Source organism: Temnothorax longispinosus, unplaced genomic scaffold (assembly GCF_030848805.1).
Source record: "Temnothorax longispinosus isolate EJ_2023e unplaced genomic scaffold, Tlon_JGU_v1 HiC_scaffold_62, whole genome shotgun sequence".
Lineage (NCBI taxonomy): Eukaryota > Metazoa > Arthropoda > Insecta > Hymenoptera > Formicidae > Temnothorax > Temnothorax longispinosus.
Genome location: NW_027270473.1, coordinates 20,699 through 86,346, shown reverse-complemented (window position 1 = coordinate 86,346; position 65,648 = coordinate 20,699). Strand labels below are relative to the sequence as shown.

At 45.8% G+C, this 65,648-nt stretch overlaps 1 protein-coding gene across 1 annotated transcript; it reads right to left on the bottom strand.

The window, feature by feature from the left end:
* Positions 1-45,875: 45,875 nt before the first annotated feature.
* Positions 45,876-51,276, bottom strand: LOC139824868 (uncharacterized). Its single transcript, XM_071797429.1, has 3 exons — positions 50,611-51,276; positions 49,991-50,361; positions 45,876-46,908 (listed from the first exon to the last, which is right to left on the bottom strand). The coding sequence occupies exons 1-3, from the start codon at positions 51,274-51,276 to the stop codon at positions 45,876-45,878; spliced, it is 2,070 nt and encodes a 689-aa protein (XP_071653530.1).
* Between the last annotated feature and the right edge of the window lie 14,372 nt (positions 51,277-65,648).

Genomic DNA, 65,648 nt, shown 5'->3' with positions numbered 1-65,648 from the left:
GTCGCCACTCGATTTTGTTCACGAGAAATCGAGAAAGATTTATTTATCGTGCACTGACCCTTCGCTGGACCTCGCTATGTCCCTCCTTTCCTGCTTCAAGCCCGCCCGCTGGGACTGTGGACCCTCGCTGGACCTTGCTTTGTGGACCGTCTCTGGGACTGCAGTAGCGTACCACTGGATTCGTCGCCCCTCTGGACCTTCGCTGGACCGCGTCTGGATTGTCCTTTGCCGGGTCGGGTAGCTCCGACAGGTAGGAATTACGGAAACGGGTGAGTCTTTCGCGTGGTGAGTCGGGCAAATAGTTACGATCGTAAGTTATAGTGAGTTAATTAAACAATTTATTCTTCCCGTTTCTTTACAGGTACTCCGATCGGTTCCTCCCGGACTTGGACTATTGCCGCCCGCGTACAAACGTGAGTATAATTCGTGTCCCTATCAGACTTTACAATTCTCTTTTACGCCCGTGTTCTCTGATATCGCGAAACGGAGTCCCTGTCCTCCGGCTTTTCTGCCCTTTTATAGTCGAGCTCGTTTCCCTACTCTTGCCCTGGCCCCGGCCAACTATTACGTCCCCGCCGCATGTGGCCTTTGTACTCTCGTTGTTTTGGCTCTCGCTCGCTTCCGCGTTCCAATTGTAATCGCTCGCACCTGCTTCCCTGCGTACAATAGATTCGGTGTACATTCCTTAGTTTTTCGGTGTTTTCGCCGTTCGCGAATTCGCATAGAAGCACGTACGCTTTCTCGAAAATTCTCGTCTCGCCGCTTTCACGAATGTTCCATTTGGTTCTACCCGAAGTTTCGTTTCCTCCCCTATTGCGATTTTATTTCGGATATTCTTTCGTCGTTCCGAATATTGTTTTATTATGGAAACGGAACTTCGCGTTTACAATTTTGAAGCGTTTCGCTATCACCCGTGGTGATGTTTTGGTGACGCCCTCCGCACACCTGGGTCGCCCATGATCGCTCGCGGCTTCTGGTTCGCGTTTTGCCGTTTCGCTCATCGCATGTCGACGGCCCGTCACTATTGTCGTTTCTTTGACCCATTGGGCCACTTTATCTTGCGATACCTCGCGGGAAGCGTCCGGTTCGAGATATCGCGACCCGGTGGTCGGATAACGTCGCGGGTGGTACCGTTGTACCTTTTAGGTCCCCCTGAACCCTAATCCATCGTCGCTTCTCGCGGCGGGGTTTGGGTTCGCGATTTTGCGATCCCGTAGCTCAACTGCTCTGGAGTTTGTTTTGTCGCTCTCACGGGACCCGTACGCGCGCCATTCTATCGAAAAACTCGACTGATACATCTCGGGTTCAATTGTTGGCACCCGCCAACTGATCGCGCCCTTGCGCAGGACATCACCCTTCCTTCGTCGTCCTTCGCGCCATGGGATGTGTCTTGGTCCGCCCGTATCGGCCGTTTGTATTCTCACTATCCAGGTGATCAGTCGAGTTTATCGTTTCTGATACGCCCTATATTGTTTTCGGCTTATATCGAGCGCCGCCGAATCCGCGACTTAGCGCGCCGCGTAGGGTTTGTTCCGCCGCTTTTCGTGTGGGCCGGCCTTTAAGCCTTATTGACTCGTAAGCTAAAGTACGGTTGACCTCACCGAGTTCGCCACTCACTCGCGACACTCGAGTCCGCGTAATCCGTCACATTTTATATCCAAAGAGAATGAACCTTTGTACACCGAATAAATTGCTTTTGCCGCGGAATTACCAAAATAAATGCGTTTCATCTTAAATCGTATTAATGGTACCGCACTTGCTACCATTATGCGTAAGCGTACCGCACGCACAAAGAAATGGAAAGGAAAAGAAACGAAACTTAAACTTATTTTCTATATCGGAAAATGACGTGTTGCATCTTCGCGTCACTCGCGCTGTCAATTTTGCCAATATAGACTCTGCCCAATAAACTTTAACTCGCGTAATATAAATTAATAGCTAAACTACTAAACGATTCGTTTCTAAGAATCTAAGCATCTTATAATGCTACATTGAAAGATTTTCACTGACTCAATACAAAATAAATTTGACACATATCTATCACATGTTAGTTTGAAAGAAATATACATTAATTAACATACGTTATAAGTTCTATAATTTGCATTAGAAAAGTAAACGTTATTAAATAACTTGTACTATAAAGAAAAATAAATTTTATAATTTGTACTTTAATAAAAATCAAATCATAGAACATGCGTCTGTAACCATTTAATGTAATGTCTTTCACAAACTTATGTCAATGAATATTTTTATTAGGGTTATTAATTACGAACTAACCATTAAGAGACCGTCGTCTCTGTGTATATATCGACATTAACGCTAATTTGCAAACGAAACTTATTGCTATTAAATGCTTTTATTTCGGAAAAGGAAATTTACAGGGTTGCCTGTCGCTTCGCTTCTCGCGCGCCTTCGGCCGCTGCCCGCTCGGTGGACTCACCGCCCTCTTCCATGATCGCCGCGAGGCCTCTTCTCGCCGCCCGCTTCTTGGACGCCTTCCTGGCCTTTATCAAAGGCTTGGCGAGTATCACGTCGTCCGTGATCACCGGCTGCTGTCGCTGCTCCGTCGGGGCTGCTCCGAGCGCAGCTGCAATCGGGCCGGATTTCCGCGCGCAACCGATAATACGGATTCGCCGATCCGAGCGCCCCCTCGGAGCGTTCGACGATCCCCCCCCTCCCCGGTGCCAACGTTGCGGCGCGAAATTTCCCATCACCCGCCTAGGGAATTTACGTCTTTCAGGTTACCACAAAATACTGTCATCTGATTGGACAGCCTCGAGTTTGTTCTCAAATCTGATTGGACAGCGATAACGAGTTTTTTTTGTTCGCTATGGACCAAATTTTTACCAAGCGTATATGAAATAAGGGTAGAATTTTCCGGGGAGTGTTATAGGGTGTATAGTTTTTCGTTACCAATCTTCTGGAAACCGGTTTTTTTAATTTCTTCAATTTTTCGGTAAATAATTGACGGAATTTCAAAGAATTGTATATAAAACAGGGGTTGAATTTTCCGGAGAGTGCCATAAAGTGTATAATTTTTTGTAACCGATCTCTTTGGAAGTCGGTACTGAAATTTTTGCAATTAAAAACTATTTAACCGAATTTTTATTAAATTTTATATACTTTTAATATCGATTTTTTTGGAAACCGGTATCAGAAGTTTTTCGAATTAAAAACCATTTGACCAAATTTTTATTAAAAGTATATGAAATAAGGGTAGAATTTCTCGAGGAGTGTAGAGGTAGAGTGTATAGTTTTTTGTTACCGATTTTTTGGAAACCGGCTTTTTTAATTTTTCTAATTTTTTGAGAAATAATTGACTGAATTTTTACTAAAAGTATATGAAATAGGGGTAGAATTTCACGGGGAGAACTATAAAGTGTATAATTTTTTGTTACCGAAATTATAGCAAATAAAAAAAGGCTACAAACTGTCTTTTTATTATAATAGTAAATAATTTTACATAAAACAGGGGTAAAATTTTCGAGACTAAATAAGTTGTTAAATTCACATGTTAAATATTAATCAATTAATCAATATCGAAAATCGCTTTCAGAAAATAATTGACCAAATCTTCCTGTGATGTTATTTTTTGACCCGGTATTTATTCTTTTTGAATAGAGAATAAATAAGTTGTTAAATTCACATATTAAATATTAATCAATTGAAAGTCGCATAATCAATTGAAAGTCGCTAAATTCATATATTAAACGTCAATAACAAAAACGGATGATGGATAAAGAATTTCATCAAGAAAATGAAATTAATGTTGAAGAACGTAAGTTTAAAAAAGATGTAAACTTAATATAAATTAAATATTATATTTACATTTATTTAAATGTAAATTTAAATATTATATTAATTTGTAAATAATTTGTAAATTATGGAAATTTAAATATTATAGTTTTAAATGACGGGATGGACGAAATTAATATTATGGGAGCTGAAGAGTATGAAGAGTATGAAAAGCAGATGAGAAATGAAGAGGAAAAAAGGGAGAAAGATGATGAAAAAGAAATGGCAAGTAATGAAGAGAAAAAGGAGGAAGATGAAAAAGAAGAGACAAGGGAGAAAGGTTTCAAGCAAGCAAGACTATGAAAAGGATATGAGAAATGAAGAAGAGAAAAGGAAGCGAAAAGATTGTTTGGGAGAAGATGAAAATTCGAATGATATAATTAATTTGAAAAAAATTAAAAGAAATTAATGTTAAATGTATGTGACTTTGTTTAATTTTTGTGCATAGTTTTATTAGCTTTTTCATTTTTAAATGAAAAACTCTTGCAATTATATCATATCTTCGCAATCTACGTATTCGTATAGAAAGACACCTTTTCGCATCAATAATTCGAAATCGTGATTGGATAATGCGGAAAATTTGGAACGTATAATTTTTAACTTATCCTTATCGTGGAAGGATGCCAATCGTGCTGAGAAATTTGTATGAATCGATGAATCGTAACTTTATGTCGCTTCGCGAATCTGATTTTTTGGCGGTATCTTTAACGTGTTTTGTGAATGAGACTTTTCTTTCGTTATCGGTAGTACATCGATCGAGCCTTCGAACGCGGCAGTTATTTCTTTTATATGCGTCGTAGTTGGATAAATTGTAGAAAACTATAAGAATGTAATGAGAATCTTTGTAATTTAGGTTGCAGTTTGAATGTGCGCGACCTCTATAACGACCGGTCAGATGGCAATGATCGCGTACGCGATTATCATCCGGCGCAAACGGTTTTTCGCTAATGTGACAGTGCGTCGCGCTGCGAAATGTCTCCTACTCGTCTCGCGTTAAGGGGATCCTAATGCGAAGGCCAAACTTTCTCGACGTCGGTAATGTCAACTAAAGCAAAGACCAAACTCCGACGCGAAAACGCCACCACCTAAGCGGAACTAAAAATGTCAAAACATTATCATCATGCTCCCGCTTTCTACGTTACCGACCTATCTCAGGAGATGAACATGCGTTCGACATAGGTGTCTCGGCGGCCAGAGTAGTGCAACACTTTTATTAGGGACGCGCTTAGATTCAAAATGAGAACTAATAGCTTCGTTTATGCGCAATAATGATACGTATCATCAAACTTTATATACAATGTGTTATAAACTAAAACCATAATAAATAGATATATATACTGTGACGTTGCGGCTTCACCGCGCGTGGCAGCGTCCTCGCCGCCGTCCCAAGGCGCGGGGTCAGCCCCCCAGGACGGGCCGGGTGCGTATACCGAGCGTCGAGATCTCCCTAGGGGCACAAATTGTAAAATGCGACAGAGAATTTATTTTGTTTGTAATTTTGTATGAGCGGCGCCCCACCGACCGAAGAGGAGGACACGCAACGAAGACCAGCTGTCGGCAGGAAATTCCAGGCCACCCGTATTCGGTTCGAGAGGGACGGCCCGGCGAGGCGAGGTGCGAGCGGCGCTACCAGGAGTCCGGATGGGCCCGGCAGGAGCGGCCGGGAGTGTCGCCGCGAGGACGCCCGGCGCCTCGGACCCGGAGCACCGCTAATCGCGAACGCCGAGAGGGCGGAGGGTCAAACCCGGAGGCGGAGTGGCAGCGGCCGGAACGTACAGCAGGGCGGTCCCCTCCCAGGGAGGAAGTATCAAGGGCCAGACGCGCCCGAGAGCGGAGTAAGGGTGCACGGCGCCCCTCCGCGATACGGCGTTGCGTGGGTCGATAATCCGGAGCGTTCGGAATCCCGCGCGGCGCCGATGACGGCCGAGAACGGCCAAGAACGCCCGCGCGCAGCCCCGCGAGGGGCAAAATGTTCGACCCGCGATCGAGTCGCTCCTTCTCTTCTGCGCTACTCGCCGAACCGACGAGACGTATTCCGCGCTGCCATCCGTTTTGCCCGCGAGAAGCCCGGCCCGTCGTGGGTGACCCCAGCCGACCTGCACGAGGAAGGAGGACGACGGCGAGGACGAGCCCCGGGAGCAGCGTGTCGGTGAGGTCGCCCGTTAATTCCTGTGAGCCACGAGCGGACTGCGAGGGGGTCGCGCTCCCGTTATGTTGTCGACTCGCCATCTTTCGCGTTAGTCGTGCAGACAAGCTCGGCGTAAAGTTTCGGTCAGCGGTCGACACCAAGCGCGAGGGACCCCGGACGTGGTTGTCGTTGGTAGGGTAATTGAAGCGAGCCTTGGGAGATCCGGTTCGCGCGACCGGGAAGCGTCGAAGAACCCCCGGTAAACGGGGTACGCGAATCGCGTCAATTTAGCGTTGCTGGAGCGTTCTAGCGGTTTCGGAGCACGCGAGGGCCGCGTGTTCCTCGCGCGCGTTGCGTTGTCGGGCCGAGTGGCCTGGCCTCACGCCGTACTCACGGTCGCCGCGTTTCTATCCGTTTCTATTACTTTGCGTATTATAGTTTGTATTATTATCTCTTGTATTAGAATCTGTATTAGCGCTTCTAATATTATCGTTTGTGTCATTGTCTCTCGCCTTAGAATTTGTATTATCGCTTCTCGCATTATAGTTTGTGTTATTATCTCTCGCCTTATAAATTGTACTATCATCTTCGTACTATCGTGTGTATTCGACCCCGCTATTGACGTCCGTATGCGATGTCGTGGGAGAGTTCGCGAGCGGCGTTATTTGCGTGTGATTGCGCCTCGCCTATTTAGTATTTGCGTTGGCGGGCCCGCGTTATTCTGAGTTATCTCCCCTCCGTATTCCGGTACCCTCGTCCGCGATTTACGCTCGCATGAAGTTTCGTACTCTATGTAATAATCCGTATTCGCCCCGGCGGTAGCCTATGCGAGGTCGCCTGAGATTTCGCGAGTTGCGTTCTCCCGTGTATTACTGACGAGCGCCTGGTGCGTAGCGCGTTGTCGGGACCAGAGGTACCCTGTGCCGTTCGTTCTTATTCATTATTAATGATATAATTCAATGTTACAGCTAGTTTACCGTATCTTTTTCTTATTCATTATTAATGATATAATTCAATGTTACAGCTAGTTTACCGTATCTTTTTCAAGGAGAAGGCGGCCGGGCAAATAAACGCGGCGTCGAACGCTGTACATTCGCGCAGCTCTCCTTCTCGGAATTTGTAGAAGCTGTCGGTGTCTTCGTTTATTCCAATGTATTCCGGATCGGATTTAATTACGGCAAATTTTGTTTCATCAAACGTCTGTTTAGCGGGTAACGGTATAGGTTTATAGATCTTATATATTCCAGGAATTAACAAAGGAATATGTAGGATATAGATCAATCGATTGGATTAAGCGATTCGCAAATCAGATATCCTTACCAGCTGATCCATTCCTGTTTCGTCAGTGTTTAGCGAAAATTCCATATGGGGGCTCTGTTCTTTTATTAGCTTACAATTTTGTATTAATTGTAGTGGTGGAATTAGGCGAGGAGGAATTAGTCCTTGTTTTCCGAATAATATTCCATCGATTAAAATATTTAGATCAATTTCGTGTTGTAGTATTTCTGTGTCGAGTTTTTCCAGAATCTCCCAAAAATGATGGCGGTGTCGATTTTTTATAGTTTGCTAGCATATCGAGCTAGCATGCTTCCTTATCTTCATAGTGGCGTTTTGCAGTTCTCCGAATTGCGTTCGCGTTGCTACAGTTAAATTCAATTCAAGAGTAGTATCGCAAGATCATTGGTTTTATTTTCTACATGCATTATAGCGGTATACATATCTCGTTCGTCTTCCGTAGTTAGAGTCCCGAATAGTATTTTGCTTATTTGTCCCACAAATTTTAGGGGAGCTCGGTTTATTCGGGATTTCTCTATGATTTCGCTCACACGATTCTGGTAGTGTTTCATCTTGTTTAATTTGGCATTTAATGATGTTATTCACGGTCGTACTTCACAATACGAGGTAGGATTGTCGCATTGTTGCGTCACTAGATCTATTTGTTGCTCAAGTTTGGTCGTTGCATCTTTAATGTCGTGTAGATCAATATAAACTATCATTTTCCAAGAAATTTCGGATGTACACAACTTACTGAAAAATATTGGCCTCGAAAAATATTCCAGGATTATCTTTTAATGCCGTAATTGTAGATTCATTTTCCTTTATCCTTGATCTGCAATCCGAGCAGGTTTAGTTCGGTTTACGTGTACAGTTTTAATTTTATTTCGCGCGATTAATATCTTAATATTATTATTACTTAAAATTCCTACAATTTCGTATGGCCCTGTATATTCGTCATCGAACTTGGGGTGGAGTTCCGAAAACGGCCCCCCTCCGATTTCGATAAAACTTTGTGAAAAGCTTCGTCTTGGGTTAAAATAAAAGCCCTTAAAAGGAAATTTGGTGACTCCTATGATAAAGCCATTTTTTAAGATAAAATGATACAAAATATAGGGCTGTTCTTCCGAAAATGTCCGCGCTCCGATTTAGGTGAAACTTTGTGAATAGGTTCCCTTTAGATAAAAAACACATGGTAAATGTCTAGATTAAGGGCGAACTCACTGATTTCAATGACCTACATAGGTTAGTTGACGCGCTTTACGCACTTGATACTGTTCAACGCGACCAACTGATCCACGCGGGTTAGTTTTACACTCGATACTGTTCAAGGCGAACCACTGACCCACGTGGGTTAGCTTTACGCACTCGATACTGTTCAACGCGAACCACTGACCCACGTGGGTAAGATGCTGCGCTTTACACACTCGGTACTGATCAACGCAAGCCACTGATCCACGTGGGTTAGCTTTACGCACTCGATACTGTTCAAGGCGAACCACTGACCCACGTAGGTTAGTTGACGCGCTTTACCTACTTTTTTACTGTCTAAAGCACCCCACTGATCCACGTGGGTTAGCTCATAGAATTATGAAAGTCTTCTTATATTTTTTATCATTTTATCTTAAAAAAGGGCTTTATCATAGGAGTCGCCAAAATTCCTTTTAAGGGCTTTCATTTTAACCCAAGACGAAGCTTTTCACAAAGTTTCATCGAAATCGGAGGGGGGCCGTTTTCGGAACTTTATCCCGAACTTGTTTTTCTTTTTAGCTTTTAATAAATATACATGTTAAAGTATGTAGATAATTCTCATGCTACACGTGATTAGCTGCTGAGCAGCACGTACGTAAGAGTGTGTGTGTGCGTGCGCAGCACGACGGGAGAGTGTGAGCAAGGTAGGGCCGAGCTGCTTACAGCAGGAAGAACACAGACGACTCGATACATCCACCCGAAGCGTGTGCCAATAGAATAAGAGCTGAATACAGACGTGTTCGAGGTGATGTAAAGTAAAGCATAAATAAAGTCACATAAGTATTGTTACGGAATATAAGCTGCAGTGCTTTGGACATTTATTTCTTTCAATCCTGGACTCCTAACTCAACAATACAAAATCTCTTATTTTATACGCTTGTGTTTTTAATTTTTTATCATAATAGTACTTATAACGCGTTTTAGCTAATCCTAAATTTGACACAGCTAGTTTCCTTAAATCAGTTAATTCATCAATTAATTCGCTTACGTAATCATCATACGTTTCTACTGAATCATCTATTTTTATTTCGGATGGCAATCGCACAGCTTTGCCAAATACTAATTCATACGGCGTAAATTTTGTCCCTTCGTGTACGCTAGTGTTATATGAGAATCTAGCTGGTTACCCGGGCTTCGCCCCGGAGGACATATGTAATCAGACACGCAAATAGTCTCTCTCTCTCTCTCTCTCTCTCTCTCTCTCTCTCTCTCTCTCTCTCTCTCTCTCTCTCTCTCTCTCTCTCTCTCTCTCTCTAAATACAATTCTTTAAAATTCGATTAATTATTTCCCGAAAATTCGTCAAACTTCTGATACCGCTTTCCAAAAAGATTAATAGCAAAAAATTATATACTTGATAGCACTCCCCAGGAAATTCAACCCCTACTTTATGTACAATTCTTTGAGATTCGGTCATTCGGAACCGGTTTTTAAAAAAATCGATATTAAAAAATAGTACACTTTATAGCACTCCCCGGGAAATTCTACCCCTACTTCATATACATATAATTCTTTGACATTTAATCAATTATTTCCCGAAAAATTGAAAGAATTAAAAAAACCGGTTTCCAAAAAGATCGGTAACAAAAACTGTACACATTATGGCGCTCGCCGTAACATTCTACCCCTACTTCATATACAATTCTTTCAGATTCGGTCAATTAATTCCCGAAAAATTGAAAAAATTTCGATACCGGCTTCCAAAAGATCGGCAACGAAAAATTATACACTTCAAAATGTTGCGCTGCGATTCGCTATCGCACAATCACTCGCGTTCGCGCCGCGGACTCCCGGACTCGTGTAATAACCGCTTTCTAAAAAGATCGATAACAAAAAATTATATACTTCATAGCACTTCCCGGGAAATTCAACCCCTACTTTATGTACAATTCTTTGAGATTCGGTCATTCGGAACCGGTTTTTAAAAAGATCGGTAATAAAAAATAGTACACTTTATAGCACTCCCCGGGAAATTCTACCCCTACTTCATGTATAATTCTTTGACATTTAATCAATTATTTCCCGAAAAATTGAAAGAATTAAAAAAACCGGTTTCCAAAAAGATCGGTAACAAAAACTGTACACATTATGGCGCTCGCCGTAAAATTCTACCCCTACTTTATATACAATTCTTTCAGATTCGGTCAATTAATTCCCGAAAGATTGAAAAAATTTCGATACCGGCTTCCAAAAGATCGGTAACGAAAAATTATACACTTCATAGCACTTCCCGGAAAATTCTACCCCTGTTTGATCTACAATTCTTTGAAATTCGGTAAATTATTTCCCGAAAAATTAGAAAAATTAGAAAAACCGGTTTCCAGAAAATCGGTAACAAAAAACTATACACATAGTGGCACTCCCCGGAAAATTCTACCCCTATTTCATATACTTTTGGTAAAAATTATTTGAAAAAATTTCGATACCGGCTTCCAAAAGATCGGTAACAAAAAATTATACACTTAGTACTCCTCGGAAAATTCTACCCCTGTTTGATCTATAATTTGTTGAGATTTGATCAATTATTTTTCGAAAAATAGGAAAAATTAAAAAAATCGGTTTCCAGAAAATCGGTAACAAAAAACTATACACATAGTGGCACTCCCCGGAAAATTCTACCCCTATTTCATATACTTTTGGTAAAAATTCGGTTCAGGGGTTTGGGCTGGGCGTTGATGAGTCAGTCAGTCAGTCAGTCAGTCAGAATAATCGTGAAAAAAACACATTTTACCCCTTTTCACCCCCTTAGAGGTGGAATTTCTAAAAATCCTTTCTTAGTGGATGCTTACGTCATGAGAGGAATACACCCTCCAAATTTCAAGTCTCTAGGTTCAGGGGTTTGGCCTGGGCGTTGATGAGTCAGTCAGTCAGTCAGTCAGTCAGTCAGTCAGTCAGTCAGTCAGTCAGTCAGTCAGTCAGGACATCTTCCTTTATAGATATAGATAGCATGCTCGAGCCAATTATCCCAGTCGCGTTCATCAGAGATATAATGCTTCAAATATTCGGTTAATACATGGTGACCCCACTGACTTCTTTCTAACAAACCATTGGATTGAAGATGGAAAGCAGATGTGCAATATTGTTTTATTTTAAAATATTTTGCAAATTTCTTCATCATTGAGCTATTAAAATTTGAACCATGATCAGTCAAAATTGCTTTGGGACTTCCAAATTGACAAATAAATCTACGGGTAAATGCTTTTGCGATTTCTTCTGAGTTTGCTTGCACAAGAGGTACGGCAACTGAATATTTTGTTAATTGATCCTGAATTGTTAAAATATATTCATTACTATTATCAGTAATAGGCAATGAACCTACTATATCCATCACAACTTTATCCAATGCATCTACAGGAGTGTCAGTTATAATCATCGGTTGTTTAGTTTTAACGCGTACTAATTTTTTTTTTGACAACTACTACAGGTTTGAATAAATTTTTCAACTTGACTTTTCATATTTTCCCAAAAATATTTATGACGTATCCGCGCCACTGTCTTAGCGATTTCTTTATGTCCTCCGACACTAGATTTGTGAGACTCACGTATGATACGTAGCCTGTCCTTGAGCTCGGGTATGCATACTTGGTCTTTACATACAGTAATTTGAATATCGGTATTTAAAAATGCAAGTCTTATATAATATTACGGATTCTAAACCACGGTATTTTTATATCGCTGTTGCTCTCAGATATACTCGCGTGAAGAATGTTCAGGCGTATCATTTCATTCTTTAATTCCTTAAATCCTTGTGCTACATGTTTTTCTTGAATTTGATCATTTAGTTTTTCCTTGATTATTATTCCAAAAATTTTCTTATTGCTCTTCTCTGATATTAATACATGTCCTATTATTCCTTTAAAATTCTTTGGCTTCTGACATATTTTCCTAGCAATTAATTCTTCACCTATTTCATCTACCGGATCTCCTTTAGTGTCTATAAAATATATTATGTTATCATTTCTCATCCATATGTGATCTCGGAAATCTACGATGTTGACGGGAACAACTTCCGATTCTCTTATTTTTGGTCCCGGCGATTCTTTCGGCGGAGTTTTTTCTTTTAAATTTATTTCCTTTAAATTAGATTTTTTATTTATTTTTTTGCTTAATTTTTTGTTTGAAAATTTTTTATTTAATAATTTTTTATTAAGAGTAGTGTCCTTTATTTTTGCAGATTTTTTATTGCATATTTGTAAAGGTTTAGGAACTGCATTATACGAAGAAGGTGAAAATATTTTCTTCATATTGCTTTCGCCTGTTGAGTCGTCACTTGGTGTTTTTTGTTCACGATATTCTAATGGCCTTTCATTTATTTTATACTCCATTTCACTATCAGTATCTACTTCATGCTTCTAATTCTTGTTTGTCTAATGGTATTTTCTTCCATTACTTCAATAGCATCAATGTTATCTGGTAATTTGGGTAATTTCTTATCAATTTTGACTTTTGATTTTGGCATTATCCGTATATGTGAAGGTGGTGCATGAACGTCTGCTTTTATTCAATATTAGTATGTGCTTGATAACTATCGCTAGATTGTGGTGCTATTTCCATAGATTCGTTTTCTGATTCTTCTTGTTGTTCGTGCATTTCTTTTTCATCGTAAAATTTTTTGTCATCGATCCGTTTTTTTCGAGACACCCGTTGTGTGGTTTTTGCTCTGTCTTTTGCGCGAGGCGCATGCGTCGTCCGGGGCGCTTCGAGCATTTACTTCCGGCGGTATCTCACAGGCGGCGTTATCATCGCTGAGGCGCGCTAGACGCTCTTACGGGCCGCGCCCTTCAGCTTCATCAGCATGTAGCATTACGTCCTTACTATGTATGTTTTGCAACCCGTTTTACTTCGGTCTCGCTAGCCGAAGGGGCGCTGCCGCAAATTAACTAATAGGTAGACGGTAGCTCCCCGGTTACCGCGATATTATATTCTCGACGAAACACTCCAAATGGGCGCCAGGTGCGATTACGCGCACCACGTTTCAACAACTCGATTCCCGGCTCACGTACATGTAACTCAAGGTGTCGGTTACGTCTTTTGTCGAGGAAGGTGGAGAGGGAGTGTAGCGCAATCAACACACAATAAATAATAAAAATAACAAGAATGTATTTCAAGTAATGTCCGCGAGACTTCGTTGAGCGAGCGACACAAAATATCCGCGATAACGCCTTTTCACCGCGAATCTCAAGACAATACAACGTAATTCCCCGGCTACGCGCGACGTCTCACACGCAGCCTTGTGTGGACCACACGCGACGTCTCGCGAGTGTTCCCGCAAAACCGTGCCTCGCACCCTAGGGCCCGATTACGCCAACCTACCCTTGGTTCCGCGACAATACTGCCCCGTCGGCGCAAAGGACACCGCCAAAGATCGCCTACGCAACACACAATTACACGAGTTTTCGGGCTCCGCGCCCCAGGACCTGATTACGCGATTCGCGGAGGATTCCCCTTCCCCGTTTCCGCGACAATTCTGACCGATGGGCACGAAGGCCCCGCACTACCGGACGATTACACAACGCACTCGAACATCCGAACACATATCTCGATTAAAGTGTCCGCGAATAAGTCCAGCGCAACTCAACGAGTATAACGCAATAACCGTACGTCCGCGACACTCCCCGTCGAGCGAGCGCGACGATACTTGCCCGCATGAACGACGACGCAAAGTGACCGCGAGGCTCTCCACGAGTGCACGAATATCTCCCGAAGTGCACGGTCCGCGATACGTCTCTTAATCGCGACACGCATTAACGCCTATCCCGACACATTCGCAACAATATACACGCTATTCCACGACACGCAACGTACTCGATATTCCACGACACGTAACGTACTCGATATTCAAACACGCAATACTATACAACAAACGCGAATTGACTGTCGGCCGCATCAGAGCTTCCGAGGAGGGCTTTCTAATACTTTCCGGGCTCTATCTCGGCCGCCCCACGACCACACGTTCTACCTAAAAGCCAAGGTAATCTAACTGCCACCGGCGCTAACGGGAGCCGGTAGCCACATACAGAAGATGATCTAATCGATATAAACGGTAATCGAATCGATATGTGCAATCATCAAGATCGGGTCTTGGCCGAGATCGAGCCCTAATTACCTCGATAGTACCGGAGTGGAGATCTTACAATCGCTACTCGCTGCTGCTCGGCGGCGTCGGGGCACTTTTTCGGGGGTGGCTCCTCGGCTGCAGCTGAGTGACGAGTGGCCGGCCCGGCGGGACCACGCTAGGTCCCCGCGCATGCGCCCCAAGCTCGCAGTTTTCCGCCCTGCCGAATTGTCGCGCGTGCCGCCTTGCTCGCGGCACCGCTCAATCCGCTGCCTGCCCGTGGCATTTTCAATCCGCCGTCACGATGTGCGGGCCCATCTCAACATCAGCCCAGCTGGCCAGGCCGTGGCTATGCTGCTCGGTGCCCTCGGTACTGTCGGGGGAGGCATCTGGGTCGCCCACCCGCTCTGTAGTAGCGGTGTCGCACCCCTCGTTCTGTTGCGGCGGGCTCTGGTATGTGCTGTGCGAGACATTTCATGCGCTTCCGCAGCGGTGGGCCCTAGTGGCCCGCCCGTCGGCCAACCACTCCGCCAAGCGTTCCCCAAGCGTCCGTTCTTCCCTCGTTGCGACATAAGTCGTTACATTTCCGTCGTCAACCCCACGCTCCGGCACCACCTGTCGCACCTACGGAATCTAACTTACAATTAACGCAAATAGCCCTCCCCTACTTAAGTTGAGGCGCCATCCCGGACCTTCCCCTCGGCCGAGCTACCGTCTGGGCGGTGGACGCGACATTGTCACGTCACACAGTGGGGCCACTTCAAATTCTAGGTAGAAAAAAGTCAAAAAATGAAAATTCCTAAACACGTATTCTGTCGCATGGAAGTTGTTTAGAAAGATCTACCAAACATGGCAACAATGTTGACAAAACAAAACAGCGTTCCGTCGTCATCGTAGTAACGCATTAAGCGGTGGCTCGCTGTCTGTCGATTGTACTTAAAGTTGTTGACCTTTCTTTGTTGCTTCATTGTTACATTATACAGTGATTGAAAGTAGTCGTATTTATGATCATTTGGAACTGGTTTAACATTGTATCAACATTTTTAGTTGGATTTACTATTTATGTTCCTCGGTACAAGGTAAATGAGTACATTTAATTAGTAAATTTAGTAAACAATTTGTAACTGCAAATTATAAAATTGCAAATGTATAACGCAACCACGAGAAACCATGCTCGAAAACACACAGATATCTTCTTTAGAGTCCCCTCTAACCTATCAATGTGAAAATGTCTGCAGATAGTTGCAGATACGCTATTTAGAGCTCTTAGTAGGTGCAAAATTATGAAAAAATTCGTTCTTTTTCATTAAAATAGCGGTTTTCTCGCATATATACAACACAGTAATGGTTATAAACATATAAAAATGTCGATAAAATAATGCTCTTGAAAAAAGGTTATATTTTATGTATGAAATCTTACCACCTAGCCAATCCACAACCATAAAATGGACAAATTTATTTAAAACATAACTAAAAATTGATCTGAAATATAAATTATTATCCTATTCGTGTTTATTTTTTAAATATTTTAGATGGAATCGATTCCATACCGTAAACTTATACATGCACTGCAAAATTGCCTCTTCATTTCGCTCACAAAGGTGTCCAACAGGAAGTCAGTTCAGTATTTATACGAATTTATATTAACAAAACTGCAATGTGAGCTCAATGAGCCTACATCCACTACACTACGTAATGATGTATGGAACTTCTGCCGCCAACTCGAGCGACGCTACAATAAATGTGGTAGAAAATTAGATGTTGTGCAGAGCAGTGAGTGGGCGGAAAACGTCTTCGATTGTCGTTCCTTTTTACGACCACATCGAGAGTGTACTGGACGACCGTCGAAACCATTTGCAGACTGTGGAGAGAAAACGAAGAAAGCTCGAGTTCAATCTTTTCTTGATACAGTACCTACCGAACAGCTTCTGTATGCAGGAAAATGTAGTCTGTTGGCCGAGCGAAAAAGAGCCGCAGCAAGTGTGGTAGCCGAGGCTACCGCGTCTTTATCTCCGAATCATACTATCAAAATGAAGAGGAAACTGCAAGAGACGTCAAACAAACCTGAGCCAATGACACCCGATGAAGCACTCGCTCTTTTTATGAAGACGAAATTGACGCGATTACAGTACAATATGATTCGTTGTGAGGTCAACAAACGGTGCAAAACACAAATTTTTCCCTCATATAAGAAAATTCAAGAGGTAAAAAAATTATGATACTTAGATAATATTCAAGTTACCGAGGAAGGTATTTAGATTTGCACTTTTTTCCATTCCTTTATTTTGATTATAACAAATTCAATCCTTCCTAAATCCATTCTTATCCCTTCCACAAAATATTTCGATTCACAATTAGGCGCCAGCATATCATTACAAAACATCGTTGACCATACGACCAAGAGAATATACGATAGCATTATTGCCATACAACAACTAGAACTTGATTGGAACGTTTTTGATCGCATGGAACTAATCGAGAAATTGGGGTCAGATGGAAGTTCTGGTTATGGCAGTCATATGCATATACCAAAACAGCCATCCACTTCCTCGTCTTTAGATGATTCAGCGTTTATAGAAGAAGAGGAAATAATAACGGGTAAAAATATGCAATCTTCAGTACTATGAGCCGTGAAACTAGATTACTCATTTTCTCGAAATAGGGTTTACATACATGCTCTTCAGAGTTGAATACCTAGTTTATATAGACGAGATGTTCATCCCTGTTTTTTCTTTATAGATTCTGGTAGTACACCTATCAAGTATGACGATGATAAACTGTTTCTCATTTCATATGCGCCGCTGAGGTATTGGTTACTACCATAGAAAATAAAGAATATAAACTGTGGGTCAATCCCCGACTATCTTCGCCCCGATATTGCCGACCAGTGAGGTTTGTGTATGCGAAAGAAGATAAACAACTTGTGAAGAAGGAAATAAGTGAAATGAACCAAGAAATGGACAATCTTAAACCTACAGTGTTGGAGGTATTTCCTAATATAGAAGTACACCATCAACTGCACTTCACAATGGTCGATGGGAAAACAATTAATATCCTTACGGATACTGCGAATTCACGTTGTTACATCTGTAATACAGGACCGAAACAAATGGCGGATCTTTCGACCATAAAGAATCAAAAAATCACGGAAGGATATCTGAAGTATGGTTTATCCACCTTGCACGGGTGGATTAAATGTTTAGACTGTATTCTTCATATAAGTTATAAATTAAAACTGAAGAATGCAACTGTTCGGGGAGCTGATGTCGAACAAAGAGCCATCATACAACATCGAAAAAAGGAAATACCAGCGAAACTGAAGGATGCGCTTGGTATTTCTGTTGATCAAGTCTGCTGTGGAAGTGGAACGTCGAATACGGGAAATGTAGCCCGAAAATTTTTCTCAAATTGGTCCATAGTTTCCGATATCACTAGCGTTGATGGAGAGCTGATCAGGGAACTGGGAATTATAATGATCGCCTTATCAAGTGCACATGCAATTAATGTGACAAAATTTGATGAGTACTGTTGGGACACTGTTGTTCGTATGATGGATTTATACCCCTGGTTCCAGATGTCCCCTAGTGTACATAAATTGCTCGTACATGGCGCACAAGTATTCCAAGCGATACTGGTTCCTATTGGAACACTCAGTGAGAAAGCACAAGAAGCAGTGAACAAATTGTATCGTGCCTATCGAAGTTCTCATACTCGGAAGTCGTCACTGATCAATACTACTACCGATTTGATAAACATAATGCTTGTCAATTCTGACCCACTCATCACATCTTTACGCGGACTGCCACAACAAGAGAAGAAAGAAATACCGATAGAAGCACAACAACTTTTGACTTTTGAAGAAAGTGCATGTACATATAAAGAAGTTTGCAATATTGATTCGTTTTTCAGCTTATCGTATTCTTCTATAATTTTTGTTTAAAGGTACTTCTGCAGAGGATGACGAAGGATCAAGTGACAGCCATATTCCCCTTCCAATAATGGATGAACATTAAGCATACATAATAATTAAATAAATATAAGTATATAATATAATAATATATAAGTTAAATATATAATATTAAATTCAATTGCGATTTCATTCTTTGGAGATTATTTTACCCGATTTTTATCTGTTTTTAATTAAAAAAATAATTTTATAAGTGGACAATTTTTAGTCCATAGTATTGTATTTTGAACTACTTCTCATGTAAAAATAATTTTTTCTACTTAAATATTTATTTTTGCAGTTGACACTGAGTTTTACCTACCTTTTTATGTACAAAAATAGTTATTTTGGCTGCAATACAGCTAAAACGTAGGACAAAATTTTTTGACTATTTTTCCTCTGTTTAGTATCTCATTTTGAATCATTTTTTGCATAAAAATAATTTTTTCCACCTAGAATTTGAAATGGCCCCACTGTGGAACGCAAAAACAAGTTCCCCCAAATTGCACAACAAGAAAAACATCGATAAACCCTCCAAATCAAAATTTGGAAGCGTAATATAAAAGTATAATGTCGATGTGCATCGTGCGTATGTGTGCGTGCAATGTAGCGTGCTATCCTTGTCTATATCTTTGTCTATACAAGGACAGATATAGTCGATGAATACACGATGATAACATAGAAAATGGTAATTTTGTCGGTTATACAGACGGCTCCAGCATCCCCTTAAGCACGCAAATTGTGTGCTTTAATATATCGAAGGACATGTTCGTTTATTTATTCATTATACTATGAATAAATCATGAATTTTATTATTATTTATTAATAGATATTAAATGTTATTTATTATGTTCCATTTACTTTAATGTCTTTACTAGCATATATAAATGAGTTTATCATAATAATACAATAACTCACATAACGGTAATGTATAATAAACGTATATTATTTAAATAAATAATTTTGAAGAATATAAATATATTGGTATATATTGGTTGCATATCTGCACAATGGTCTGCACAATTATACACGATTCTCGCTTTCAGGAAAGTAAAAAAATACTGATTGCAAAAATATAATATGCTATGCCATTTCTACTTGTGTAACAAAAATATTAAATTAAATATAAAAATAGAAATATACTGCGTTTACGCGAGCGTTACTTCTGTAGTAACTTACGATAATTCACTCGTTTACGCGGAGTGAATTATCGTAAGTTACTACAAAATCCCGTTTACGCGAAAGAATTATCGCAGGTACGTTATTATCGTGTATCGTTACATTATTTATTTTTATTTAATATTTAATATTTTAATATTTTAATTCATTTTAGTATTACAAATTGTATGTACATATACATATAACATTGCCAGTGCGTGGACTGCGTGGTAAAACGAAATGCGGACACCCGAGTTATGGTACGGATCGAGCGGGAGGAAGAAAGACAGAAGATCATAGGTCTGCCTTCTTTTATTCAGCCGAAGGCAACCGAAGCACTGAGGGCACACGAACGTGGCTCATGTTTTGTGTGAGTATCCCCTCCATCTCCATGACGACCGGGCCGCGTCTTATTTTCTGGCAGCACTGGACAGAAGGAGTCAACGTCCGCGTGCCGGCCCATTGCAAAATATTCTCTTATCGTATCCTGCTTGTCGCACGCCACGTCATCAAAGATAAAAATAGAATTCGGGAGCGCCTCGCTCGGTGAAATGACGTCACTGTTATTCGAAAACGTAAAGTAGCCAATCTTCTATCGGTGTTAGTATATTCTCCAAATATCGATATTTCGGTTGTTGCAACGATTTCGAGTACACGTACACGTTCTCGAAACGTACACCGTGCGGACTTTCCAGCAAGCTTATCAAGACGTTTGTCTTGCCGCCATTCGACGGACCGCAGATGATACCGCGTATAGAAATCGGTAGCATGTCTCCATGTTTGCGTACCTTTTTTGTTAACTGTATCCTATCGTCAAAGTTTGTCACTTTGATCGTCCGCGATTGTACAAACCGCATTTTACTTCCCATCCACAACGAATAAAAAACAGTATCGAGAAAGCTGTCCTATTTATAGAGACGCGTAGAGCTGAGATGCTCAGTCGTAAAAATGTTTTTGCTCATGTCAGATAACAGCGACATTTACGATTTAACCGCCGAGTAGTTGAAGTATATACCAAAGGTCATTCTACTACAGCAGTTTTATAATTACATAGATTATTTGTGGGATAAGCTTCCCGAACATATCAAGGCAGATTCGGAGATTCAGCAATATCGTCGCTGTTTAATACATTATAATTTGCCGTGTCATCAAACGCACATCGACGGTCCGCCGCCGTTGATAAAAAATGCCACCAAAAATAAGTCGAGGTCTGTTGAACGCGCGATAAACGTGCTTCCGATCGAATTACATATCCCCGGTTATCAATTTTGCGGTCCGGGAACTCATTTAGAAACACGATTGGCAATAGGTGATCGGGGTATTAATCCATTGGACGCAGCGTGTCGCGAGCACGACATAGCATACTCGCATAACGACACGTGGCCGACAATATACTCGCCGTAAAAGCGCGAAAACGTGTCACCGCGAAAGATTCGACTCTCGGAGAAAGAGCTGCAATTACAGCCGTCTGGGCGGCCATGAAGGCTCAAACAAAACTCGGTATGGGTTTAAAAACGAAGAAAAAGAAGAACAACAAGCGAATACTTCCGGTAGCGAAACGCGGCGGTATTCTGCCGATCCTGCCGTTATTAGGGGTTCTCGGTTCGTTGGTCGGCGGAGCGGCGGGAGTCGCAAAGGCCGTGAACGATAACAAAGCCGCGCGGCGTCAGCTGGAAGAGATGCAACGTCACAATCGCGCCATGAAAGGTCACGGACTTTATCTCGCTCCGTACAAACGCGGACGGGGAGTCTCGAGTAAAAAAACGACGAAAAAACACTAAAAATCCCCAAGAGAGTGTTGTAATGCGGAAGCCGAGTTGGCCTCATTGCGACACTGAGCTGTCAGCGCACGAGTTCTGGCTATTGCCAAAGACACCTTAGGTGGCATTCCGGGCTTCACCAGGTCGCCGGGCGATTGACCTGAGCCCGGAAGCAAAAGCGCTGACAGCCGAGTCAGCAACGAAGAAGCGACTCCGTACGTTAAAAGGCCCGCCCTTCGGATAAGCGGCGGGCAGTTACCACCAAGAGCACGCACCGCGTTATTCGATATATTATCTTTAACCCGCAAGTCAGGGTAGTGTAACAAGTGAATCAAGTGTAACTTCGAAACAGCCGTTTATTTTCAATCAAGTCTGAAAGTTGTTCTTTCATCCTCCTGCGGATCCAAACGAACCCGGTGCCGGCCCTGAGCTCCCATTCAAGGGCCGAACGATTCATCGTTTCCTTACAGTGCCAGACTAGAGTCAAGCTCAACAGGGTCTTCTTTCTCCGCTAATTTTTCCAAGCCCGTTCCCTTGGCAGTGGTTTCGCTAGATAGTAGATAAGGACAGAATATGTCGTTTGTTTAACGTGCGGCACCTGCTCGTAGAGCCTCATCCACACGGCCCCCATGGGCGCGGGATTGGGATACGCCCAATCAGCGCGTCCCGACCGAGGTCGATACTACCAGTGCGCCGCAGGATTGCAGGATCCCGCGGCAACCCACTGGTCGGGGCGAGCGACTATCCACGCTCTACCAGCTAAGCAGGCTGGCACCCGAGCTGTTGGGACGCAAGCTCACCCGTCGGACACCCAAGTTCGTGAACTCGGGTATCCTAGCCAGCATTTGGCTTAACCACTGCCACCACGATGGTCCTACCCGCGACCGGCGGGAGCAAGCTCCCTGGGCGACCGGTCCCCGTGGTACCAGTCTGGATCACTGGTCGGATCTTCGCAGCCGAAGCCACTCCCAGTTGGGTCTCCTGCAGACCCGGCCCTGGTAAGCCGCATTCACACGTCTCACGCATTCCCATTCATTCTTCGCTGAAACACACATGCCGCAAACCTGCTCAGACTCTCGTATCTTTCCTTTCGCTCCAGTACCTCGCTCACATCCACTCTACCATCCTCATTCACCCTGACTCCCCATTCGTCCAAGCTCCTAATGTCCTCATACATTTCACACTCAACCATCACATGCTTCCAATCCTCGCACTCAGCACCACACGCACAACTTTCAGTCTCAGACAATCCCCTTTTATGCAAGAACTCATTCAAACTGCCGTGACCCGTCAAGATATAGCCGAGCCATAGGCTCGGCTCAAATCCCAGACAAACCTCGGCAAACCTCACATCCCGTATAAAGCCATGTGTCACTCGTCCCTTCGCACTGTTATCCCATTCATTCTGCCATCTTTCAAACAACCTAGCATTCAACAGCTCCAAGCTCTCATCCAAATCTCTCGTTCTTACTTCCTCTTCACTCATAATACCTCTTTCACCCAATCTCCAGCCATTTTTAATTCTCACAGTCATACCTCTGGAGACCGTTCTACAGACATTCAAACAGGCGCTCTTCGCCACTCTTTGGCATCTGTTGATCGCCACTCGCGCATATCTGTACTCCATGGCTTCATACCACACGCTCGCACCATACATAACACACGCAGCAAACAAACCCTTATAAATCACACGCCATGCTCTCTTTCGCAATCCCCATTCGCTCCTCATCACTCGTCTCAACTTTCCCACTACGCTCACACACTTCTGTCTCATACGCTCCAGGTGCGGCTTAAAGCTCATTCGCTCGCCCACCCACACACCCAGATATCTCACACACTTCACATACCTCACATGCTTCCCATTCACACTAACGCTCGGGTGTCTCGTTTCCGACATATTCCCTTTCAGGAGCATCATAACCGTCTTGCTCTCTGAAACTTTCACACCGACACTCGCACCCCATTCGCTCACTATCCTCATCCACTCGTTCCCCTTTCTCTCCAGATCCGCCCGGCTCTGTCCTTCGACAGGCACGAACAGATCATCGGCATACGCCGTCGCCATACATCCACGTCTGCGGAGTTCCCACAGGAGCTTATCCATCTGTAGGTCCCAAATGTTTGGGCCACCGATGGACCCCTGCGGTGCGCCCCGCAGCACCCTCTTTCACACTTCCTCATTCATTCCTATCATACATGCCCATCTCTCATTAAAATAGCTTTTCCACAACCCAATCTCTTCACATCCTTCCTCACTCAGTTTTTCAATCACACATGGCCATTCCGGTTGTCGAAGGCACCCTGGAAGTCCACAAAAATTCCCAACACATACTTGTACTCGGATCCGCTCACGCACTCACGCACGCTATTCCACGCACTCTCGGTCGAACGTCCCTTCACAAACCCGTGTTGTGCCTCACACATTCTACCACTCATCAATCGCTTCAGCCTATTTACCATCATTCGCTCCAACACTTTCCCAAGCACAGACAACAGGCTGATCGGTCTGTACGACCCGGGGTCCGACCGCACTTTCTCTGGGGACTTCAGCAGTACAACCACTCTCGCTTTCTTCCACACCTTTGGAAAGCAATTGGTACTCAGACACACATCATACACTCTCTTCAACCATCCCGGAATTGCGCGCCAAACAGCACGCAACATTTCCGCCGTAACTCCATCCAACCCGGGTGCCTTACCCACTTTCATCGCCCTCACAGCCACATCCACTTCATTCCACTCGAACGTTCTTTCAATCATCTCTCTCTCTGCCAGTCGTACATCATCCATTCCCGTGTCTGGGAAGAAGCGATCTAGCAGCACATTCGCACTCTCTTCCCACGTACTCGTTGTCCTGTCACCCACTTTCATAGCACTGTCTGTCACGTCCGTACTTACCCATACACACTTTGTACACATCACCCCATAGATCCCGATTTTCCTTGTCACTCACGAACTGTCTCCAGTTCTCCTCTTTCACTCTCTATATTGCTCTCTTGTACTCTCTGAGAGCACGTTTGTACACATTCAGACATCCTTCCACTCGACTTCGATCTCTCCCTCTCATTCGCTGGTAGGCACGCCTACACTTCCTCACATCCTTCTTCATGCGCTCAAGCTCATCCGTCCACCACACAAGCTTCCTCGTAACCCCACACACTCGCCTTTTCATTCTATTGTCATTCGCCCTCAGGATCCATGATGTGAGCTCCGCCAAGCTCTCCGCGTCCCAGTCATCCATCACATTCACAGCATCCTCCGACGCATACTCCACTAGATCGCTCATGTAACCCTCCCAGTCCACGTCTTTACACACCCATCTACGCATACCTTCCATCCGCTCAGCATTCTCACCATAGGTCATACGTATCAGCAACACATTATGGTTGCTGATACCCCAATCGCTCTTGACTCCCCATTCAAACTGGCACCCCCCAAGCGCATCGCTTACGAGAGTCACATCGATGTCGCTTTCCCCATTGGGTCCGCTAAACGTGTAACTCTCGCTCGGCTCATTCAACACAATCATACCATTCGTAACAATCCACTCCTCAAGCATTCTGCCACGCATTTCACTTTCTCTACTGCCGCCCCTACCCTTACTGTACCATAAAGGAGAGACGGCATTCGCATCCATACCCACCAGCACGCGCTTTCCTCTGGTTGCCATTCGCACCCTGTCCATGTACGCCAGGTACGGCTCGATGTCCTCACCGAACCGGCAATACACGGACACCACATACATCTCGCCGACGTCTCCCTTCAGCCATACACACACGCCATACTCATCCGAGCACTCCCTTACACACAACACATCGAGACTGGGATCATTCACCACCACTGCTGCTTTGACATACTCGCTCTCACTCACAATCACATCCATCCGTAGCGGGAGTCCAACTACCCTTCCATCCTTCACACACGGTTCCTGCAGCAGTGCCACACTCACTCTACGTTCACACAACATTTCACCCAGATCACACATTACCGCATACGCTCTCTGACAATTATACTGTACCACATTCATACTCGAGACACCCTGCGGGTCCTGCCTAGCCATTGTCAATGGTGCCCGCATACCTGTCCCTGGCTATCTTATACGAGGGGCACCCCACATCATTAATCGCATGACTCGCCGGCCGTCCCCGTCTTTTGCAGACCGCGCATACTTTCGGCCCTGTCGCGTTTGGACACTTGTCCTGTCGATGGCCGTCGAGGCCGCAGTGGGAACAGGTATCCTTCGCCGCTTTACAGTATTTCGCGACATGACCCAGATCCAGACATCTGTAGCATCTGGTCAACGACGTAAAATCCGCGACCCTACAGCTCCTCCAACCTACATAAATACGCGACGCCTTCTTAAACCTGTCACGCATGCCAGGCGTCACTTCTACTACCCAGTTGACCGTCTCTTCGTCACCTTTACCCAGCTTAAACCGGAATACGACTTCCTCCAGATAGGTTCTCTCTCCTACCCCCTGGAGGAGCTCCGGGTTTTGCCTAGCTATCGCTTGGCGGACACCATCGACCTCTAACCCCCTAGGCACGTCATACAGTATTATACGGGGCCTTCTGGCCGTCGGCAGAGCCGCCGTAAGCCCCTTCTCCCTAATAGCCTGATTGGCGACTAGCTTATCCACATCCTCCTTCGAATGTGCCTGTACTACGACTCTGCCGTCCCTGGTCTTTCTAACATTTTTAATTCTAATGTTAGACGCTACCGGATCAATCGCCTCCAGCAGCGTCTTTCTCACCTCGTCCACCGATCTACCCTTTTCGGCCTTACTGGCCACGACCACCGAGAAATCCCTATCTCGTGGTCTTGCCTTGCTCGGTTCCGGCACCGCAGAGGCCCCCGCCTCGGTCCTGCGACGAGGCTCCTTCTGCCTATTCACCACATCAGCAAACGTCGCTGGCGGTGGTCGGTTCGCCTCCGACCTCTCCGCCAGACGACCCCTCAAAAACGTATTTTCGCACCCCAACTGCATTATCAGCTTGTTGGTCTCGCTGAACAGCGCAGTAACCTTTTGTGCCGCCGACTTGCTGAATTTGGCATTGGGGTCCGACAAAATGCTCTCCAACTTAAGTCGGATGTCATGCATCGCTCCAGCAGCCAACATCTCTCTTTTCGCCGCACCGTCCCGAACAAACACGTCATCGTCGTCAGACTCGCTGTCGTTCGCGCTCTCGCTGTCACCCAGCATGGGCAAGACCGAGTTCGCCCGCAGCTGGCCGGTCCCTCTGGCCATACCTCCTCCTACAGCTTCATTTGACTCACTCTGCGTGTCCCTAATAGATGTCTGAGAGCCAAGCGGGCTCCTCTTCAACTTCCCACTACGTGGGAACGTACGCTGAAGCGGATCACCCACCAAACTCTCCTCGTCCGTCCCTGTTTCGTCTAGCGTCTGTGTATTCGCCCACTTTTTAAGTTCATGCGTGGGTGTCTTCTCCGAGACCTTCGAGTCAACTTTAGACAGTGCCACCGTCACTGCCTTCGTAATCACCTTCTGCCCAGACACTTTGTCACTGCTTGTCACCGTCTTAGTCACAGTCTTGTCCGTATCCGAAGCCTTGTCCATTTCTGTTTTTGCCTTTTTGTCAACAGTTTTTTGTCCGTCCGGGTTGGGGGTGTTTTTTGCGTTTTTCATACTGCATCTTATTTAATTGTTACGACGGTTCGGCCATCATGGCAGCCCATACGCGTATGGGCATCTATCCCCGCCGTTTCAAAGCCCTAGTTAAACTGCATGAAAGCTGAGAAGCAGCTTGTCGGGTGATCAGCCCTATTCATGCAGACGTGACTCTATAAAAAGGTTATGTAATTTGATGCTAAAGGTTTAACGTCACCCCTACTGATTGAGCACGTATGCTCCGAGACACCGCCCACTAAAAGTTCGGGCTAGACGTTGCCAGTGTATCTTCCCACTAGCAGGATATGAGGAAATAGTGATCAGCTAATCCTCCACACATGCGCCCGGGGGGGGCCGACTTCAACTCCCGAATAGGCTCCGCCCGGACACGGACAGCGGTTCTCCAACATTAAACATGCGATTTCACATGGACTTTACTGGCGCTAGGCCAGAACTTACCATTTATTACGCCGCAGAGGTCAGGTACTAACATGACCGCATCCTACGGTCGTGGGTCTATTACTCCCCACTTGGTTAGTCTTCGAGAAATATCCATCGACACCCGACCGCATCTCTGGCACCCGACGGTTACAACTACGGACACGCAAACAAACATAGACACGCACACACTCACACACCCCCCAGAACCCCCGCACCCCCTCCTGAAGGAGCCGGTAGCAGCCCGAGGGCCCGCGGGCCGGGGGAAGCCCGCGTATCGCCTTAACTCCGTTAGCCTGCGACGGCCAAGGCCAAGACTAGGCCAAGCCCGAGCCAAATCATAGTTTACGGTGGGAACCACGATGGAGGTGGAGTTCGGCTTGACTGTGATAGGCTAAGTGCTGCGGCACAGCATGTATTGCGCTTCAACAGTCCTGTAGATCATGACTTTGTACGACCCGAAAAAGATCGCCGGCCTCAAAAGATCGGCGCCGCGTGTTGCTTTAGATGGTGTTCAGCAACCAAACTTAAAGTTTCTCGCGGCGTGTTGCCTCCGGCGACGAGTAGCTCAGCCGCGTGTTGCTTTGCGGGCACTCACGCGGCGTGTTGCTTCCGCCGACGGCGTGTCGCTCAGCGGCGTGTTGCTTTGCGAGCACTCACGCGGCGTGTTGCTTCCGCCAACGGCAACACCCACGAGAAAACCAAGCTCGCTCGCGACGCGTCACTCCGAGTCCGACGACTCACGATGCCAAGTTCTTCGCGGCGTGTTGCTTTCCAACGCAACCAAACTTCGAGTCCGACGACTCATACTAAGTTTCCCGCGGCGTGTTGCTTTCAAAAAACCCATCGGGGGTTTTCACCCACCGTTTAATTAACACCTAAAAGTGTTATGACGCCCTACTCCCCCGCCGTGCGTGGCACAACACAGCAGGAGAGCAGAACGCCCTTGGACCGCCTCTCACTCGCAACACTGTCGGGACGGGCCAGCTAGCTCTCCGGGTGTGCCACGTCTCAAAAGAGACACCCAGAGGCTCCATTGAGCCCTTTTACCCCATTTCGGGATCACCAGACAGATATGCGAACGCGCCTAGAGGACGGCCCGTGAATCACGAGCTGACCGGCATGATCGGGTCACAGGCGAGTGACTCCGACCATAAACCGTCGCCCGAGCGTTATCCCTATACTTAGCAGCAACACGCCGCATTTCTCTACTTCGCTCAGCACGTGGGCGCCGAAGCGCTTTGCTACTGTGAACACTGTTCCCCGTAAGTGCTATTCCCGTAAGTCATGTCTACTCCTACCAGTAGATAGGGACAGTGGGAATCTCGTTAATCCATTCATGCGCGTCACTAATTAGATGACGAGGCATTTGGCTACTATAATGAGTCATAGTTACGACCGCACCGGGGAGTCTGGGGGGGGGGCGGTTAGCCCCCCCAGAATCCTCCCCGTGGTCGGAGTGCGATCAACGTCAGCAGTACTTCCCTTCACGCTAGAATCAGAGCCGACACCGGGGATTTCCCCCTTACAGAGCCCATACCTGACGATTACGTACTCCCGGACAAGCCGACCCTTCAAACGTAGGGGCACGGTTTCCCGTAACGCACTCATGACTCACTATTGTACCTGTGGTGTTCCCCAGATAGCAGGGTTCCTGCAGCGGGCGTGATCCACTCGGATTAGATCAGCCCAACTGACAGGGTTGGGATGCCATAACATCCCCATTATAGGTAATGCGCAACATAAGCTTCATAGCGTGACCCACACTAGGCCCTCCATGCCGCTCACTCGGCTATGCGAATCCTCTGCCCCTACGAGTCCGACACCATCTGGTAGGGCACCGGTAGCCTCCCAGCGGGGCTCCCTACCCCCGTAGTACTCGTGTCGAGCGATCTTAGCTCACGTTTGACGAGTCGCCGTCGCTGGTGCCATGCCACCAGCTACCACGTAATCGCACAAGTCACCCCGTACTATTAACGCGTCGCTCATCGGTTGCCCGGAGATCCGGGATTCGGCAGCAGTCGACGCGCCTTAGGGATATACGGCACGTGGTGCGCCATATACCCCGCTCGTGTTGGGCACCTCCCACGCACGAGCACGCCGCGCTCGCCTCGCGAAACGCTACCCTGTTCAGTACTACCGGCTGCATCCGTTACCCAGCTGATAGGACCTGGGATTGGGCAGCAGCCCAGCAGTTTTATGGGTAAAGGACACAGGGTGCACCGTTTACCCGCGCTTGCTTGAATTTCTTCACGTTGACATTCAGAGCACTGGGCAGAAATCACATTGCGTTAACCGGCCGAAAGGACATCCTGCCAGAGGTACGCCTAAAAACGGGAACGGAATAATAAACGGCGACAACGCATCCCGGAGTGAATCAACGGTAGCAGTCGCCGAGCGTCACATATCGGCGACACCGGAGACGGCCCCGACCTACCGCACAGCGAAGCCGTGAAGCAGCGTGGCACGGAGCAGCGAGGCAGCGAAGCGGCCCAGCGGGACAGCGTAGCAGCGGACGACTCAGCTGAAAGCAGATACCATGCGCACTGCGTCGTTACTGTAAGTTCGTTCTATGTTGTACTAAAATTTGTGAGAAATTAGAAAGCGGACCGCGAATGCCGAACATAAACCTCGCGAGCACCGAAAATATAAGCGTGAGCGCAAATAAATGTCGGACGATTTATCCCGGCATCCCCCCGTCAGCAACGCGTCCTTCGTGCTTAGCGAGCGCGCGCGACAAGCGATCGAAAATAGCATTCGAAACCGCCTTCGCGCCGCACGACTTACGGACAACGAATCCTTAGACCGTGTGCGACGGAATTTAGACGCGCAACTTGCCGACGATAATACGCCGGTGCTCGAATTACACCCCAACGTTATAATAGAACGTGAATTCGAGTTTTTAGACGCTAGCCTCTGTAACGCGAACGAAGACCCGCGAAATAGTATAGCTAATGAAATCGGTGACGAAAATAGTGACGGTCACGATCGTGACGCACGCAGACTGCTCCCGACCGAAGGTGACGCACGATCGGACACCTCGGCCGACACACAGAGTGAGAACTCCGGAAGAGGAGAATTCTCCTTGACCTCTTACGACAGCGACGTATTCGATCCGACCGAAGAGGATTATACCCCCCGGGCTAACAAAACCGACCAAAATCGAGCCCCTAAGCCGACGCGAGTAGAGCCGGGAGCACAGGACTCTCAACGACGTCCTGAACGTGATGCGCGAAATGCAAGACCACATGAACCGCGCAGAGGCCGCAGAATTCGACCGCTCTGTCGAACTTCTTTGCGCCATGAGGGATATACAGGACCGCGTAAGCCGGCTAGAATCCGCCACTTACGATCGCCCCGATGCACGGGATCGCCGCGTACGCAGCCAGGGTCCGTTAGACGTCACATACGGGCGAACGCATAGCGACGTCCGAAACCAACCGGAACACCACATCGGGTTCCTCAGCCTGAAGGAGGCCCGAAACATGATTTCCGAAATAAACGGAGAATCCCGAGAGCGCGTCCGCGAATTTATAAGTGCGAGTACATACGCGATGAAGAATATTCAGCCCGCAGACGAAGCCATGCTTTTAGAAGCAATAGTATTGTTACGCTCGCCAGGCGTATGCCACTCTCTCACACTTGCACTCACTCGCGTCGCGCACTCCGGCACTCGCTCAATGAATAAGGCTCGTTATTTTTATAAAAGGAACTCGTTTAATAATATTCCGTTTGTACACAGAGCTCGGGTTAACACGTCCGAACGTGACGGAAACCCGGAGCATAATTCGACAGTCACCGTAAGTAAACAAAAACAGCTGTCGTCAAGGGCGATTTGCAACTTCTGAAAACGGGGCGACCCGCGTGAGCGCACGGCACGGGCGTACAGGTACAGCACGGGTGTAACCCCCCCTCCCGTCACAAGATTGTCGCCCCGACAATCCGGGAGGGTAGTTTTTCGCGGTTACAGCTCCTTTTCCGTGAGCTCCAGGGCACCGGATACTTGTTCTCCTCGAGCTGCTGCCCAGAGTTACCGAACTCTATCCTTTTTGGCCCCTGGTAGCCGCACATCAATCCCTGGAACCTCTTCAGGAGAGAGCTGGCCAGGCTCCCCCCCTCCGACGGTCTCAGGACGACTTCGTAGCTCCGCTTCCCCGGTGTAGTCACCTCCGCCGCCGGTCTCCCACGTCGTCGTTCCACTAAATCTTCAGACAAGGGGGGGGAAACTTGTGTGGACCCAACGCCTTTACAGGCTCCCCAAGTCCCTGCCTCAGCATTTGCTCAACGTCCCACGGGAAAACCACAGCTCAAAAACCGTGGGCGAGGCAGTCTTTTATCAAAAAGGAACTTGCCCCCGAAGAAGTCTTCGGCCGTTGTTCTGCCGCGGTATCCCACGTTCCCTTAAGGATCGCCGACTTCTTCGGACTCCGTTCCACTAAACAAACGCAAATAAAACACACAGAAACCAGAAACATCTGAACAATAAGATACAGTCACAACACTTTACATATTAAGTTACAACACTTCGCACATTGTCTCATAGCTCTTTATTAAACACATATTACAATTCAAATAGCGTTACCCATTCCTCTTTTCACGAGCTCTGACCTCTACTCCTCAATACAATTTCCTTTCTGAATAAACAGCTAACCTATCCGAATGAACCACTTTGCTTCTATTTCGGGGTGATTTCCGTATACAATAGACAACATCGCTAAGTTTCTTAATCACCAAATAAAGACCCTCCCAATTACTCTGCAGTTTTGGAGCCCTATCTCTCACCCTCCGAGGATTAAAAACCCAGACTCTCTGCCCCTCCTGAAAAAGAATTCGACGAACTCCACGATCGTATCGTGCTTTCATTCGAGAAGATTTCAAATTCAATTGGTTCCGTACACCAGAATGTATCTCCTCTAATTTGTCCTTTAAATTTTTAACGAAACTTCCAACCAATGAGGACTCTTCTCCATGAAGTTTAGAAGGATTTCCCCGTAATAGATCAGATGGTAATCTAAGATCTCGTGCGAAATATAATTCCGCAGGGGTGATTCCAGTTGTTTCATGCTTCGAGGATCTATATGCCAGGAGGAACATAGGGATCCACTGATCCCAATCTTTCTGGTTTTCAGAGACGTATTTCGCTAAGTAATTCGTTATGGTCTGATGTTGGCGTTCGACTTGTCCATCGGATTGAGGATGCAAGGCAGTTGTTCTTGTTTTCCTTATCCCAAGAAGCCCCATCAATTCTGAGAAAAGTCTCGACTCAAAGTTCCTTCCCTGGTCAGTATGAACCTCAGTGGGCACCCCGTGTCTGGAAACAAACTGATTAACAAAAACTTCCGCAACCGTTTTCGCTCTCATGTTTTTTAAAGGAAAAGCTTCCACCCATTTCGTAAAACAATCCACTAGGACAAGAAGAAACTTATTACCGGATTTAGTCATAGGAAGAGGACCGAGGATGTCCATCTGAACCCTCTCCAAAGGTGCCCCCACATTATAAATTTGCAGGGGAGATTTTCCCTTTCCTAAAGGGCCCTTCCTGGCAATGCAAACTTTACACGTTCTACACCAATCTTCCACATCTTGCTTACAGGTTGCCCAGAAATACCGTTTCCGAATTTTCTCTAGAGTTTTGTTCACTCCAAAATGTCCTCCAGACGGTGAATCATATAACTCTTCTAAAAATCCTTTAACGAATTTCCGTGGAACGATGAGTTGGAGAAAACTAGACTTAAGGTTTGGAGCTTCCCATCTCTTATAGAGTACGCCCTCTTCCAGGACCAGGAGATCCCAATATGACCAATAAATCTGTGCGGAGATATCTTCCGAAGCCAACTCAGCTCGTGATGGGCAAACACCAGCCTCCTTTCCACGGAGTATAACCGAAATAATCGGATCTGCTCTCTGTTCAGAACGCCATTCTGACAGATCTTCTGTAGTAAATATAATCCGAGCGACATGGCCTGCCCTCGTTACAGAGTTCTTACTTTCCACTCTGGCACAATATCCACAACCAGACGACTCACACGTACGCCTCGACAATCCGTCGGCATTCCCATGAGATAGTCCTTTCCTGTAACCAATTGTGAAACGAAATTGCTGGAGCCTCTCTAGCCACCGGGCCAATTGTCCATCTAGATCCTTAAAAGACATAAGCCAACGCAAAGAAATGTGATCCGTACGGATCAAAAATTCGCATCCTAATAGATAATGGCGAAAAAACTTCACAGAATCTACAATCGCTAAAAGCTCACGTCGAGTAATACAATAATTCCGCTCAGCTTTATTCAACACGCGGCTAAAATACGCGATGACCCTCTCCTCCCCGTTTTGTTTTTGAGAAAGAACTGCGCCAATTCCAATATTGGAGGCATCAGTATCCAGAATGAACTCGCCCTCCCCGTTCGGAAAAGAAAGCACTGGAGGAGAGGACAGTACCCGCTTTAACTCATCAAAAGAGTTCTGATGATCCTCATTCCAGATAAACTTTATCTGATTCCCCGTTAATTCATAAAGGGGTTTAGCAATCGAAGAAAATCCTTTTATAAATTTGCGATAATATGAGCAAAATCCGAGAAAACTCCGTAATAAAGTCTTTGTGTGAGGAACCGGCCATTTCTCTACGGCAGCGACCTTCTCGGGATCCGTAGCAACTCCCTTTGCCGAAATTATATGCCCCAAATACTTTACTTCTTTTTTAAATAAGACACATTTCTTAGGATTGATTTTTAAATTTGCTTTTTGCAACCGTAAAAACACTTTCTCTAAATTTTCCAGCATTTCCTCGAAAGTCTTCCCAAAAATTATCACATCATCTAAGTAAACTAAGCAAATTTCGAATAATAATCCTTACAAAACTTTTTCCATGAAACGTTCAAAAGTTGCGGGGGCGTTACATAAACCAAAAGGCATCACCGTGAATTGCCAAAGCCCCCTGCCGAAAGAAAAAGCCGTTTTCTCTCTGTCTTCAGAGCGAATTTTTATTTGCCAATAACCACTTTTCAAGTCTAAAGTACAAAACCAAACGTTACCTGCTAGATGATCAAATATTACGTCAATTCTGGGGAGGGGATATGAATCTTTTTCCGTGAATGCGTTTACAATTCGATAGTCCACACAGAATCTTATCGTTCCATCCTTTTTGTGTGCTAATACCACAGGAGAAACCCAGGGACTATTTGATTCCTCGATCACACCGCATGCCTTCATCTCCTCAATAATTTTATCCACCTCCCCTCTCAACCGGAAAGGAATTCGACGAGGTACCTGCTTTTTGGGGAGAGAGTCTTGTATATTTATAACATGTTGTACAATATCACAATTTCCCGCAACAATATTCTCGGAAAATACTTCGGAAAATTTTCCAAGGAATTGAGCAAAAAGTTCTTTTTGAGAAAAGTCAAGATCCTGGGAATTATTTCTAAAAAGTTCCTTCAAGGAAACCGGGACTCCGACTGGTTCATACTCAATTCGAGCTACTCGTATTTCCGAATTCACAGTCCCGAAAACAGAATCAAAAATTTCTTCTAAATTTACCATTTTCAGAAAATTCACTCCCAAAAGACAGTCGTCACTTATATCAGCCACGAGAAAAGGAAACACAACCGAATGACTGCCTATTTCAATTCTAGCTTCTATCTCGAATTTAATTACAACTTTTTCTCCAATAGGATATTTCAGATTCAGATTCTTTATGTGGGACCTTTCTTTTCCTGCTTCTACGAATTTACTACTTAATATGGAGATGTCAGAGCCCGTGTCAACCTTGAAAAAACATTCTTTTCCATCAATTTTCCCCTTATAGCAAAAATGATTAAAATAAGGCTTAATTCTATTTTCAATCGAAATAACTTTATTACACACATTTGAAATAACATTTTTATTGTAAGAATTCAGGGTATTGATAACCCTCGCCATACTCACCCCGCTGAGTTTGACTAAATCGCGTTTCCCCTTTGTTCGGAGCACTCGGATCGGAAATGTCCGGTCTTCCCGCACGTCCAACACTCTCCCCGGTTGGCGCCGAATTTGTTGCCGCGCCCATTTCCTTTTTGGAAATTTCCCTTCCTTTCTGTCTTTCCCTCCTCCTTTTGCTCTTTGTCAGCCTCTACCTCCCCCTTTTCAACATTCGCGCCCCCCTTTTGTCCATCTCTCGCAGTGCTTTTAATAAATTTTTCGCGAGCAAACCCTTCGCCCTGAATTATTTTTAGTGCCTTTGCTCTCTCGATAGCCGACACAAAGTGGTAATCCCCTCCATTTGTAACGTCCGTCTGATAAAATGATCAGTGACGGCCGTTACGAACTGTGAACAAGCGATCTTTTCGCGAATCTGATGAGGGCACTCGGGGTATGCGAGGCGCGACAGTCGTTCTATATCGGAACCGAGAGCAGCAAGATCTTCCCCAAATCTCTGTCTGCGGTTCGTGAGCGCGGAATAATAATTCTGCGTTAACCGCCCCTCACCGAAACGCAACTCGAGTTTCGATTTCAGCTCAGAAAAATTTAGACACTCGATGTCTTGTACCGTCTCGAGAATCGTGCGTGCCTTGCCCCTCAGGCTCGAGGCCAGCGCGACGGTTTTCGTCCCGTCGTCCCAGAAATTCGCTCGGGCAATTAGATTAAACTGCGAAAAATATTCCTGTAGTGGGACCGACCCATCGTAAGTGTCGGGCTTCAATTTATAACCGAGCCCGGCACCCGCTCCTGTAACGGCGTCACACGCGCGCGCGGCACGGTTGCCAACTTCGTTTGTGTTCCTGGCACTCGAATAAACGTCGAGATCACTCTCGGCACTCGCTCCCGTGTTTCTCTCAAATCGACGTGTGACGTTTTCGTTCGCGCCGCCCGTATTCGCGCTTCTCTTGGTCGGGCGCATGCCGCTCTCACTCGCGGTGCCCGCGAACGCATTTCTTACGGGCGAGCGCACGTTTCTTCCTCGCGCGCCGCCTGCGACCGCGTCCCCTTCGGCCGAACGCACATCACTTCCTTGCGCGCCGCTCGCGGTCGCGCTCCCCCTGCACGCGGCCCGCGACCCTTCACCGTTCGCGCTTCGTACACTCGCGGTCGCGTTTCTCTCACTCGTGCGTATGTCGTTTTCGCTCGCGTCGGCCGCAGCCGCATGTCCCTCGCGTGCGTCTCGCGCTCTCGTGCCGCCCACGGCCCGCGTTTCCGCATTCCCGGACGCTCTAATATTAAGTGGACTTAGCTCTGTGTCGCCGGATATTGTCCCTCGGAGTCGGCGGAGTTCCTCCTCCTGGCGGCGGAACGTCTCCGCATACTCGCGTTCCCTCCGAGCGTGTTCCTTGCGCATCTCGCGGATCTCCCTTATCACCGCCTGAAGAGTGACTATTTCGGTCGTCATTTCCGCAGCGTCCGACTGTGGAGTCGCTAGCCTGAGGCGTTTCCTTGCGGCCATGGAAAAATTCCTGGCCTATCCCGGACGAGCCCCCAAAATGTTACGCTCGCCAGGCGTATGCCACTCTCTCACACTTGCACTCACTCGCGTCGCGCACTCCGGCACTCGCTCAATGAATAAGGCTCGTTATTTTTATAAAAGGAACTCGTTTAATAATATTCCGTTTGTACACAGAGCTCGGGTTAACACGTCCGAACGTGACGGAAACCCGGAGCATAATTCGACAGTCACCGTAAGTAAACAAAAACAGCTGTCGTCAAGGGCGATTCGCAACTTCTAAAAACGGGGCGACCCGCGTGAGCGCACGTCACGGGCGTACAGGTACAGCACGGGTGTAACAGTATGTACAAAATTTAAGGGAAAAGCCATGACAGACTTCGACACGCGCGATATTCGCGATTTTGAGCAGTTAAAACGCAAGCTCGAAACGGAATATCTAGGAAAGCGCGGCATAATCCACCTGCAGTTAGACTTTAACTCCCTAAAACAAAAACCGGGAAAAAGCGCGCAGGAATTCGGGCGTCGAATCGAGAAATTAGCGAAGGAACTGTACGAGGCAATGGAGGAAGGCCAAGGGCACTCGCAAGAACAGCAGAAAGCAATTTTTGACAGCATTAAGATGCAAGCACTGCATAATTTCCAAATAGGATTGCACGACGATATAAAGATGCTGGTCCGAGCGCAACTGTATCAAAGCCTACAGGAGGCGATAACCGGCGCCAACGCCGAGGAAAAGGTTAGAGGCCCCTCCTCGCGGAACGGACAACCGGTAAACCGAAACAGATTTAACCAGGAAAACGCGCAAAATGCGGGAAACGCGACCGTGCGATGCCACAAATGTGGAAAGACCGGCCATTACGGGCGAGATTGCCGTACGAGCCGGCAAGCGAACAAATTCTCGCTGCCGCGAGCGGACAAGCCCGGCGGCATAAACACAATAGAGTGCACCTACTGCAAGAAGGCAGGGCACAAGCGGGACGAGTGCTAGTCGTTGAACGGGCGACCAAAAACAGAGCGACCGCGCCAACCGAAAAGAGATGCCACGAAACAGGCGCCCGTAAGCACAGTGAGAAAAAATAAGTCGCGAGAAACGAGCGACAAAACATCCTCCGGCAGTAGCAGCGAAGAGAAAGAGCGGCCCAGGAAGAATAAGGCACGCGCCGCCGTGGAGTATCGAGTGACGCAGATAACGGGGAAGCATAAAGTAGGCCCGTTGGACATTATAACTCTGCCCATCCAAGAGGCGGAGAGAGGAAAAATGGATCTACTACTAGAATCAGGCGCGACCCTGACGTTAATTAAAGTAGGTAATTTAAAGAGAAAAACGATGGTGCGAGAAGAAAAATTAGCGCTGATCGGCGTAACCGGACACCAGATTCACACGCTCGGAAAAATAAAAGCAACAGTGGACTTTGGGAGTAAAACAATACGCCACACTATGTATGTGGTGAAAGATGATTTCCCGATTGAGTACGAAGGGATACTTGGAAACGATTTCCTGACGAAACACAAGGCCGATATCTCAAACACGTCGAAGCAGCTGAAAATAGGTAAAGCCACATTTAAACTCCGTCCGTATCGGAAGGTGACCTTGCCACCCCGCAGCGAAACCATCGTAGAAGCAGTCACCGATCACAACCGAGTAGGTATCGTGCAAAGCGGCGAACCTGCCCCAGGATTTTTCATAGGACACTGCCTGGTAAAACCCGTTAAATTTAAATGTCCGATAAAGCATACTAAACGTGACGGACAAGCCGGTTGAGATACTCACACCACACGTCACGTTAGAAGATATGGTGAATGACTCTGCCGACGTGCTCACATTACACGCGACCTAGGAACGCGAGTCCATTACCGCGCGACGCGAAAAATTACGCGAACAATTACAGACCGAGCATTTAAACGATGAAGAGCGAAAAGAAGTAGAACAAATCTGCGACAAATTTTGCGGTGTATTTTATTTAGACGGAGATAAACTGAGCGCGACTACGGCAATAAAGCATGAAATAAATACGCGAACCGATAGCGCGCCGGTAAACGTGAGACCGTATTGGTTACCGGAGAAGCATAAAGCCGAAGTAAAGAAGCAAATTCAGAAAATGCTGGACGACGGAATAATTCGCCCCAGCGCAACCCAATAGAACGCGCCCATAATAATTGTTCCGAAAAAACCGGACGCGTCTGGCCAAATCAGATTTCGAGTCGTAATAAATTTTAGAAAGGTGAACTGACAATGGGAGATTCCTTCCCCATGCCGAACATCACCGACATACTCGACTAACTAGGCAACGCAAAGTATTTTACGGTGTTAGATCTAGCATCAGGATATCATCAAATCCCGATGCACGAAGATCGTAAGGGTAAGACGGCATTCTCCACTCCGGACGGACATTTCGAATTTAACCGAATGCCGTTCGGATTAAAAAACGCGTCAGCGACATTTCAACGGCTGATGTACGCAGTACTAGCCGGATTATTAGGCTTAAAATGCTTTGTATATATCGATGACATCGTGATCTACGGAGCATCGCTAAAGGAGCACCTCAAACGGTTAATCGCGGTGTTAATCAGACTCCGGAAATTTAATCTGAAACTACAGCCGAATAAATGTGTGTTTTTACGAAAAAAGGTAATCTATCTCGCGCACGTGATTTTCGAGGGAAGAATATCCCCGGACCCGTCGAAATTGCGAGCGGTAAAAAAATTTCCGACCCCGAGAAAAGTGAAGGATATACAATCTTTCATCGATCTAGCCGGATATTACCGAAAATTTATAGAAAATTTTTTTAAAATAGCAAAACCGTTGACGAAGCTCACAAGAAAAGGCGTAAAGTGTACTTGGTCAATAGACCAGCAGTACGCGTTCGATTTATTAAAAGAAAAATTAACGACGGCACCAGTATTAAATTACCCTGATTTTAACAAGGAATTCCTGGTGACGACGAACGCATCAGATTACGCCATCGGAGCCGTACTCTCGCAGGGGCCAGTAGGCCAAGACCGGCCGATCGCTTACGCGAGCAGAGTCTTATGCAAGGCGGAGCAGAATTACAATACAACCGAAAAGGAGTTACTAGCCATCGTGTGGGCGGTGAAACATTTCCGTCCCTATCTATATGGCATTAAATTCAAAATAATAACAGATCACAAGCCACTGATCTGGTTATTCAATGTAACCGACCCCGGCTCGAGATTAATCAGATGGAGACTCAAGCTGGAAGAGTACGATTACGAGATCGTACATAAAGCTGGAAAGAATAATGTGAACGCCGACGCGCTAAGCCGAAACCCGATAGCGGAGGCATCAGCGATAAATACAACGCAGCAAAAAGATGACGCCCAGAGAGAATACTCGGAAGAGGAAAAGCAGCAAATAATGTACGAATATCACGACTCACCTACAGGAGGACACCAAGGAGTCACGCGTACGTTGAACCGGATCCGGTTACAGCACAACTGGAGTGGAATAACGAAAGATGTGGAAGCATACATAAGCAAATGCGAGCACTCCCAGAAAAATAAACTGAGCAGGAAAACAAAAATGCCAATAATTATTACCAATACACCCGAGCGACCATTCGAGAAATGCGCGCTCGATATTGTAGGCCCACTGACTATCACAAATAGTGAAAATAAATATATCTTGACATTTCAAAACAACTTAACGAAATTCAGCAAGGCGATACCGGTGGAAAACCAGGAGGCAAATACAGTCGCCAAAGCGTTCGTTACGAAAGTGGTCTTGGAACACGGAATACCGGAGAAAATTCTCACGGATCAAGGCACGAATTTCACAAGTGAAATGTTTAAAAATACGTGCAAACTACGAAAAATCAAAGGTTCAGACGACAGCATACCATTCGGAAAGTAACGGAGCGTTGGAAAGATCACATCGCACTTTAGCGGAATACCTGAGGCATTATATAAACGAAGATCAAACCGATTGGGATGAATGGATACCCTACGCGATGTTTACCTATAACACAACGCCCCATACGACGACAGGATTCACGCCGTTTGAATTAGTCTACGGACATCGGGCTAACCTACCGAGCATTGTCAAAGCCCCCAAAACTAACGTACTCATACGAAGATTACGCGCAGGAACTTCGAGAACGAATTCGTGCAACAAATCAAGTCGCAAAAGAACATACCAAGCAGGAAAAAGTGAAAGCGAAACAGCAGTTCGACAAAAAGACTAACAAAGAAACGTTTAGGGTAGGTGACAAGGTACTATTACATGACGAGACAGTACGACGCGGACGATCGAAAAAACTCGAGTCCCAATGGATTGGACCGTACGTAGTTGTCGAGAAACACAACGACGTAAATTATACAATTAAAATTAAACGAAAGATGTTACGCGTCCACGAAAATCGTTTAAAGGCCTTTATCGAAAATTAAAAATGCAGATAGCGGAAGCATAAGCAAAAGGCATTACTAAAGAACTCACCAGAAGCAAGACATAGCATAATGACAACATAGTAATAGAAATAAACAAAATCTTACGATTAATCACGACCAAGTGGGAGCACCAAGTCTCAGACCAGCCATCATACGAGTACAGAGTTCGACGAGCATCAAATACAAAACCATGGTATCAGGCGGCACAGGTTGGTCACGCTGAACTAAGAACTCTCGCATACCGGCATTAAAACGTACACGACCTCGAGCAAGGCCCGGAGTCTCCGACCTTTCGGGCATCACCAAGACCGGGGCGGCAGCTTCCTCATCCCCCTCACCAGCCCGAATCTCATTCGGGTCCACAACGTCAGCCCGGACTGGCACATGCTCCGGCGGCGACATATTAACAAATTAAAACGTTACGAGACTAACGACAGACTCAGACTGAAGCAATCCGTCAAACGATATAAAAGTAGCAACTAGCGGGAGACCGCGGTCAGCAAAAGATAGACTCCAAAAAAGTATTCCGATTACAGGATACCCATCATCGTGTTACACCTCGCAAGAGTGATGACACCCGAACCGATGCCACCGTACGAAGTAACATCATTTAACGACGAACCGGGACTTTATTTTGAGAAAATTGGAACCATGCAGTTAAAGGAAACCACGTGAAAATTAGTCATCAGAATCGACGTCGCGGCATTTGAAGTAAGATACCATTTACTTCAAAATTACCACGAACAGATCAAAGGGCTATGAAACAACGCAGACGACGACAACCGAGACGCATGTCACAACATCCTCCGCGTAACAGAAGACAGTAATGCAAAACTGACGCAACTGCTATTACGATTACAGACCGTATATAAAGTAACGACGAGCCGACGCGGACTAATAGACGCAATAGGCACCATAGGAAAAACTCTATTCGGGACAATGGACGCCGACGACGCACGACGAATACAAGAACAGTTAGAAACAATAAACAATCAGCAGAAAACAATACAGCACGCGGCGAAGCACCGAATAAAAATTATAAACGCCACGTTAGGACACATAGAGACCTTAGAGCAGACATTAAGCAAGAACGAAAATCTAATAGCGAACGTCACGAGACGAGTACAACGAGTAGCAAAAATAGTACGCCGTGAAGAATTAGACGAACACCTTCTAGTAATAAGCACAATAACAGCTAAATTAGTAAGCGATGTAGAAGACACTTTAGAATACCTGACTTATGCAAAACACGGTATAATTCTCGTGCGACTATTGCCACTCGAAACTTTAGTGTCGGAATTAAGAGAAGCGACGACCCACCTATCCCGAGGCGCACACTTTTTCAAAATACAAATAGACAATTTGAATACCATCGAAAAGTTTGTAAAAATAAATGCCTACTATGACAACCATAACGTCTACACGATCCTAACATTCCCAATTATTACATACCCCAACTATGAAATCGTCCGAGTAACCCCCCTGCCAGTGTACGACAACAACAATGTATTTATAATTCCCAAAACCGCACACACTATATTGGCTATAAATAAAGAAAACCGAAATTATCTAACACTGAACGAAAACGATCTAGACAGATGTACGCAGGTCGACACGACGTTTGTATATATATATATATATATATATATATATATATATATATATATACACATATATACTTATTTATTTGTCATGTAAATAATAATAAAATAATAGTAATAAAAAATACTTCATAAGGCTTAGTGGCATGAAAGTTCTTCTTCACCTGAAACACACAATGCAATAACACGATTAAGGATTCAATATTTATATTGGAAAAACGATTGGCATACCAGTATTCTTCTTCTTCCTCCTCAATGTCCTCCCCGAAGAGTCGTCGTACTCCGTAAATATCGAATTGGTTGTGCTCCCACAATATGTCCTGCAGTTCTCGATTTGCCCGCCTCTCCTTTCGCATCCACCGCATGTATTCAATATTAATCAAACCTGGTATTATGTAATCCATCTGCGGCTGTAAAATCAACATAAAAAATATTAATTTTGTCTTAAAACACGCGCACGCACGCACAAAGAAAAAAAATAATACTCACGTAATCTCGGGGGATGCGGATCCGCACCCACCAGTCCTCCATCTGCACCTCGATTCTTAAAAAGCGCCGCACCCATCGCGGCCACATCCACTAAACAAAGGAAAAAACTCTATATTATATGTCACTACACTTTGTCACACTATTCCATGATGTCCCTTGGGAAAAATACTTCTATGTACTCCATTTTTTACTTAATGTGCCCTTTACTTTCTTTTACTGAGGATGGTCGTTATACTGACCGCGCTCTAGCCCGAGCTCAATTTATAGAGCATTGAAAAAATGAAGAGGGAGGGTTGTATGTGATTTATCTGTGACATATTATATTACCAAAAACTAGCTATCATGAAACAATAATCTTCTACTTATTTTTGCATCTTGCAATCGCGGGTGGATACTCTAAACCGCTATCGAAAAAATGAGGGGCGAGGATGCGCGTGATTTACCTGCGGCATATTATGTTATCAAAAACTAGCTGTCATGAAAAATAATCTTCTACTTACCGTTGCATCTTGCAATCGCGGGTGGATACTATGAACCTCTATCGAATAAAATGAGAAACGAGGATGCGCGTGATTTATCTGCGGCATATTATGTTATGCAAAAATAATCCTCGCGAGAAAAAAGACAGCTATTGAACAAGTATCAAACAACTAAAACATTTTTAAAACATCTTTAAAACTATCAAATATCTTTAAAACATCTTTAAAACAACTATCAAACAACTAAAACATCCTAAAAACATCTTTAAAAACAACTATCGAACAGCTAAGACATTTTTAAAACAGTTTTGAACAATTATTGTTCGAGAGTCCGCGGGTTAGAGACAGCACGAGGAAGACCAGTACACGCACGTAAAATAAAAAGTCAGAAATACGAAACAAAGTTTATAATGTCTAAATATATATATGTACAAGTATTTACAGGAGTCTTTTTCAGGCAAAGTGCCGTGAGCGGTAGCGCGTACAGACGTTAGCACGGCAAAAGCGGCGAAATCGGTTAAGCGATCGAGTGCGAATTGCTAAGCGAAAGGCGGTGATAAGCGGTGTGCAAGCGGTCGTATAATATACTAGGCGGGTGATCTGCGAGCGAGAGCGGTTTCGCGGCGCAGCGGCGGTCTTTTATTACCTCCGAGACGATGCTCTCTCCTGGCTAATCACCAATAAATTTATCGCGTTTTACAAACATCGAAGGATATTCGAGGACTCAGTGTTTGATTGGTAGCTACTTGCGTGTGGCTCGAATTTTGGGAGGGTGATTGGCCATCGGCGGTCTACGTCATCGCGCTCACGGCAAAGTTTCGTTTGACGATCCGACGAGATCGTTGCCTGCTTTCGTTCGCAATGTTTATAGCATGGGTCTTTCCTTTGTGTAAGAGCGGTTGCTTGACTTTGTTTTTGCCGAGCGAATGTCGGCAAACTTTCTGGAATGCGAACGATAGAAAAATCCATGCTATACTGAACATTAACACGACCAATTTATTTTTACTTTATTAAACGCGTGCGAGTGGCTGCGTAACAATTGATCTCCGACTAAATACTTTCGACAAAATATCTTGGTCAAAATATCTCACCGACAAAGTATCTCGCCGACAGATAATTTCACAAATATCAACAATATAGCTGAACATAAGGCGTTTATTGCAAATCCACTTGGAAAGTTGTGAACCCATGTGGCACCTCATTTCGCGTGGACAATGTATGCGTGGAGGCAGTAGGTTCCGCCCCCCTGCGGGGGGCTCCACTATTATTAACTAGACACATAGTGTGCCTTCAAAGTACATGCGTGGACTTTCCACGCGTGGAAAGTTATAAACCCATGTAGCATTTCGTTTCGCGTGGAAAGTCTTTGCGTGGTGGCAGTAGGTTCCGCCCCCCAGCGGGGGGCTCCACTATTATTATACTAGACACATAGTGTGGCGTTTATTGCAAAATTGGCGTTTATTACAACAAATAAAAGCAATGAGATATTTTGTCGAAAATATTGTGTCGAAGATATTTAGTCGTGCTACCCGTGCGAGTACAGACTTGCAACCGAAAGCGATTTTCCGTACTGAATTCCACGATCTCAAACATCCCGCCCGCCTCGTCATGTTTGACGAAACGAGACGGTGCGCTCGATGGTGCGACCGAAATCGCGGCAGGAAGAATCGATATACGATCGATTTGCATGATCGCGATTCCGGCGCGAGGTGCTGGCGAGCAATGGCGGAGTGGTGCGGCTGCGCAGTGTCACAACACGCGGTGATCTCGAGCGAGACACATAAACATTCGCGATATAAGTGACGTGAAGAGTTCAGAGATATATGAAAAGTGAAATAGTGTGTCGCGAAGGAAATCTTAAGTTGCTTACGGTTACGTGAGCTTTGAACATAGGCAGAAAGCCAATAAAGACGATTGTGAAGTGAACGTAAAATATTGGCGGAAGGCCTACAAGAACAATTAAGTGACAATGAGTGTCGGTGGGCTCACGCATCCCTCGGCGGCGGCTGGTCCTCAGTCCCGAGTAGAAGCACGACCTTGCACAGTGGTCGAACTAGCTCTGACGTAGCGGTCCGAATCGTCGCCACTTGAACGACGCCGTCGTCTCCGGGGTGCAGCTGAATGATGCGGGCGAGAGGCCATCGACTCGGTGGTGTGCTATCAGCGCGCACCAGGCACAGGGATCCGACGGCAGGTCCTCGGATTTGAGCCACTTCGAGCGAGCTATCATCCCGTTGATGTACTCGTGTGACCACCGTGACCAAAAGTGATCGCGCATTTTTTGGAGGTGTTGCCACCGGGAAAGTGAGCTCTCAGCAGTGTCAGTCAAGAAGGGTTCGGGAACAGCCAGGAGAGGAGCACCAATTAGGAAGTGCCCTGGGGTGAGAGCGGACATGTCGTCCGGATCGTCGAACAAAGCCTGCAGCAGCCTGGAATTCAAGCAGGCTTCGACCTGAGCGAGGAAGGTGCTCATCTCCTCGAATGTGAGTTTGGTCTCTCCGATGACCCGACGGAGGTGGAACTTGGTGGACTTGACGGCAGCCTCCCACAATCCGCCGAAGTGCGGTGCAACCGGCGGGTTAAAGTGCCACTTGATGCCTTCCGTGGCAGCGACGTGAGCAAGGCGACGGGCGTCGGTAGACGAAGCGCGAAAGAGCTCTCGCAGGACTCGGTCTGCTCCCAAGAAATTGGTGCCGGAATCGGAATAGAGTTTTTCGCAGAGGCCTCGACGTGCCGTGAAGCGACGGAAAGCGCCAAGGAAGGCTTCGGTCGTGTAATCAGAGACCACGTCGAGGTGCACTGCCTTGGTGCAGAGGCACACGAACACGGCGATGAAGGCTTGTGCGCTCGGTGTCCGCGGCTTTTGCTCGTGCGGATGAAGATCGAGCCGGCGTAGTCCAGGCCGGTCCGGAGGAATGGGTGCGCTGGAGTGACTCGTCCTCTCGGGAGGTTGCCCATCGGAGGTTGGGGTGCCGTGGCTCGCCAGCGGGTGCACGTGATACAGCGATGCAGCCGCTGTTTGACAACGGAGCGGCCTCGAGGGATCCAGAAGCGGAGGCGAAGTAAGTCGAGGGTGAGCTGCACTCCTCCGTGCAGTGTTCGACGGTGGCACGACTCAATGAGCAATCGAGTGAGCCACGAGGACGGCGGTGCGATCATAGGATGTCGCTCATCGGTGGAAAGCATGGCATGCTTGAGGCGGCCTCCGACTCTCACAAGGGAACGGTTGGAAGTGTCCCTACCCGATTTGGATGCGCTTTGAATATGTTGTTGAGCATCAAAAAATATTAGATTCGTATTTTTTTTGCTGCGTATCTCGACGTTTAGGGATTGAAACAACCCCTTAAAAATAACGACCGATTTGGATGCGCTTTGGATATATTGTAGAGCATCAAAAAACATTAGACACGTGTTTTTTTAGCTGCGTACCTCGACGTTTAAGGGTTGAAACAACCCCTTGAAAATAACGGATTTTATAGTTTTTAGCGAATATCTTCGAAAATATAAGGCGTATGAAAAAAAGTTTGATACAAAAAGTTTATGGCTTTTTGTGCTCTTTACAATGGCGTAATCAGATTTTTTAAATTTGTCACATTTTTTAATTTAACCCCACCCCTACCTATTATTTTTGCCAAATATAACAATTTTTCCAACGCAAATTTAAGAGCGTCAAATGCCAAATACATCCATGTGTATTTTTATTATGATACCATTATTAGATTTTTGGCAATACGAGATGATATGTGGTATAGGCGTCGCGCTGTAGGTAGGTGTTGCGTTATTTCTGTTCAAGTTGCGCCGTACGCTTAAAAATTTCCATTTCAACTCCGGGATGACCGAAAGCGTTGATGCGAAGGCCAGCGCAAGGCGCTGACAGCGAGAGGTTAACGCTATTTCGAGAGTCCTGGACTAGCAACGGAATGTCGACTCCGACATTATAAATACCGCCGAATTGTAAGATCGGGCGGGCAGTCGCAAATTATAATCTGAACGAACACGTGTGTCACATTAACCGCTACAATAATATACTATCCCGGTTACGGCATAACAAAATCAACAACCAAATTCACGCATTTGTATATCATTTGCTTGTGTCATAATTTCGAAAAGGAAACATTTCAGATCATAAGTCTGAAGTGTAAAGAACTGTGTTGTACGCTGTCGTTTTGTGAACATGTAAGTGCATTTTTATTGTTAACTTTTATTGGTTTCTTACGTTTGTTACTTTTTTCTTTGATATTGAATATTTAATATAATTTTTTATTCAGTTCTTACTCAATTTTTTGCCAATCTTGCCAGTGACTATATAATCTTTTTTGCTCATAAAATATCACGTTGTAAGCACCTACTATAGTATATTGTGCACCAAGAGAAGAAAGCAGCGTTTTTCAGACGAGTGTGAAGTTTGCTACCCGAGTCAAAAGCAAGAGCGGCAAATCACACGAGTCTGAAAAAGCTTTCGATCCGAAGTGCACACGATATTTTTCACAACACTAATGAAAAGTTCGACTTCCATGCCTAGAGAGGGGCGAAAGTGACCAATTTTATGCTAGGGCGGCATAGCGGGCGAAAAGTAACCGTTTTCCTTTCTAGGGAGGAAAGTCCAGGCATGGAAAGTCGGACTTTCCGTGGAGGTGTTGTAAAAAAATTATTTTTAGTTAATAAAGTTAATTTTTTTGTTTGCTTCTTTCAGATTACCTCCTTGTCAGAGTATCCGAATATTTCAATATTTTTTATTGCTGTCTCTCTATTGTCATTAATTAATTAATTTTTTATTCACATACCTTTTGTAATCAAGAAATAGAGAAGAAAAAGAGACGGTATCAAACCTAACATAAAAACCACTCTATTAATTATAAAGTGTGTATTTATTTATATAATTAAAGTTTGAGACAAATATTTAATTTTAATATCTTTCAGAATAAAGTTTAATCCATACAATGTAATAATGCTACTTTCTGCAACTTTCACTGCTTTCAACTATTCACCAAGTTCGACAACTTCGGAGGAAGAAAAAGTAAAAGAAAACATTGAACGACGCCTATACCACATATCATCTCGTCTTGCCAAAAATCGAATAATGGTATCATAATAAAAGGATATATTTGGAATTCGACGCTCTTAAATTTGCGTTGGAAAAATTGTTATATTTGGCAAAAATAGTAGGTGGGGGTGGGGTTAAATTAAAAAATGTGACAAATTTAAAAAATCTGATTACGCCATTGTAAAGAGCACAAAAAGCCATAAACTTTTTGTATCAAACTTTTTTTCATACGCCTTATATTTTCGAAGATATTCGCTAAAAACTATAAAATCCGTTATTATCAAGAGGTTGTTTCAACCCCTAAACGTCAAGATACGCAGCTAAAAAAAACACGTGTTTAATTTTTTTTATGCTCTACAACATATCCAAAGCGCATCCAAATCGGTCGTTATTTTTAAGGGGTTGTTTCAACCCCTAAACGTCTAGATACGCAGCAAAAAAAATACGAGTCTAATATTTTTTCATGCTCAACAACATATCCAAAGCGCATCCAAATCGGGTAGAGACACTTCCGACCGTTCCCTTGTCAGAACGCCGTGGTCATCCAGGAATGGACTTAGGCTCGCCAGCGAGCTTCGATGTGACACAGTGCAGTTTGCGGAAAGTGACGTGATCTCGTCGGCGAAGTGCAGGGCTTGCACCACGCGAAGCCAGAGAAGCAGTGCGTCGTTAATCTCATTTGATAGCAGTGTGAGTGCGGTGGTGCGGGAAGCGGCGCGACGCCAACGAGAGCACCAAGCCGTGACTCGTAGAAGCCGGTGCAAGGAGGAAAACCGGAGAAGCATCTCAGGTTCCGCCTTGATTTTCTCGGTGGCGACGTGTGCAACGACTCTTTGTTCGGGCAGCTCGCTGACTGACATCTCGAGGCCCTCTCTCGGCCACTGGGATCGGTCCTCGCAGAGCCAGGTGGACCCACTGGACCAGTTCACCACAAGAAATGTTCCCGAAGTTCTCCCGGAGCGATCCCTCTGGAAGCGCAGTCGGCCGAGTTGTCCCGCCAGGGGACATGTCGCCATCGAGCGTCAGAGAGCTTTTGCTGGATATAAGCCACGCGGTTCGCCACGTAGGTCTTTCAGCGGGAGGCGTGTTCTCTAATCCAGTGAAGCGTTACCTTTGAGTCTGACCACAGAAAGGTGGGTGCTGTGAACAGAACCAATGTGGAGCGAGTGTGACACGTGAGAGAAGTGAGCAAGGCGGCGGCAGTGAGTTCTAGCTGCGGCAGAGACACCTGCTTGACCGGGGCCACCTTGCTCTTCGCGGCCAGCAAGTGAAAGGCCACGGTGCCGTTTCTGGTGATGCGGAGGTACACGGCCGCGGCGTATCCTCGCTCGGACGCGTCGGCAAAGCCGTGCAGCTCCACTTGAGCGTCCTCGTTTCCGCTGCTAAGCCAGCGGTTTACGCGCAGGCGAGAGAGGAGAGGCAGTTCCTCGAGGAAAAGTTTCCAGCAGTGCGCGTCGGCGGCGGGAAGCGGATCGTCCCAATCGAGTCGCTGTAGCTACGCGGACTGGATAAGAATTTTCGCGTGAATTACAACGGGAGCCAGCCATCCCAGCGGATCGAAAAGGCGTGCGGTTTCCGCGAGAACGCGTCTCTTCGTGAATTCCAGGACGGGGCGCGAGTGAATCGCAAACGCGAAAGTGTCCTCGTTTGGGTGCCACAATAACCCGAGAGTGGAAAAACTGTCATTTTCCCACGAGTACGGTTCGAGGTGGAATCGGTGCTTGGGAGGGATTTCCGCCAGCACTTTCTCGCAATTCGCGGCCCATTTTAAAAGTGGGAACCCGCCCGCCGTGCACAGCTCGCGGAGTTCCGTTTGTTTAGCGATCGTGTCGGATAACGTGTTCGCCCCCAAGACGGCGTCGTCCACGTAAGTGTCCTCCAGCAAAGTGATCGCTCCCCGGGGATATCGCGATTGTTCGTCGTTGGTTAATTGTTCCAACGTCCGAATGGCCAAGAAGGGCGCGCACGCGAGACCGTACGTCACCGTTAAAAGCAGGTACACGCACACGAAGGCGAGGAGGGTGCAATGCCAGATGATGCACTGGTACTTCTGATCGTCCGGGTGGATGAGGATCTGCCGGTACATCTTTTCGATATCCGTGACGAAAGCGTAGCGGTGCCAGCGCCAGCGCATCAGGATGTCGGTTAGAGCGGGCAGCAGGTTGGCGCCCACGAGGAGGTGGTGGTTCAGCGATTCGTCGGACGTCGTTTGTTGCGACCCGTTGAATACCACTCTGAGTTTGGTGGAGGTGCTCGATTCTCGGATCACTCCATGATGAGGTAGGTAGCACTTGATGTCGTTGACTGGAGAGACAAAGGCTAACTCCATATGTTTCAGCTCCTCATACTCCCGCATGAACTGGCGGTAGAGCTCGCCGAACCGGGAGTCTCTTTGGCACTTCCGCTCCATTGCGGTCAGCAGGCGTTCGGCCGGTCGGCGAGTTTCGGACAACGTCGTTAACGCCTTGGAAAACGGCAGTCGGACCACGTACCGTCCCGTCTCCGTGCGGGAGTGCGTGCGCACGTAAAAGTCCTCGCACTGCTGTTCTTCGGGCGTGAGGGCGGCGGGAGCGGAAGGCTCTGCTTCTTGCTCCCAGAAGCGGCGCACGAGATCGACCAACTCGTGGTCGGCCGTCACCTAGAAGCTGCCGCGTGCGTGGAGGGCCGAAGCACCGCAGCCACCGGAAAGGATCCACCTGAAGGCCGTCTTCTGAGCGATCGGAGCATGCGGCCCGCCTTTTTGAATGCCGTCTTCGAGAATGGTGGAGCACACTTCTGCTTCGAGAAGTAGCTCGACCGGTCCCTAACCGAAAACTGCGCATCGGCTAGAGGCAGCTCCTTTGAGGTGGGGTCACGTAGAAAGGCTCTTTGTCGTCGAGCCTTAGTAGAGAGAAAGGCGGGGCAGCACGAACGCGACGGCGGTGATCGTGGCTCCGGTCGTCTTGGATATGAGGCCGACCATCACCTTCCCTCGGGTTGACCCGGATTTCGAACCCCCGATTCCAAAGATCGACACCGAGGAACGAGTGCGTTGCAGGTGCAAGCGCTGCACGAGGGATTCGGCGACAATGGAGACCTCAAACCCTTGGTCGATAAGGCCTCGTGCTGGATGTGGATTTCCGTGGCGGTCGGCGATGGTCACTCGCGCGGTTGCGAGGAGAATAGCCTTGCAGTCGTCAGCGAAACGCACGGCGGATAGCGCGCTGATCTCTTCGGACGTCGACGCGGGAACGTATGCTTCATGAAGCATCGTGTGATGACGAGCCTTACACGTGAAGCAGTTCTTCGAGGATTGGCACTTCGCGACGGAGTAATTGCCAAGGCAATTGAAGCACAATCGGCTTGTCTCGACAACCGTCTTTCGGTCTTTGGCGGGCTTGGCCTTGAACTCGCTGCACGTCATAAGTGAGTGCTTTCCCTTGCACAGGGCGCACTGAGGGTCGAAACTGTCTTTAGCACCGTGCTTCGCAACGTGAGTCTTCGCGGACCGAGTGGACTCCGGGAGTTTCGCGACGGTTTTCGGTTTCGCGGCGTTTAGAGTGAGAATACGTTTCGCAATAAAGTCTGTGAAAGTGTCGTGCTCCTGCGGATCGACAGAGTCGGAGGTGGAGGATTCCCACTCAAGTCGCGTTCGCGGATCGAAGAGCTTAACAACTAAGTGGTTGAAGATGTTGTGAGCGCACAACGAATTATAGATTAAGTATTGCATTTGGCAACTCCGAGTTGCCTCCTATCAGTAATTTGACCCTAGCGACGAAGGTCGCTGACACAAAAACCTGCTCAAGTTTCGGGAATGACCAAATATGGTCATCCCGGACATCACCTGCCTGTTAGACCTTTGATCACGGTGCCAAAAACGCTAACAACTAAGCCAGCAACACCGAGCGGATAAAGAGCCCGCTTTTCCGACGAGCGGCGGGCAGTCGCTAGAGTTACCATCTTAGCGGACACGTGCGTCCAATTAACGACTCATAAATCACTTACTGAAACGCGAGTGTCATAACTGAAATAAAGGAAACTGTATCAAAGAGTAAATAAAAAATATATTTGACTGTTAATGTTATACATCGTGACGAGTGTTTCTTTTTCGACCCGAGATTCCCGAATCCTGTGTCGACCCTGAGAACAACTCACGGTCCCGGCACAACAATTGGTGGCAGCGGTGGGATCTCGGAAATCAGAGAACATCCCCGTCGCGTGTGTTCCCGCCACGAGTATTCGCCTGAAAGAAAAGAGCGAAATAGTGAAAGTGGTGAAATCAGCCCTGACGGAAGCACCCGGTAGCAGTCCGGCCCAGAGGAAGGAAGCACCCGGTAGCGGCTATCAACGACACCGGAGAAAGCATCGACCTACCACATCGGTGACTCGCCAACCCCGCAGCCGAGCCACGCAGCGACGGTCAACGACCAGCGCAGTAACGAGCAACATGCGACTATTAATGTAAGTCGGAAAACAATTGTAACGCGTTTATTTGTAAGGCGTGATAAAGCGATAAATATCAGAAGACGAAATCACTCCATCCGCCCCGTTCGAAACGCGTCGTTTCTCCATAGCGAACAAGCGCGGCGCGCGATTGAATCTAGCTTGCGAAGTCCCATACGTGTCGATAGACATACCAATAGCGAAGCATTAGACCGCGTGCGACAAAATCTAGACTCGCGATTTACAGACGATAACACGTCGGAACTGCACCCAAACGTCCTTGTAGAGCGAGAATTTTCGTTCGGTGAAATAGACACAAGTTTAGCGCGCGAACATAACAATAATAATAACGCAAACAATAGCGAAATGACAGTGACGTACTACGACTAGACCCCACAATTAGTCCCGGTATATCGGACAATAACTCCGAGAGGAGATTTTTCGCTGACGTCATACGACAGCAGCATATTCGATCCGACAGAAGAGGATCATATCCCTCCGGCCAACAAAATGAGCCAGCAACGGGCGGCCACGGCCATTGCACCACGCGAAGATATACCACCCGCGCAGGTCCACGCGGAAATAACGCAACTCGGACCCGCGGCTAACAGGCAACCGTCCGAAATTGACCAAAGCCAAGCCCCTGAGCCGACGCGAGCAGATCCGGGAGCACGGGACTCCATACTCAACGACATTCTAAACATGATGCGCGACCTACAAAACCGCATAAACCGTGTAGAGACCGCAGAATTCGATCGCTCCGTCGAACTCCTTCGCGCAATGCGCGATATGCAAGACCACGTAAGCAGGATAGAAGTCGGTAACTACGATCGCCCCCGACGAAAGAAGTCGCCGCGTACACAGCCAGGGACCTCTGGACGTTACCTACGGACGAACGTTGGAAGACGTCAGAAACCAACACGATCCCGTAAATACGTACATTAAGTTAAAGGAAGCCCGCGATACAATTCCGGAAATCGACGGAACGTCGCGCAGTCAAGTACAAAAATTCTTAAACGCAAGCACCTATGCGATGAACGAAATTAACCCCGCAGAGAAAAAATCATTATTAAAAGCTATACTTTGCACGAAATTAACGGGAAAGGCAATGTACGATTTCCAAATGCGAGACATACACTCTTTTGCTCAATTAAAACAGGAAATAAAAATGTGCTATTTAGCAAAGCGTAGCACCACGCATTCAGCGAGAATTTAATATACTCCGGCAGAAGCCAGGCGAAAGCGCGAGAGAATACGGAGTCCGTGTAGACAAATTATCGATGGAACTAAATCAGTCAATGATCGAAGGCCGTGAACAATCTACAGAGCAAAGAAAAGCAATATTAAATACGATACAGGAGCTAGCGCTAGAAAATTTCCAGCTAGGACTCCGCGATGATATTCAAACTATTGTGCGATCAAGAAATTACGCTAACCTCACCGCGGCAATTCTGGGCGCCACATCCGATGAAAAATTGAAAGGACCTCCTCAGCGCTCGAACTATAACACCAACCGAAATAAAAATAGTCAAGAGCAAACCCGACAAGCTCGGAGTTAAATGCCATAAATGCGGAAAGCTAGGCCACATCGGACAAGAGTGTCGCACTAGCCGATACGCCAATAGATACTCCCTGCCGAGAGCAGAAAAGCCCAGCGAAATAAATACCGTTGAGAAATATTGCTCACACTGCCAGAAAGAAGGGCACAAAAGAGAGGACTGTTGGACGCTTAACGGACGACCCGAGACAGAGCGGACTCGCCCATCTAAATATAATCCGCGGGAAAGGAAACAAATAAATGCGACCGAAAAGAGTCAAGAAAATAAGACACGGGAATCAGACGATGAAACGTCACGTAGCGACAGCAGTAGCAGCAGCCGCAGCAGCGATAGCGACAAACAAGAAAGACGAAGAAAGCATAAGGCGCGACGCGCGCTCGAGTACACAGAGTAGCTCAAGTAACAGGTGAAGCAGATAAGAATTCTAATCTAGACCTCGTCACTCTCCCGATGCGAGAAGCAATTAATGGAAATTTTTTGCTGGACTCCGGAGCCGCCGTCACCTTCATAAAATTAGGAAAACTAAAAGACACGACTAAAGTACGAGAAAGGAAGATAGCGTTGACCGGCGTAACTGGACATCAAATCTACACCCTCGGGAAGATACGAGCATCTATACTAATAGGTAAGGAAATAATACGGCATACAATGTACGTAGTACGAAACGACTTATCGATGGACTACGAAGGCATTCTAGGAATCGATTTCCTGAAAAAAACATCAAGCCGTGCCCAATCACGCTGAAAATCGATTAAAAATCGGCACCGCGACATTTAAGTTACAGCCGTACCGAAGGTTTACCTTACCACCGCGTAGCGAAACAATAATATCCGCGATAATCAACACGAATAAAGTAGGTATCGTAAAAAGCGAAGAGGTAATTCCGGGAGTATTTATCGGCAACTGTATGGTAAAACCGATAGACTTTATCTGTCCGGTGAGCATCGTAAACGTTATGGAAAATCCCGTAGAAATTATCACGCCGCATATAACTCTAGAAGAGGCACCGGTGACTGACACGGCCGACGTACTCACGTTACAGCCGACCGAAGAGCGCGAATCTATCACAGAAAGACGCGAAAAAGTACGTCGTAAATTAAGAATGGAGCATTTAAACGACGAAAAGTGAAAAACGTTAGAGCAGATATGCGAGAATTTTTGTGACGTATTCCATTTAGAGAACGACAAACTAACGTGTACCCCAGCGGTGAAACATGAGATCCCGACGCGTACTGATAGCGCGCCGGTGAACGTCCGGCCTTAGCTTGCCGGAGAAACATAAGGTGGAAATAAACCGACAAATTAACAAGATGTTAGAGGATGGGATTATACGTCCTAGTACGAGTCCGTGGAATTCCCCAATACTAATAGTACCAAAAAAACCTGACGCTTCAGGAAAAATAAAATTTCGAATCGTTATAGATTTCCGCAAGCTCAACTTCCTTACAATAGGAGATTCATTTCCATTGCCAAATATCGCAGAAATACACGATAAACTAGGGAAGGCAAAATATTTTACAACATTAGATCTCGCATCCGGCTACCATCAGATTCCGATGCAGGAGGGAGATAAAAAGAAGACAGCATTTTCTACGGCAAATAGACACTACGAATTTAACCGAATGCCTTTCAGGTTAAAAAACGCGCCAAGAACTTTTCAGTGAGCTATAATAGCAGCACTAATGGGGTTAGAAGGCATCAAATGTCTCATTTACCTCGACGATATCATAATATACGGGGCAACCTTGGCCGAACACAACAGGCGTCTCATTGAAGTACTACAAAGATTACGAAAATATTGCTTCAAACTTCAACCGGATAAGTGCGAATTCTTGCGCAAAGAGATACTATATTTAGGGCACATTATTTCGGAAAACGGTATACTACCAGACCCTGACAACATACCAGCAGTAATAAGGTATAAAACACCGAAACGAGCAAAAGATGTCCAAACTTTTCTCGGACTCGCGGGATACTATAAAAAATGTATCGACAATTTTTCTAAAATTGCAAAACCATTAACAAAATTATTGAGAAAGGAGGAAAAATTTATTTGGACAGCCGAACAATAAATGGCGTTCGAAACATTAAAGGAGAAATTAACTGCGGCACCCATATTAAATTACTCCAATTTTAACCAAGAGTTCTTAGTAACTACAGACGCATCCGACTATGCAATCGGAGCCGTGTTATCACAAGGGACAGTAGGACAGGACAGACCGATAGCATACGCCAGCAGAGTATTAAATAAGGCGGAGCAAAATTATAATACGACGGAAAAAGAATTGTTAGCCATCGTATGGGCCGTAAAACATTTCAGACCTTATGTATATGGAACGAAATTTAAAATAATTACTGATCATAGACCACTGTTCGAGAAGTCGAACATGTGCCGCGCGCGCCTGACAATGCGCGCCCGGCCAACACGCGCTTATCAGATTTCGCGGCTCGCCGCGGCGCGTCGCCGGCTCACATACACTTACTCGCGTTTAAAGTACGCTCGAGTAGCAATTTAAGGCGAGCTGCGCACAGACCAGCATCGAATCCTACCGCTATACTCTACGATCTCGTGTCGAGGAAGCGTTGAGAGAGTCGAAACATAACTATTTTGGAGCGTCGAGTGAGATTCCCTCTCCTCCGCGCAGTAGTAGTCGAGCGTCGAGAGACTTCTCTTCCGCTTATTGCACTCCCTTGGAGCCATCGTGGAGACCGCTACTCCCTCCAAGCCGGTCGCCCCTTCCGGGTTCGGCACTGTGGAAACGGAGGCGCGGCGCAGCCCCACTCTAACGGCGACCAGAGGGAAGAGGACGCGAAGCCAGAGACGAGACGGAGGAAGCGTCTCTCCCACCCGCCAGCGCCGCAGGAGCGGCCCGTGAAGAGGGCGGAGCCCGTTAAACAGGTGTCGCAGGAGCGGCACGAGGAGAGACCGGGCCCCTCAAAACCTCGCCCAGTCAAGCAGCCAGTACCGCCGGAGCGGCTGGTGAAGAGACGGGAGCCTGACAAGGGCCAGGCGATACGTCCGTGGAAGCTCATTCCACTGGAGCTCCCGGAGGTGCGTTGCACCATCAGGCCCGCTGGACTGACCCTCAGGAAGCGAGATTGCCGCATCTCGCGACCACCGGCCCTCCACCTGATCCGCATCACGGAAACGCGAAGCACAGCGTGTCAGACAGCGCTGACATCGAGCTTTACAGGCTCCGTCATCGCCAGTGGACCCCCCGGATCAACCGACGGACGGACCACCTCTCACTCCGGGCTCTAAACTCGACCTGAACAACAACTCGGTCTCCCTCAAGCCCCTTACAATGAAGGCCATCCGCCAAATTAAGTTTTGAACCGTGCATTAGTACATATATATTTTGATTAGGCGCCTTCAAGGCGCCGCCTAAGACAACGCAAACACAATGTACATAATTTAAATACAGAATATATTGTTTCGTTATGAAATCTTGTCTCGATGACTCACCGCCTCTGCCCTGATCCCTATTGCGACTCCACCTTATCGAACAACGCGAGAAACTACTAGTTCATATGCGATCAATATTTTTCCGTGCATTTTAAGCATTATACAGGTAGTCATTTATATAATAAAGAAAAAAGGGAAACATTAAGAAACTAAGCGGGAAATCATAGCATACATATTAGCATATAAGAAAATTAGATTGTAACCCCTCAAGAAAAAGAAAAACACAAATAAATAAATAACGAAAAACTTTGTAAACCTCAGTTTTTCTTCTTTCGCGAGGGAAGGAATGTTGTGAGCGCACAACGAATTATAGATTAAGTATTGCACTTGGCAACTCCGAGTTGCCTCCTATCGGTAATTTGACCCTAGCGACGAAGACCGCTGACGCGAAGACCTGCCCAAGTTTCGGGAATGACCAAATATGGTCATCCCGGACATCACCTGCCCGTTAAACCTTTGATCACGGTGCCAAAAACGCTGGCAACTAAGTCAGCAACACCGAGCGGATAAAGAGCCCGCCTTTCCGACGAGTGGCGGGCAGTCGCTAGTTACCATCTTAGCGGACACGTGCGTCCAATTAACGACTCATAAATCACTTACTAAAACGCGAGTGTCGTAACTAAAATAAAGGAAACTGTATCAAAGAGTAAATAAGAAATATATTTGACTGTTAATGTTATACATCGTGACGAGTGTTTCTTCTCCGACCCGAGATTCCCGAATCCTGTGTCGACTCTGAGAACAACTCACGGTCCCGGCACAACAAAGAGGTCCATGCCATGAGACTCGATGGGCCTCCCGATGCTCTCCTGAGCATTGACTGCGGTTGTGACGGCGTTGTAGACGCGGCTCAGCTCTTCAGCGGTTTCTCCCTTCATCTTCGCCACGGCGGTAAACGTGGAGAAGTTGGAGCGTATCAACTCTTTTTTGTTCTCGAAATGCTTGCTTAAAATCGCCCACGCGCGGTCGTAATTGTCCCCGGTCACCGTTAATGAGCGCACTAATTATTCAGCGGGCCCTCGAACCGCTCATTCTCATTCGAAATCGACGAATACTTACCGATGACCGAAGAGATCCCGAAACGACGGCCATTCCTCGTACGCGCCCGAGAAGTGTGGTAATTGAATGCGCGGCAACGAAGTCTTGGGAGCACGTTCGCTGCTTTGCTCCAGCCCGACTGGCACACTGGGCGACGCGGGTTTCAAGGTGCTTGCGTAAGTGGTAAGCAAGCTGCGCTGATGCACGTACGTATTCTCGACGGTGTAAAAAAAATCAGTTTTCACGTACTCACTCTCGGTGTAGTGATCTCGATAGCATGCCCGAATGAGATCGTGGTTTGACTCAAATTTGGTCGTCGAGGATGCAGATGCGGGTGCTCACAGCGTCGTGAGTGATGTTGTCCGCGCCCAGCTTCCGTAGATTGGTCATGGCGCGGAAGATGCGGCCGTGGATGTCGTGCTGACTGTTCAGCAAGGCGCTCTGATCCATGCTCATGGCTGTGGTCGTTCGTTGAGAAAGCACTCCCGAATTCGCGGTTGCCGGTAGAATCCGGCTTGAAGGACCAGAAATGTTTGAGAGTCCGCGGGTAGAGACAGCACGAGGAAGACCAGTACACGCACGTAAAATAAAAAGTCAGAAATACGAAACAAAGTTTATAATGTCTAAATATATATATGTACAAGTATTTACAAGAGTCTTTTTCAGGCAAAGTGCCGTGAGCGGTAGCGCGCACAGACGTTAGCACGGCAAAAGCGGCGAAATCGGTTAAGCAAGCGAGTGCGAATTGCTAAGCGAAAGGCGGTGATAAGCGGTGTGCAAGCGGTCGTATAACATACTAGGCGGGTGATCTGCGAGCGAGAGCGGTTCCGCGGCGGTCTTTTATTACCTCCGAGACGATGCTCTCTCCCGGCTAATCACCAATAAATTTATCGCGTTTTACAAACATCGAAGGATATTCGAGGACTCAGTGTTTGATTGGTGGCTACTTGCGTGTGGCTCGAATTTCGGGAGGATAATTGGCCATCGGCGGCCTACGTCATCGCGCTCACGGCAAAGTTTCGTTTGACGATCCGACAAGATCGTTGCCTGTTTTCGTTCGCAATGTTTATAGCATGGGTCTTTCTTTTGTGTAAGAGCGGTTGCTTGACTTTGTTTTTGACGAGCGAATGTCGGCGAACTTTCTGGAATGCGAACGATAGAACCATGCTATACCAAACATTAACACGACCAATTTATTTCTACTTTATTAAACGCGTGCGAGTATAGGCTTGCAACCGAAAGCGATTTTCCATACTAAATTCCCACGATCTCAAACAATTATCAAACAACTAAAACATCTATATTATATCTACTACAAACTATGTGGAAAAAGGAAATAAAACATTGTAACATTTATATATACATATATAGTTTATTTAAAAAAATCATAATTATTTCTGGTGTTGCGATTACCAGTTAAATATTTCTAATACATTTTGTAATGCGCAATTTTTAACATTTTTTCCGCATCGTATAGTATTAATAACATCTAGATTATTTAAAGATTCGATATCTTCGTAATCTGCATCCAAAGTCTCAATGTTTAGGTTCTTTTTCGCTTTATTCTCAAGCAGATCCACCAGCCATTCTCGTTTCTGGCATCCCTTGACGTACACAAGAGTCGACGTCTCGTCATCCTTTCCTGGTGATTTGCAATCAACCAGGAAGCGCATGACTTATCGGATTTTGTGAAGAGATTCTATAGCATGGGGCATGTAAAAATGTAATGCGCCAGAACGGCCCCATTTTTCAGAACCGCCACCTCCTTTACGACAAATTTCATCCCGACGACGAATCCTTGCAGATCGACAAACGTAGGTACGATTATTACAAAACGACGGAGCAATCTGTATCTTATCGCGGTACATCAGTGCCTCTTATATTGCAATATCTACTGATATTGTAATTTACACGACGCGTTTGTAATCCTCGCAAAAGCCCAGCAACATCTTGAGCGGTACGCAAAAGTTGAAGTATCCTTCCGGTATGCTTGATATAACGTCCCATCCAGCATTCCGCATGACCTGAGAATCACCATACGATAGCGATACGTAGTTCTTGATGGTACTGGTTAATCCAACATTTCTGTTGCGATCAATCTCCACGCCGTTGAGCTCGTATCGAATTTCATCGAACATGAACGCTGCGCAATTATTTACAAGCGTTGTCTCAGACTCGTCATTCCTTCTCTTTATTATAAATCTTCCTTCGACATAGAGAAAGCTTTCGCACGGCAACGTGTATAAATTTTGCTGTTGAATGGGTATTCTTATCTCATCGTTGTGTCCAAACATCGTGTTGGCGTACGGATTGTACGTATGAGTCTCAATCTTGACGACGCTATCGTCAAAGATCGGTTCACCTCCAATGTTTAAGATATTAGCAATTTCGTGCAACGAAACCCAATGATTTTAAAAATTCAACGTTCGACGCAGTGAGTTTCTTCTTTGGCGATCGGATTGTCTCTCTAATTTTGTTTCTCGTCTGTTGCACCTTCTCCCCTTCGTTCAGTATAAGCATCTCACGTTACCATAGTCGTCTTCGCACATGCAGTCTAACAGTGATCTCTTCTCCGCGAAAATCAATCAATCGACCGTCCTGATCCACAACGCGAAACGTTAGGTCAGTAAAGATCCGTACGATGATCGGAAAGTAAATGATCTGTGCCGGCGTTTCCGATATCTTATATCTCGGTAGCACACTCGGTGAAAACTCGTGTATCGTGTGCACGTACTTGTCGTTGCTGTACGCGCCCGCGGTCACGTTACTCTATGCGAATAATGTTTACGCTGATATTTATCGGTACGTCCGATTTGTGCCATTGTCGCGGCTCCAGCCCGCGATTCGCTGAAAATCCCAGCAGCGATCCAATGTTGTTCGGTTTATGTTTCCGTATCTCTGTGATGATTTTTATATTTTAATAATGTGCTTCGTGGGTTTAATTCTTTTGTCTTACATTTTATATGTAGTTGTAATTTGCTACCTAGTTCTCCAGTTAAACGCTGCGTTACTTGGCTATGAAAAGAGCATGATAAATATTTTCAAGACTGATAATTTTGTTTATGGGTTTGTCAATAAAAAAATTGAATAAAATAAACGATTGCATTAATTGCGATAAAATTTATTTTTTACTTGTTATCCTCCAAATATATACGAAACCTCCAATACATCCTCCAATACAAAAACAACACAGTTTAAATTCAATGCTTTGGTCTGCAGTGTAAGTTGTACTAAAAAATACTTTAATATTTCTGAAAAATACGAGTAAGTGTTGAACTAAACAAAAATGAACACATTATGAGGACTTATTTTTTTAGTCCACAATAAGTTGAAAGTTCAACTAAAGGCTACTTTTAAGTTATTCTTTAAAATCTTACAGTAATAATAAATTTGTGTATATTTAAACAAAATACTTTTTAGTTTTCGTATAAGATTATCATATTATAATTACTGTCTATAATTATAATTTATAATATTAAATATAATAATTATAGACAGTAAGTAAATTAAAAACATTAATTTTTATGACCGATAATTATAATTATAATTATAATTATTGGTCATAAATTACAGTAAGTAAATTAAAAACTTTAACAAAAATTGCAGCTATCCTAATCTTGCTTCACTGTCCCTATCTACTATCTAGCGAAACCACTGCCAAGGGAACGAGCTTGGAAAAATTAGCGGGGAAAGAAAACCCTGTTGAGCTTGACTCTAGTCTGGCACAGTATCCATTCTTGTTTTAGAGAAATCATTGATGTGTTGCAATACACCAATGAGACATTCAAGCAGAGCATGCTCGAGTAATGCACTTAATGCGAATCCTATGGCACTCAGCATGGGCTGAACACCAGGAGATGCATTGCTAACAACTCCTGACGGGGCACTTGGCTGTGTAGGTGGAGTCGTAATTGCTTCACCGATCTTCGCTGCAAGGTCTGTCAGTTCTTTACTCTGCTCAATGAAGTACTTATTGACAGCGTATATCTCCTGTCGTTTTCTGGTTGCAAAGGAATCAGATAGAGGCACCTTGCGTTTGGTACTAATCTTGGACATAGCCCTATGCACCTGTGCAATGTTGCTTTCAAACCTCGAAGTAACTGCAAATACTGGTGTTGCAGGACATGATGTTGCAAGAGGTAGTGTTTCAGGAGGTGGTGTTGCAGGAGGTGGTGTTGCAGGAGGTGATGTTGCAGTAGGTAGTGTTGCAGGAGGTGGTGTTGCAGGAGGTGATGTTGCAGAAAGTAATATTGCAGGAGGTGGTGTTGCAAGAGAAGGTGGCGAACAGAGGTACTCAGATACTTCTGTGAAACTGTCGTCAGTATATGAAAATGCAGCAGATGAATACTTCACATTTGTTATACCAAACTGTGTGAGACCTTGCAACCGATTGTATTGTTACACCAGGCTGCAAAACAATCCTTGACGACTGTCATGTCGAGTCAGAAATCCAGCCAGTCTCAGAGCGTGGCAGAGGTCAGCCAGGCAGCTGATCCGATCCGAACCAAAGGGCAGCGAAAGCAGGTAGCGGAGGATGAGTCAGAAGCGGTGACCAGGCCATCTACGCCGAGTCCGAATAGCCCGGTGAGCGAGCCATTGACGCAGAGCAAGGCGGAGACGTTGACAGAATTGCCGGAAGCAGAGGCGACATCGATTCTCGACGAGATCATGTCCAGCACGCAGGTAGAATAATTCCTGAAAACGCGAAAGGAGATTTGTCCGTTAAGGATTAATCTAATAAATGACAAAAACTTACCTGATTCCTATCATAACCTACAATATAAAATACGTGCGTGTGTTTATAGATTAGAGATAAGACATTCGCCATGGAATATTTGAGTGAGATTACACTAATATTGGCGATACTGTTCTTTGCCGCGATGGTAATTTTATTTTACTATGAGTTACACCGAATAACGCAATCAAATGTGTGAGAGTGTGCGAATTGCTGTTTTAAATTACGGGAAACGTAATTATTCGTGTATTCGAAATAGATTCATTGAATAGAGTCAGATTGCGCGATGATAAAGTAAGTTTCAAAGTTCTGTGATGATCGAATCAATTACTCAATGATAAAAGTAAGATTTATACGAATTAAGAGCTTGAGACGCTTAAAAACGGTAAAATATTATTCAATTTGTCGTACCAAACGCGAACATATAGTTTTTGTGCGATAAAAGCCACGCATTCCATGTGCGGGCATAAAGAGTTAAGATTTAGCAATTTTGATATCCGATGGATAATTTTATATTATCAGAGTGAAAGTATCGTTAATTAGTAGAGACGAGTCGATCTAGTCGATCCGCGAAGCGATCCGAGGCGAATTACGAAATTTAGGTGCGAAAGGGTTAAGACCGAGGCGCGCGGATGAACGAATTACCACAATTGTTAACCGATCGAGCTCTACGGGGCGCGGGGGCTTAAACTGTTCCTTGTGATTAAAATAAGCGATACGTATAGTTTTTATTTGAGATTTAACCGTATTATAGATTTTCATATTTCAAAGTCGAAACTTTGAACGAAGCGACGGATCGTTATTACGATGATTGATTTGCGTTCTGGGCAATGCATTGAGCAAACCCAGATACTTTTCATGATAATTATTGCATTAATACAGAAATTCACCGATCGAGGTGATACTTTGCGATTTCCTTAATTATGCTACTTTATTGAGATATTTTGATTTGGATGTACTTAAACCAGTCCAGTGAACGACATTCAATCGCGAAAAACCGCGTTTTCAAGCGAACAAAGATTTTTCTTCATTAACACTTGTTATGCCGCGTCGCCGGTTGGTGACGGCTTACGGCAAAATGTTTATTCTTTTCGGGATCTCTTGACCTTACGAGTTGGAACTCGGTAGGCACAGGCGGGCACACTAGGAAGAGCTCGGGTTCGCAGGTGGAACAAGGTGTAGGCGTCGTTAAATAAACTTCACTTCGTTTTACTTTACATTGGAGCTTTATTTCAGCTATTCTATAATTTCATTAATTTAATAACACAGGCACACAAAAAATAAAAAGTATCTTGGCCGAAACACTACACTAGTGTATTCCCATGTATTTTGACCCGCTGAATCCGAATCCGAAGTCAGAATTGTCAGATTGGCTCTCAGTTCCGAGCAAACCTCAAAACTCAACGAAACAAACACTTTTTTTGAGGTTTGCTCGGAACTGAGAACCAAACTGACAATTCTGACTTCGGATTCGGATTCAGCGGGTCAAAATACATGGGAATACACTAGTGTAGTGTCTCGGCCAAGACACTTTTATTTTTTGTGTGTCTGTGTAATTATTC

What these genes read in the sequence shown, in the direction of transcription:
- LOC139824868 (XM_071797429.1), bottom strand. Translation starts at nt 51,276, where the DNA reads ATGGAGCGGAAGTGCCAAAGAGACTCCCGGTTCGGCGAGCTCTACCGC. An exon ending in GGGCCGCGAATTGCGAGAAA is followed by an intron (nt 50,362 to 50,610) that starts GTGCTGGCGGAA and finishes CAGTCCGCGTAG; the next exon opens with CTACAGCGACTCGATTGGGA. An exon ending in ACAGCACCCACCTTTCTGTG is followed by an intron (nt 46,909 to 49,990) that starts GTCAGACTCAAA and finishes CACTGCACGGAG; the next exon opens with GAGTGCAGCTCACCCTCGAC.